General features: G+C 41.9%; 1 protein-coding gene, 1 long non-coding RNA gene and 1 pseudogene across 3 annotated transcripts in view; all 3 read right to left on the reverse strand.

Moving 5' to 3' along the window:
- Positions 1-9,937: 9,937 nt before the first annotated feature.
- LOC110509534 (serine/threonine-protein phosphatase 2A catalytic subunit beta isoform) lies at positions 9,938-40,395 on the reverse strand. Its single transcript, XM_021590453.3, has 7 exons — positions 39,457-40,395; positions 16,487-16,696; positions 15,994-16,167; positions 13,997-14,086; positions 13,346-13,507; positions 12,427-12,545; positions 9,938-10,789 (listed from the first exon to the last, which is right to left on the reverse strand). The coding sequence occupies exons 1-7, from the start codon at positions 39,556-39,558 to the stop codon at positions 10,717-10,719; spliced, it is 930 nt and encodes a 309-aa protein (XP_021446128.1). The 5' UTR covers positions 39,559-40,395; the 3' UTR covers positions 9,938-10,716.
- Positions 40,396-56,330: 15,935 nt separating this feature from the next.
- Positions 56,331-60,825, reverse strand: LOC110509535 (purine-rich element-binding protein gamma pseudogene; annotated as a pseudogene). Its single transcript, XR_016493448.1, has one exon. The product of XR_016493448.1 is annotated as a purine-rich element-binding protein gamma pseudogene (transcript).
- Positions 60,826-62,949: 2,124 nt separating this feature from the next.
- Positions 62,950-72,089, reverse strand: part of LOC149970624 (uncharacterized) — a 16,521-nt gene continuing 7,381 nt past the window's right edge. The window contains exon 3 of the long non-coding RNA XR_016493449.1: positions 62,950-66,960. This is a non-coding gene — a long non-coding RNA (uncharacterized LOC149970624). The remainder of the gene's footprint in view (positions 66,961-72,089) is intronic.

A 72,089-nucleotide genomic window follows, 5' to 3' on the forward strand; every position in this document is an offset into this window, starting at 1 on the left:
ATGTTATAGAATGTCTAAAGTGGACATTTGGGCGGCAGGTAGCCTAGCGGTTAAGAGCGTGGGCCAGTGGGTTCTCTAGTAAATTAGTAAGAATGTCTCACCCCATGTTATAGAATGTCTAAAGTGGACATTTGGGCGGCAGGTAGCCTAGCGGTTAAGAGCGTGGGCCAGTGGGTTCTCTAGTAAATGAGTAAGGCAGGTAGCCTAGCGGTTAAGAGCGTGGGCCAGTGGGTTCTCTAGTAAATTAGTAAGAATGTCTCACCCCATGTTATAGAATGTCTAAAGTGGACATTTGGGCGGCAGGTAGCCTAGCGGTTAAGAGCGTGGGCCAGTGGGTTCTCTAGTAAATGAGTAAGGCAGGTAGCCTAGCGGTTAAGAGCGTGGGCCAGTGGGTTCTCTAGTAAATTAGTAAGAATGTCTCACCCCATGTTATAGAATGTCTAAAGTGGACATTTGGGCGGCAGGTAGCCTAGCGGTTAAGAGCGTGGGCCAGTGGGTTCTCTAGTAAATGAGTAAGGCAGGTAGCCTAGCGGTTAAGAGCGTGGGCCAGTGGGTTCTCTAGTAAATTAGTAAGAATGTCTCACCCCATGTTATAGAATGTCTAAAGTGGACATTTGGGCAGCAGGTAGCCTAGCGGTTAAGAGCGTGGGCCAGTGGGTTCTCTAGTAAATGAGTAAGGCAGGTAGCCTAGCGGTTAAGAGCGTGGGCCAGTGGGTTCTCTAGTAAATTAGTAAGAATGTCTCACCCCATGTTATAGAATGTCTAAAGTGGACATTTGGGCGGCAGGTAGCCTAGCGGTTAAGAGCGTGGGCCAGTGGGTTCTCTAGTAAATGAGTAAGGCAGGTAGCCTAGCGGTTAAGAGCGTGGGCCAGTGGGTTCTCTAGTAAATTAGTAAGAATGTCTCACCCCATGTTATAGAATGTCTAAAGTGGACATTTGGGCGGCAGGTAGCCTAGCGGTTAAGAGCGTGGGCCAGTGGGTTCTCTAGTAAATGAGTAAGGCAGGTAGCCTAGCGGTTAAGAGCGTGGGCCAGTGGGTTCTCTAGTAAATTAGTAAGAATGTCTCACCCCATGTTATAGAATGTCTAAAGTGGACATTTGGGCGGCAGGTAGCCTAGCGGTTAAGAGCGTGGGCCAGTGGGTTCTCTAGTAAATGAGTAAGGCAGGTAGCCTAGCGGTTAAGAGCGTGGGCCAGTGGGTTCTCTAGTAAATTAGTAAGAATGTCTCACCCCATGTTATAGAATGTCTAAAGTGGACATTTGGGCAGCAGGTAGCCTAGCGGTTAAGAGCGTGGGCCAGTGGGTTCTCTAGTAAATGAGTAAGGCAGGTAGCCTAGCGGTTAAGAGCGTGGGCCAGTGGGTTCTCTAGTAAATTAGTAAGAATGTCTCACCCCATGTTATAGAATGTCTAAAGTGGACATTTGGGCGGCAGGTAGACTAGCGGTTAAGAGCGTGGGCCAGTGGGTTCTCTAGTAAATGAGTAAGGCAGGTAGCCTAGCGGTTAAGAGCGTGGGCCAGTGGGTTCTCTAGTAAATTAGTAAGAATGTCTCACCCCATGTTATAGAATGTCTAAAGTGGACATTTGGGCGGCAGGTAGCCTAGCGGTTAAGAGCGTGGGCCAGTGGGTTCTCTAGTAAATGAGTAAGGCAGGTAGCCTAGCGGTTAAGAGCGTGGGCCAGTGGGTTCTCTAGTAAATTAGTAAGAATGTCTCACCCCATGTTATAGAATGTCTAAAGTGGACATTTGGGCGGCAGGTAGCCTAGCGGTTAAGAGCGTGGGCCAGTGGGTTCTCTAGTAAATTAGTAAGAATGTCTCACCCCATGTTATAGAATGTCTAAAGTGGACATTTGGGCGGCAGGTAGCCTAGCGGTTAAGAGCGTGGGCCAGTGGGTTCTCTAGTAAATTAGTAAGAATGTCTCACCCCATGTTATAGAATGTCTAAAGTGGACATTTGGGCGGCAGGTAGCCTAGCGGTTAAGAGCGTGGGCCAGTGGGTTCTCTAGTAAATGAGTAAGGCAGGTAGCCTAGCGGTTAAGAGCGTGGGCCAGTGGGTTCTCTAGTAAATTAGTAAGAATGTCTCACCCCATGTTATAGAATGTCTAAAGTGGACATTTGGGCGGCAGGTAGCCTAGCGGTTAAGAGCGTGGGCCAGTGGGTTCTCTAGTAAATTAGTAAGAATGTCTCACCCCATGTTATAGAATGGCCTTATTCCCTTTATTCAGATTACACCTGCTCACTTTCAGTTGTTTGAAAAGGAAATCATCTCAAAAATATTGTACTTTTTTTTAACAAGCCTCAGAAAGTTGGTTGCAATTTCAGTTTAATCCACCTATAAAGACAAAACAAATAATACAACAAATATTGTGGTTAAACTAAAATATAATTGATTTAAAAAATATATATTTTTCGATTAAATGTTTTAAAAAAGTATAATTTTGGTGAATGTTATCATAAATAGGACTGGTAGAGTTACGTCACACATGCAGCTAACACAGACATATGGAAATGTCTTCTTAACCCAAAATTACAACCAACTAATTGCAGCATTACCACAAAAATGGAAAGGCAAGTAGAAGGGGGAAAAATGTAAGGAACTTGTATGTCGGCCCTGTATTAAAGACCATAAATGGTTAAAGAAAAGTGTGATTAATAAAAACATAAACCAATTTCATTTAAGGACCAAAAAACTGACAGCTGTCAGAAGAGATTTTCGATGTACCCATTCCATGGCACATGGTTTATGAATTGACACGCAAAACACTGGATTCAAAACTTCAAATTTAACCATTTTAATTATTATACAAAATTCTTGCAACCAATAGAATGTTATATTCATGGGGGATACAATCTTCCCAGCTCTAAAGATTTTGCTGCGAGGAGGCAGAGTCATTAGATCATTTATTTTGGTATTGTCCATATGTAGCTCGTTTTTGGTCACAGGTCCAGGAATGGCTGAAGAATTGCAACATTTGCCTAGAACTAACGCTGCAGATAGCAATACTGGGTGTTTTGAAAAGTCATAGTCAATCGATCAATAATATAATAATTATTTTAGAATCTGTAGAAGCTATGAGAATAGAAAGGTTCAGTACTTTTGTCAAGCATCACAGCACAGTTGAAAAATATATGGCAAATAGAAATCCAAAATGGATGATGTTGAGAGACAGATGGGAGGGGTTGATGGAGCTGAAGGGTGGGACTAAAAACAAGATAAAACATGTAGAACATACGGGGTCTGTAAAATGTATATAGGTTCAGAAATGTTGTGAAATAGCACAGTTACAAATAGAAATCAAACTGGATGGAAAAACAGAAAAAGAGGAAGGACTAAAAACAAAACAAAATATAACTATTGTAAAATAGATTGTGTCTGTAAAATGTGTAGAAGATGTATAACCTGAAGGTAGAAGCCTAAGTGTTATTGTTTATTAGTTTACTCCAATTGGGGGAAGGGTTTGTGGGGAATAATAAAGGTATATTCAAAAAAAAAGTATGTACAGTATATCTATATAGTTGTGTGTATATGTATGCATATGTGTATGTATATGGATATATATATTTACAAAAAAATATGGGGGACAATTACATTGATGGAAGCAACAATCTTTCCGCAATATTAAGCTGATCCACCCCTTAAAAATTCAATAAAGAATTGAACATGGATTTTAAAGTAAAACTCTTAAGATTTTATTAATGCTCAATTTCTTTACGATTTAAATGACAGATTCTTACTCTATCCTCCTTAATGGTGTTGCCGCATTTGGAAAAGCTTTGTGTTGATTGAATGTTTTATTTCTTATCCAACGTATAAATGCTCTTCTGTACAAAAATGATAAAAGTGGATGAAATGAAATGAAACTTCACCTTAGAGCTTTTTCATTGGGGCACCAGGGGAGTGAGCCAAACTATACCAGGGTTGTATTCACTAGGCATCAAATGAAAGAAAACTGACTGCAATAGGGAATATTAATATTACAATATAACTACAATGTGTGATTGGATGTATAATATTTAATCAAAGGGTGGATATGTTAAGGGAATTTTATCAATCATAACTAATTATGTATACATTTCAATCAGGACTGACTAATCAGAATACTATTATGTTACTGTATATGTACTAATCAGAATACTATTATGTTGCTGTATATGTATGAGTTTTCTTTCTTGATCCCAGTACTGAATATAATGTGTGTAAATGTGGTCAAGTGTTAGAACAATGACTGTCTGTTCCTTGGTAGAAATGAATGAACGATATCTTCAGACTGGCTAGGTTGCTTATCTACACGAGAAGACCTTGGCTCATAAATTATATTAAATTGGTAGGGAGACGGATGTGGGAAGGCTTGAGCTACAGCCTTTGTACTGGAACGGAGATGGCACGGGTTGGTGCTGAAACTAGTGACGTCATTTTCAGTTTGTAACCTGTGGTAAACTGTATCGTGTTCAGTACTCTCGTGAATAAACTCTGCTGATTGACTTTAAGACTGGGCTCTGTCCATTTATTATAGAATAAGGGTCTTACAAATCCTTATGAATTGACAGTGTTTAATTTTAACTGGGTATTAAAACAGAGCAATTTAATTCCTGTAACACTACTGAAGCCCTGCTTCCAAATCATCTGATTGAATTAGCAGAAAAGGATAATTACATATTAACAATAATTATGAGCAAAACACATGGGATCTAACCTGGAATGCTGTCTAGCAGCACCACCAACTCCTCTTTTGCCTCGGTTTCCTCCTTTAGGACCTTCTACCGACAGAGTTGTATTGCTGGTACTATAACATATGAAGGTGAACATACATTTCATAGATTGTTTAAAATACATCCAAGTAATTTTTTTGCAAAATGATATAGAACACAATCCTGAACAATGGGTCTTCTCAACACTTAACTGATTTTCAGTCATACATGTATACCCTGACCCGGGCTGCATAGTAGAGGAGGGCATCACTGAGGGTGTCAACACGATGAGATGGTGTCATCTCTTTTGTGATCTTCCTAAAGTTTCTAATGGTAGGTCCATAACATCTCTATCTGTTCTCCGTCAGCAAGCCCACTACCAGTCACACACCTGGTACCATCATTGACCTGAAATGTAAAGTACAATCAGAAACCATAATGAGCATTACAATGGGTGGTGATGATTAATTAAGGGACTAGGACAAATTACAACTAGCTGTTTCTTAATACTGTTAGGGCCACTGTCTGTAATGAATTGTTTTTTAACAGAATAAATTATACCTTTAAATGAGGCTTCAGCTGGCATGCAATGTCAAAGTGAAGAAACGTTGTGATGTTTGGTCCCTGCATTGCTTTCAGGTCCCCCAGCAGGAACACAGCATTTGCAAACCTGAAATGACAGTTCAACATCAGTCATCGTAGCCAATGTTATATAACTAAAATACGTCAGCTACACATCTGAGGCATCAATCTATCTATCCATCCACATGTATCCATCAACATACTTCTCTCCTCTCTTCAGGTTCAGGAACTTCAGCGGATGCTCGTGCCTGCACGCCAGTTATGTCCAGGTTTGGATCGCAGTGGATCCCCGGCTTGAAATCCCGGGCACCCCTGTAAAATTAAGTGTATAAGCATGAGTGAAAAAAGTCACGTTCACTAAGCAATTGAAGTTTCATCTGTTCAACTCCCCCCCCCCCCCCCCCCCTAAAAAATATGGACAGAATAGTTCAATGCTAGAGTCGCATCACCAAGGATAAATGGCTTCTCCTGATTTCAATCCAACCATTTCTCCAACATTAGCCCAGCTGATGGTTATACACACACACACGTCACACATGTCACACAGAATAGATACTAACTGATTGTGAGATACATCCAATTCTTCAAAATCCAGTATACCTCAGTTGGCGTATCTGATGCTCCACCTACAAAGCAGTCGACTTTGTCACAAAATAACCACCCAGCATGTTTGGGACCCAGATGCTGGTCCCAGACAATCTTTTCTCTAGGAAGCCCAAATAGGGCATCACCTGCAATAATTTGATGACAGTTTTTCTTTAAAACAATAATGCAAATCATTAATTATACAAAATTATTAGGGATACAGGGAATGGACATTTGCAAGGGGATTACTTAAACCCTTGTGCTCTTTGGGAAACATAGATAATTCATGCTGTAGTTTCGTCGTGAATGCATCTGTAATTGGTATTATCCACTAAGCAGATGATTGGTCCACAAAGCTTTACAAGAGACCCGTTATTTAGCGTTTTGTGGATCCAGACAGGCCTTCATGGTAACCGTAGTGGCCTGGGTGGGAAAGCCACTCACAAAACTTTGCCCTGTCTGGTAGACCCCCCTCAGCTCCCAGCTGTGCCCTGGACACCATATGTGAATTGATTGCCCCCCATCTATCTTCAGAGTTCGTTCTGTTAGGTGACCTAAACTGGGATATGCTTAACACCCAGGCCGCCCAACAATCTAAGCTAGATGCCCTCAGTCTCACACAAATAATTAAGGAACCAATCAGGTACAACCCTAAATCCGTAAACATGGGCACCCTCAGAGATATTATCCTGACCAACTTGTCCTCCAAATACACCTCTGCTGTTTTCAATCAGGATCTCAAACGACCACATCTCATCACTGTCAAACTCTCCCCAAAACACTTCTGCGAGCAGGCCTTTCTAATCGACCTGGCCCGGGTATCCTGGAAGGATATTGACCTCATCCCGTCAGTTGAGGATGCCTGGTTGTTCTTTAAAAGTAATGTCCTCACCATCTTAAATAAGCATGCCCCTTTAAAAAAATATAGAACTAAGAAAAGATATAGCCCTTGGTTCACTCCAGACCTGACTGCCCTCGACCAGCACAAAAACATCCTGTGGCGGACTGCACTAGCATCAAATAGTCCCCGCGATATGCAACTTTTCAGGGAAGTCAGAAACCAACACACACAGTCAGTTAGGAAAACTAAGGCTAGCTTTGTCAAACAAAAATTTGAATCCTGTAGCTCTCTCCAAAAAGTTCTGGAACACTGTACAGTCCATGGAGAATAAAAGCACCTCCTCCCAGCTGCCCACTGCACTGAGGCTAGGACACACGGTCACCACCAAGAAATCCACTATAATCGAGAATTTCAATAAGCATTTCTCTACGGCTGGCCATGCTTTCCTCCTGGCTACCCCAACCCAGGCCAACAGCTCCGCACCCGTCACAGCTACTTGCCCAAGCCTCCCCAGCTTCTCCTTCACCCAAATCCAGATAGCTGATGTTCTGAAAGAGCTGCAAAACCTGGACCCATACAATTCAGCTGGCCTAGACTATCTGGACCGTCTCTTTCTAAAATGATCCGCCGCCATTGTTGCAACCCCTATTACTAGTCTGTTCAACTTCTCTTTCGTATCATCCGAGATTCCTAAAGACTGGAAAGCTGCCGCGGTCATCCCCCTCTTCAAAGGGTGAGACACTCTAGACCCAAATTGCTACAGACCTATATCGATCCTGCCCTGCTATTCTAAAATCTTTGAAAGCCACGGTAACAAACAGATCAATGACCATTTCGAATCCCACCGTACCTTCTCCGCTGTGCAATCCGGTTTTCGAGCTTTTCGACCTCAGCCACGCTCAAGGTACGAAACAATATCATAACCGCCATCGATAAAAGACAGTACTGTGCAACCGTCTTTATCGACATGGCCAAGGCTCTCGACACTGCCAATCACCGTATTCTTATCGGCAGACTCAACAGCCTTGGTTTCTCCAATGATTGGTTCACCAACTACTTCTCAGTTCAGTGTGTCAAATCGGTGGGCCTGTTGTCCGGACCTCTGGCAGTCTCTGGGGGTACCACAGGGTTAAATTTTCGGGCCAACTCTTTTCTCTGTATATATCAATGATGTCGCTCTTGCTGCGGGTGATTCCTTGATCCACCTCTACGCAGACGACACCATTCTGTATACATCTGGCCCCTTCTTCGGCATTGTGTTAACAAACCTCCAAACGAGCGTCAATGCCATACAACACTCCTTCTGTGGCCTCTAACTGCTCTTAAATGCTTGTAAAACTACATGAATGCTCTTTAACTGATCGCTGCCCGCACCCGCCCGCCTCACTAACTTTAAGCATCAGCTATCTGTGCAGCTTACCGATCGCTGCAGCTGAAAGTTTGCATGGCCAAAGTGCCTAAAGTTGCAGAATCACCCTGTTATGTCAATTATTATTATTATTTATTTTTTTACCTTTATTTAACTCCGCAGGTCAGTTAAGAACAAATTCTTATTTTCAATGACAGCCTAGGAACAATGGGTTAACTTCCTTGTTCAGCGGCAGAACGACAGATTTGTACCTTGTCAGCTCGTGGATTCAATCTTGCAACCTTGCAGTTACTAGTCCAATGCTCTAACTACTAAGCTACACTGAGCCTTGGATACAGCTAGTATTGCACCAAATGCACATCACTCATTCGCTTACAGCCAGTTGTGATCCAAAGCCCCACCCTCCAAACTTTTCTCATTGGATCTACACGAATCACATAGGTCACCTATTTTGGATTTGAAACTGAGAATTTCACCTAAAGGTGACTAGCTTGCATCCCTGAATAATAAAAATAAAAATAAATTGCAAATATTGTACCAGGTGTGCAAACCTCTTAGACTTACCCACAAATACTGTAATCGCTGCCAAAGGTGATTCTATACTGAACAAAAATATGAATGCAACATGCACCAATTTCAAAGATTTTACTGTGTTAGAAGGAAATCAGTCAATTTAAAAAAATGTATTAGGCCCTAATCCATGGATATCAGATGACTGGGAATACAAATATGCATCTGTTGGTCACAGACACCTTAAAAAAAGGTAGGGGCGTGGATCAGAAAACCAGTTAGTATCTGGTGTGACCACCATTTGCCACATGAAGCATGACACATCTCCGTCGCATAGAGTTGATCAGGCCGGTTGGACGTACTGCCAAATTCTCTAAAACGAAGTTCGAGGCGGGTCATGGTACAGAAATGAACATTTGATTAACTTACAATAGCTCTGGTGCACATTAATGAAGTCTGCATGCCAATTACATGCTCCCTCAAAACTTGAGATATCTGTAGCATTGTGTTGTGTGACAAAATGCACATTTTAGTGGCCTTGTATTGTCCCCATTGCAAGGTGTACCTGTGTAATGATCATGCCGCTTAATCAGCTTCTTGATATGCCACACCTGTCAAATGGGTGGATTATCTTGGCAAAGGAGAAATGCTCACTAACAGGGATGTAAACAAATTTGTGGACACAATTTGAGCATATTGGAACATTTCTTGGATCTTTTATTTCAGCTCATGAAACATGGGACCAACACATGTTGAGTTTATATTTTTGTTCAGTATATAAACCTGTTAAATAAATCCATATTGCCAAGATTTTACAGCTCAATGTCAGGAGTCTACAACCCTAGTGTCAGTGGTGGAAAGTATTAGTAATTTTCTGGGGCTACTTTACTTTTAATATTTTTGGCAACTTTAACCTCACTACATTCCAAAATAAAATGTATTTTTTACTCCATACATTTTCACTGACTCAAAAGTACTAGTTACAATTTGAATGCTTAGCAGTACAGGAAAAAGGTCCAATTCACACACTTCTCAAGAGAACGTCCATGGTCATCCGTACTGCCTCTGATCTGGGACTCACTAAACATAAATGCTTCGTTTGAGTGTTGGTGTGCCCTTGGCTGTCAAAAAAGTAATTAAAAAGTCAATTGTGCCATTTGGTTTGCTAAATATAAGGAATTTTATGTATAGCATTTACTTTCTACTTTTACTCAAGTATAACAATTGAGTACTTTTTCCACCTCTGCCTAGTGTACTCTTCCCAATGCTCAAACAGTGGTTCCCAAGCTTTATTAAAACATTTTGCTACACAGATTTACTGTATGAGTGGACCATTTTGATTGAAAATATCCCTGGGAGTCAGTGATTTGGTGTCATTTACAATTAAAAGTATTTTATTAGTTCAAATGCATCAAAGAGGTAATCATTTCATGACAAATATACAGAGGAACAATAAACAGGTAGATTAGCCCAAGGGGAAGAGTAGGAAGAAGTTTGGTGAAGAAGAGTGGGCTGGGGATGTAAGCTTGTGCATCTGTATAAAATACCGTTATTCACATTCCAGGCATTGCCAATGGAAAATGTATCATTGTCCAGTGATATTTGGGTGGGGAAAGTAAGCAAGTTATCACGTTTTTTGTGCAGAGTAATGTACAGTTGCAGAGAGGCCTCTAGTGGCCAAAAGGCCATTTTAGCCAACTTCATTGGCTGACCCCCCCCCCCCCCCCGATGACCCTGTTGGAAATCATGGCCAACCGGGTAATCAGGAGAGATCAGCCAATCGTGAAGAAAATCGACCACTTCAAAATAGAGATTGCCTCAATGGCAGTGCCTGTGCGCTCAGACACAATAATGGGAAATACTGTATATAGGGATGCTTTCTCTCTGTGTAGACCCATGAACAAAATAACATTACGATCAATATTATACAGCAGCCAACTACAGTAAAGGCTCAAACGGAACACTGTGTTGCATTACTGAGACACAGGGCAATTTGTATTATGTACTAAATGCTTATATGGCACATTTTGGTCCATGTCAGTGTTTTCATGTTTTAACAGGTCATATGCACACAGGTTTTGGGGGTTTGTTGCTTGCTGTAGCGGTCTTGCAGTCTTCTTCCTCCACCACCAGGCCAGTGGGTGTTTATAAGAAGTAGTCGGGGGTACGGCGGGTGACATGGGGCTCCCCGCGTCGAGGTGCAGGGTCAAACTGAAGGCTGGAGGAGGACAGGAAATACAACATTAGGATGACTCCAATGAAGACCATTACAGAACTGGCACATTTTAACATTTCAGAACAGTTACAATCAATTACAATAATGCCGGCATTTTTACCCATCTACCAATAAATAGGTGCCCTTTTTTGCGAGGCACTGGAAAACCTCCCTGGTCTTTGTGGTTGAATCTGTGTTTGAAATTCAGTGCTCGACAAAGGGACCTTACAGATAATTGTATGTGTGGGGTACAGAGATGAGGTAGTCATTCAAAAGTGATGTTACACACTATTATTGCACACAGTGAGTCCATGCAACTTAAGCAACATTTGTTTTACTCTGGAACTTATTTAGGCTTGCCATAAAAAAAGGGGTTGATTACTTATTGCCTCAAGACATTTCAGCTTTTCATTTGTAATTAACTTTGTACAAATTTCAAAACGCCTAATTCCACTTTGACATTACGGGGTATTGTGTGACAATACCAGTGACAAAACATCTCAAATGAATCCATTCTACATTCTGGCTGTAACAACAATATCTGGAAAAAGTCCAGGGGTGTGAATCATTTCTGAAGTCACTGTATATCTTTTTTTATTTATAATATAATCACTGAGAACTAAAAATCACCTAAATAAATGCTACACAGCTGAAAAAACAACAACTATGAATTCAGCAGCATTGATCGTTATGTTTGTGCATAGATTGTTATGTGCATTGATAGCAAAAGAACACAGCATTCATGGAAAAATGCATTGAATTTTGGAAAATTAGCACAAATCAAACAGACTTATTGCGGATACAGGACTATGCGTGTAGACGTACTGCAAATAAAAATAATGCAGTGTCACAAATACTGTTGCATTATACAACAAATGTGTCCACTCTGGTCTTGGCACGTGCACTATAGCCAACAGCTGGCAGATACAGTGCAGGTACCTGGATGAGATTATTAAGGACAATATTTGTCAAACGGCAGCCATGCTTTGATAAATAAACATCACCAGAATAAGTAAGGTGTATCAAGCTCCTCACCATGCACTTTCACCACTCTGTGCAGTTCATTATCATTTATTTAATCTGTGGCCTAATAAACTGCATGCTTTCCCGAGTCGTAGTGGGAGGATCACACAACACATCAAGTTTACTTCAATATGATGGTTATTATACCAATATTTGCGCATAAAATGCATTTCCACCGCCATTCCTCACTTTATACATTTTACAGACACAAAAATGCCACCCTGACATTACTCATCCATTAATGTATATATTCTTATTCCATTCCTTTACTAGATTTGTGTGCATTAGGTTTTTGTTGTGGAATTGTTAGATATTACCTGTTAGATATTGCTGCACTGTTGGAACTATGAGCACAATCATTTCCCTACACTCACATCTGCTAACCATGTGAATGTGACCAATAAAATTTGATTTGAAAAGATCCCGTGTCGAACCAACAAATTGTCTGTCGACATTTATACAATTGTACCCAGCATATCCTGTTTCCATCAGTCTGGTAGTGACTCTAATGCATCAGGTAATTCATCTGTATGAACTGGTTGGATGGAAACCTGGTTAAAAACACTAATCTGAGTTCACCTGTCCTTAGAGCCTCAGATAACCTCAGTGTCACTTACAAAGAGTATTTAAGAGTATCGTCCAGTTCCATGATGGCAGCTTGGTTGCCACAGCGATAGCAGTAGTTTGGTGCACTGAAGATGGTGACGACGTTTCGGTCATGACACCAGTTGTAGCCCTGGAAAACAAAAATCAGCATCACCATAAAAAGTTAAGTCAACCTTAAATTGCTTATTCTAATCATTAGTTAGATCTTTCTGAGGGAATATCCAATGTATGTATTTTAGGTACTTAAACCCTTCCTTTACAAGAAGTAGTTATATGTATACAGTACACGGCTTAATTTCCAACTCTACATTCTGGCCCTGGAATTTTGAGCCAGGTGAACTCCCAGGATGCTTCCCAAATAGCAATCTATTCCCCTCAGCAAATTTTAAAAAGAGAGCCCTGTTCAAAAATGGTGCACTACGTGCGGGATAGGGTTCCATTTTGGACACAAGCCGCCAGCTCCTCCCTCAAAGCCGGTAGTGGATAATACTATAAATGAAAACGGCGTACACAAGACTCCTGAATTATTTATCCATGTTAAACAGCTAACATTTGCACAGTGGCTTCCAGCTGAAACATCTACAAAGACATGGAGGGCAAGCTAACTCAAGTGTGTGTAGGCTACATCTGCTCTTACCACGATATCTGTTCATTTTGACATCTCAAATTCAATTCCCCCTGGGCAGTCTTAACAGACCTTCAGGTTCCATGTACAGAACGGAAGTACTACAATATTCGACTTGAAACATTTAGAAAAATTGTCCTCTCTTCCATGGGAGAATTCAAATTCTAAACCATCTACAGAAGCATTTTACTCCCAGAATCAGTGTAATTGCTACATGCTTTGATACTAAAACTACACCAACCAAGTATATAAAGACACTGAGCATAAACATTAACTGCCTAAACTAAAAGCATAACTGGGGTTACCTCCATGACAAGTTGGTGGGCACGGGACACAAGGGTAAGACCGTTGGCATGGTTGAAGGTTTCCGAGATGTCCTGCCCAAAGGTGTAGCCAGCACCTCGGGGGGAGATGCCCCAGCCCCCGCGGTCATCTGGGTCTGACCACAGCAGGTCACACATGGGCCCCTGAAACACAGACACGAAAAGCAGCCCTCAATAAATTGCCGCACAGTGATTCTGACCTTACGCAGGACGGCTTGAACACAGAGATCATATTAAATATGTAATGGGCAGTAGGATTGCAAAGGAGAGAAATAATCCTAATATTTGTCACAAGACTGCAGCCATCAATGACAGTGATGCATTGGAACCTGAATAGCCTAAGCCTCGAAAAGAGACCAGGGCCATGTTCATTATGGCACGACATAGCAAAAAGGATTATTTCACCGTGGTCCAGTTAAGGTCTCCCTATTGTACTCCATTTGGTGCCTACTGAACACAACCTGGGGCTTGGCTCTAACACTGAGGTAGGTCAACACCACCACACCATCATGCAGTCGACCTCATACCATCTGACAGCCCCTCTCGGTGCTGACAGCTAGCTAGTATCCTACCCCGACTGTCTGCGTGGTTGACAGGGCTGACTAATTAGGTCCTCTGTCAGGCAACACTGACCTCGTGTGGAACTTCCTGCAGGCGATCCAGTGCCCGGATGTGATCCAGTGTGTCTATGGAGGGGGAGAGGCCACCGTGCAGGCAGAAGATCTACAGCATAGGACGAAAGAATAGACCTGATTTACCGTGAGACAAGTCACTTTGGATAAGAGGGTTGTTCCCTACATGTAAATCACAAACATAATTAGGAAGGCTTCCTTTGAACTTATGCATAACATTCAATGTATATCCCAAACTGCACCCTATTATGTACAGTTGAAGTCGGAAGTTTACATGCACGTTAGCCAAATACATTTAAACTCAGTTTTTCACCATTCCTGACATTTAATCCTAGTAAAAATTCCCTGTCTTAGGTCAGTTAGAATCACCACTTTATTTTAAGAATGTGAAATGTCAGAATAATAGCAGAGAGAAGGATTTATTTCAGGTTTATTTATTTCATCACATTCCCAGTGGGTCAGACGTTTACATACACTCAATTAGTACTTGGTAGCATTGCCTTTAAATTGTTTAACTTGGGTCAAACATTTCAGGTAGCCTTCCACAAGCTTCCCACAATAAGTTGGGTGAATTTTGGCCCATTCCTCCTGACAGAGCTGGTGTAACTGAGTCAGGTTTGTAGGCCTCCTTGCTCGCACACGCTTTGTCAGTACTGCCCACAAATGTTTTATAGGATTGAGGTCAGGGATTTGTGATGGCCACTCCAATACCTTGACTTTGTTGTCCTTAAGCCATTTTGCCACAACTTTGGAAGTATGCTTGGGGTCATTGTCCATTTGGAAGACCCATTTGCAACCAAGCTTTAATTTCCTGACTGATGACTTGAGGTGTTGCTTCAATATATCCACATCATTTTCCATCCTAATGATGCCATCTATTTTCTTAAGTACCCCAGTCCCTCCTGCAGCAAAGCACCCCCACAACATGATGCTGCCACCCCGTGCTTCACGGTTGGGATAGTGTTCTCTGGCTTGTTATGTTTTCCTCCAAACATAACAATGGTCATTATGGCCAAACATTTTTGTTTCATCAGACCAGAGGACATTTCTCCAAAAAGTACAATCTTTGTCCTCATGTGCAGTTGCAAATCGTAGTCTGGCTTTTTTACGGAGGTTTTGGAGCAGTGGCTTCTTCCTTGCTGAGTGGCATTTCAGGTTATATCGATATAGGACTCGTTTTACTGTGGATATATATACTTTTGTACCTGTTTCCTCCAGCATCTTCACAAGGTCCTTTGCTGTTGTTCTGGGATTGATTTGCACTTTTCGCACCAAAGTACTTTCATCTCGAGACAACAGAACGTGTCTCCTTCCTGAGCGGTATGACGGCTGCGTGGTCCCATGATGTTTATACTTGCCTACTATTATTTGTACAGATGAACGTGGTACCTTCAGGCATTTGGAAATTGCTCCCAAGGATGAACCAGACTTGTGGAGGTCTATTTTATTTCTGAAGTCTTGGCTGATTTCTTTTGATTTTCCCATGATGTCAAGCAAAGAAGCACTGAGTTTGAACGTAGGTCTTGAAATACATCCAAGGTTACACCTCCAATTAACTCAAATTATGTAAATTAGCCTATCAGAAGCTTCTAAAGCCATGACATCCTTTTCTGGAATTTTCCAAGCTGTTTAAAGGTTCAGTCAACTTAGTGTATGTAAACTTCTGACCCACTGGAATTGTGATACAGTGAATTATAAGTGAAATAATCTGTCTGTAAACAAATGTTTGAAAAATTACTGGTGTCATGCACAAAGTAGATATCCTAACCGACTTGCCAAAACTATAGTTTGTTAACAAGAAATGTGTGGAGTGGTTGAAAAACAAGTTCATGACAACCTACAAGTGTAAGTAAACTTCTGACTACTTTTGACCACAGCCCTATGGACCCTGGTGAAAATCAGGCCCTGGTCAAAAGTAGTGCACTATAAAGGAAAAAGGGTGCCATTTGGGATGCACACAATGACATAAAATAACACCACTTTATGCACTTGTGTTACCTGTTCGTCCACAAGGGCCGTCAGGGGGAGATAGTCGAAGAGGTCTGTGAAGTATTTCCACACATTGGCATTGCCGTACTTCCTCAGGCACTCGTCGTAGAAGCCATACACCTGGGTGATCTGTCTGCTCTCGTGGTTCCCCCGCAGTATCGTGATGCGCTTTGGGTAACGGACCTGCGGAGCGAGAGAGAGTTTAGCTCCAAAAGCTCTAGGCCTAAAAACTTGATTAAAGGCATTTTTCATTACACAGAATGTGACAGCAGCACGGTGCCACCATGTGAAAACTAAACTGCATCGTATTCAAAACCATTTACAATCATGAAAATCGCACTTTCGCTCCTGGTTATTTCGGTTCCTCTAAAAATTACGTCATTTTCCGGTTTTTGGTCCTGTTCACTGAACCGGTTCCAACCCCTGACGGCAAGACAGACTTTATACCAGAAACTGAAATACTGTGGTTTCAGCCCACTCATCAAGTTCAGAGTTCACTTGCCTTTAGTGCGACAAGCAGCGAGACTGTTTCCACCGAGTAGTAGCCTCGGTCTACGTAGTCCCCCATGAATAGGTAGTTGGTGTCGGGCGATTTACCCCCGATTCTGAAAAGCTCCATGAGGTCATGGAACTGGCCGTGCACATCTCCGCACACCGTGACGGGACAGCGCACCTCCTGCACGTTAGACTCCTTGGTCAGGATCTCTTTAGCCTGAAGAGGGGAACAAAAAGTGGATTACAGAAAACATCAGTGACTGGTGTATACAAATGTAAACATTTATTCAAGAGGGTGAATGAAAGGCTGCAAGACAAGTAACCCGACAGAGGGTTCCCTCGCTTCTTGCTCTTAGGAAACTTTGCAGTATTTTGTTTATTAATGTATTTTTATTTCTTACATTACTAACGACATCCAAGATGACATAGCAGTCAGACGTCCTTTGTCCTCGTATTATATATAGATATCTATATCTATATATACCTATATATCTATATATATAATACGAGGACAAAGGACGTCTGACTGCTATGTCATCTTGGATGTATATACACACACACACACACACACACAATATTTTCTTCGCATATCTTTTTATATATTATACAGTGGGGATTTTATACAGTGGGGATTTGAAGTATTTGATACACTGCCGATTTTGCAGGTTTTCCTACTTACAAAGCATGTAGAGGTCTGTATTTTTTTTTTATCATAGGTACACTTCAACTCTGAGAGATGGAATCTAAAACAAAAATCCAGAAAATCACATTGTATGATTTTTAAGTAATTAATTTGCATTGATCACCTACCAACCAGTAAGAATTCCGGCTCTCACAGACCTGTTAGTTTTTCTTTAAGAAGCCCTCCTGTTCTCCACTCATTACCTGTATTCTCTGCATCTGTTTGAAGTCGTTACCTGTATAAAATACACCTGTCCACACACTCAATCAAACAGACTCCAGGTCAATGACCTGAAGAGAGCTGGGACCACAGTCTCAAAGAAAAACATTAGTAACACACTATGCTGTCATGGATTAAAATCCTGCAGCGCACGCAAGGTCTCCCTGCTCAAGCCAGCGCATGTCCAGGCCCGTCTGAAGTTTGCCAATGACCATCTGGATGATCCAGAGGAGGAATGGGAGACGGCCATGTGGTCTGATGAGACAAAAATAAAGCTTTTTGGTCTAAACTCCACTCGCCGTGTTTGGAGGAAGAAGGATGAGTACAACCCCAAGAATACCATCCCAACCGTGAAGCATGGAGGTGGAAACATCATTCTTTGGGGATGCTTTTCTGCAAAGGGGACAGGACGACTGCACTGTATTGAGGGGAGGATGGATGGGGCCATATATCACAAGATCTTGGCCAACAACCTCTTTCCCTCAGTAAGGGCATTGAAGACGGGTCGTGACTGGGTCTTCCAGCATGACAACGACCTGAAACACACAGCCAGGGCAACTAAGGACTGGCTCCGTAAGAAGCATCTTGAGGTCCTGGAGTGGCCTAGCCAGTCTCCAGACCTGAACCCAATAGAAAATATTTGGAGTGAGCTGAAAGTCCGTATTGCCCAGCGACAGCCCCGAAACCTGAAGGATCTGGAGAAGGTCTGTATGGAGGAGTGGGCCAAAATCCCTGCTGCAGTGTGTGCAAACCTGGTCAAGAACTACAGGAAACGTATGATCTCTGTAATTGCAAACAAAGGTTTCTGTCCCAAATATTGATTCTGATTCCGATTCTGATTCTGTCCCATTCTATTGTATCTGATGTATCAAATACTCATGTCATGCAATAAAATGCTAATTAATTACTTAAAAATCATACAATGTGATTTTCTGGATTTTTGTTTTAGATGGATTTTTTTTCTGGATTTTTGTCTCTCACAGTTGAAGTGTACCTATGATTTTTTTTAAATAAAAAAAACCTGCAAAATTGGCAGTGTATCAAATACTTGCTCTCCCCACTGTATATGGAAATAAATATATTTACAAAAAAAAACTAATGGGGGATTGGAAATGATGCAGAGAATTACATTGTTGATTCCATCAATCTTTCCACAATATTAAGCTGAACCCCCCCCCCCCCCCTAAAGAAAAAAAGCATCAGTTCTATATTCATTCCTTGCACTACAAGGATACTGCAGCTTCCTCGATCAACACACCATATGCAATGAAAGCTGCTCCATTATCACCATGGAGACAATGCAAGTTTGTCCAAAAATTAACAGACAAATTACTGAAGAGGGAGCCAGAGATGAATATACCCTAACCAGAAGAACATTTGACACTCTTCCTCCCACTGCCTACTGCTGCTGGCCGTCACAGATTCTGCCTTATGCTCCTGTTGGTTGACACTCAGTAGATGATCTACTGCACACGACCAACTTTAGTTACGGTGTCTGGTGAAGCGGTTCTTGATTTTTAATCCACATTTTTGTATTTCGTTTTATCAAGAATAATGAAACTGTCAGAACTTATACTTCCCATTGTGTTTAATTTCTCATGGTTGTATCATTGTAACATTTGCATTCTTTGTAAGAAAAATAGTGTAGGCTTTCACATGGAATAATATAATCTTGAAGCTCAAATTAAGCCTGAAGCGGAATATACAAGCCCTTAAACAACAATGCAGCTAAGAAAAATACAAAATAAAGAAAATAAGTAAAAGTAACAAATAACTAAGAGCAGCAGTAAAATAACGATAGTGAGGCTATATACAGGGGTACAGAGTCAATGTGCGGGGGCACCAGTAAGTCAAGGTAATTGAGGTAATATACACATATGTGGTTAGAGTTATTAAAGTGACTTATGCATAGACAATAACAGTAACAGCAGCATAAAAGAGGGGGGTAATGCAAAAAGCCATTTGATTAGATGTTCAGTAGTCTTATGGCTTGGGGGTAGAAGCTGTTTTAGAAGCCTCTTCGACCTAGACTTGGCACTCCGGTACCGCTTGACGTGCGGTAGTAGAGAGAACAGTCTAGGACTGGGGTGGCTGGGGTCTTTGACAATTTTTAGGGCCTTCCTCTGACACCGCCTGGTATAGTGGTCCTGGATGGCAGGAAACTTGTCCCCAGTGATGTACTGGGAAGTACGCACTACTCTCTGTAGCGCCTTGCGGTCGAAGGCCGAGCATACCAGGCAGTGATGCAAACTGTCAGGATGCTCTCGATGGTGCATCTGTAGAACGTTGAGGATCTGAGGACCCATGCCAAATCTTTTCAGTCTCCTGAGGGGAATAGGTTTTGTCATGCCCTCCTCATGGCTGTCTTGGTGTGCTTGGACCATGTTAGTTTCTTGGTGATGTGGACACCAAGGAACTTGAAGCTCTCAACCTGTTCCACTACAGCCCTGTCAATGAGAATGGGGGTGTGCTCAGTTCTCCTTTTCTTGATTACGTTGAGGGAAAGGTTGTTGTTGGCCAGGTCTCTGACCTCCTACCTATATGCGGTCTTGTCATTGTTGATCAGGCTTACCACCGTTGTGTCATCGGCAAACTTAAATTATGGTGTTGGAGTCGTGCCTGGCCGTGCAGTCATGTGTGAACAGGGAGTACACAGGAGGGGACTGAGCACGCACCCCTGAAGGGCCCCCGTGCTGAGGATAAGTGTGGCAGATGTGTGGTTCCATATATTTTTTTGTAGCATTGAAGGTTCCCAAGAACACAGTGGCCTCCATCATTCTTAAATATAAGAAGTTTGGAACCACCAAGACTGTTCCTAGAGCTGGCCGCCCGGCTAAACTGAGCAATCAGGGGAGAAGGGCCTTGGTCAGTGAGCTGACCAAGAACCCAATGGTAACTTTAACAGAGCTCCTGAGTTCCTCTGTGGAGAAGGGAGAATCTTCCAGAAGGGCAACCATCTCCGCAGCACTCCGCCAATCAGGCCTTTATGATAGAGTGGCCAGACGGAAGCCAATCTTCAGTAAAAGGCACATGACAGCCCGCTTGGAGTTTGCCAAAAGGCACCTAAAGACTCTCAGACCATAAGAAACAACATTCTCTGGTCTGATGAATCCAAGATTGAACTCTTTGGCCTGAATGCCAAGAGTCACATCTGGAGGAAACCTGGCACCATCCCTATGGTGAAGCATGGTGGTGGCAGCATCATGCTGTGGGGAGAAACTCCCCAAATACAGGTGTGCCAAGCTTGTAGCATCATACCCAAGAAGACTTGAGGCTGTAATCACTGCCAAATGTGCTTCAAGAAAGTACTGAGTAAATATTCTGAATCCTCATGTAAATGTCAATTCAGTTTTTTTTGCAAAGAAATCTAAAAAGTTGTTTTTGTCTTGTCATTATGGGGTATTTTGTGTAGATTGATGAAAACAATTTAATACATTTTAGAATAAGGCTGTAAATGTAACAAAATGTGGAAAAAGTCAAGGAGTCTGAATACTTTCCGAATGCACTGTTTTGTAACTATGTGGTCAAGCTAATCACTATGTGGTCAAGATTGAAGCTACACAATACAATTAAATGCCTACTCGCAATAAAGCTCTCCTCGCAAACAGTGCAATGATATTTACATTTATATTAGGTTATAGCCTATAAATAGCTATATCACGTAGTCATAGGCATATTGTTGTTTGTTCCTGAACTGGTCGAATGTGCAGAGCTATCCTTCAGCACCACAAGCTTGTTCAACTTCTTTAACCCAATGAGTCACACCGTATGGCTGGCGCATTTTGGACTTCCAACCCCTTTTAAACATAGTGTGTTTGAGCTACAGACTTTAAATAGTTGTACACTTGGATTTGTCCATTTCTTCTGCATCCGTAGATACCAACCATTAGTCTGCATGATTAACGGGGGCTGAGCAAGTGCAGTTTGTGAGACCGGGGCTTTTATCCAAAAACGTCTGTAGAGTCCGAACTGGAGCCCGAATTCTCACTGCATAACAATCACCATGAAAAGGCATAATTCTTGCCTACCCCAGTCACGGTTATTCAAGTCTTAATGTGAACAATGGGTCTGGTCACGTCTCTGGGCAAGGGCATCAAAGTCTGGTGTCATCTTTGATGTAGAGATTCTTTGAACAGCTGACAAGTGGTCATTTGTTAAATTTGACCTATGACGGGATTGTAATTCATGAATGAGAACAACACACATATGGGGACCCTAATAAAACAAACATCCTTTGTGTGTGCTTTTTCACGTTTGGAAACTTTGTTTCATTCAGTGAGCCATAGAACTGGTATATTGTTGCTGTTTTGTACTTCTCCTTCAAAGCACTGTCACGTTGGATATCGATGAGCTCCAATTGTGGTGTGGGGCTGGTGGTGCTTTCTCACTGTCGAAAGACAGAGGGCATGATACAAGCTCCAGCTCAGGTCTCTAACTTGGTGACGGGGGAAACTCAGCATGCAGGTCGATTAAAGTGCTACTGTATGTCTCAGTGCGGCACTGCAATGTGCGCGCGTTCAGTGCAGGCAATGTTGGAAAATGAGTGAGAACAGCTGTTCATTTGTCTGGATAACAACATAAGTTTGGCCTTGAATGCTTCCACATTGGAATACCGTTCATGCACAAAAACACCATTTCAGTTTCACATTCAGATCGTTCAGATGCCCCAATATGTTCGCACCGAAAGCTAAGTCTGTCTCAACTCGGAGAAGTCGTCAGCTTTACCAACTGTATCAAGGAACATACCTATTTCCTATACCCACTCTCAAAATCGGAACTCAAATATCATATTTAATGCAGAAAAAAATATAGAAATTTGGGGGATGGATTGAAGTAGATCATTGGAAATCCCAGGACATGGTGACAGATTAATCAGGGCCGATTTCAAGTTCTCTTAACAATCGGTAATCTGCATTTTTGGACACTGATTGTGGGCGATTACATTGCACTCCACGAGGAGACTGCGTAGCAAGCCGACTGACTACCTGTTACGCGAGTACAGCAAGAAGCCAAGGTAAGTTGCTAGCTAGCATTAAACTTATCTTATAAAAAACTATCAATCTTAACATAATCACTAGTTAACTACACATGATTGATGATATTACCAGTTTATCTAGCTTGTCCTGCGTTGCATATAAACGATGTGGTGCCTGTTAATTTATCATTGAATCACAGCCTACTTCGCTGTGTGATTTAACAAGCGCATTCGCGAAAAAAGCATTGGCGTTGCACCAATGTGTACCTAACCATAAACATAATTGCCTTTTAAAAAAATCTATAAAAAAAATCAATACACAAGTATATATTTGTAAATCTACATATTTAGTTAATATTTCCTTGCTAACATGAATTTATTTTAACTAGGGAAAGTTTCACTTCTCTTGTGTTCCATGCAAACAGAGTCAGGGTATATGCAGCAGTTTGGGCCGCCTGGCTCGTTGTGAACTGTGTGAAGACCATTTCTTCCTAACAAAGACCGTAATTAATTTGCCAGAATTGTACATAATTATGACATAACATTGAAGGTTGTGCAATGTACCAGCAATATTTAGACTTAGGGATGCCACCCGTTAGATAAAATATGGAACTGTTCCGTATTTCACTGAAAGAATAAACGTTTTGTTTTCAAAATGATAGTTTCCGGTTTTGACAATATTAATGACCTAAACCTAATGACCTATTTGATAGAGGAGTCTAACTGAGCAGTGGTGGGCAGCAGCAGGCTAATAAGCATTCATTCAAACAGCACTTTCGTGCATTTGCCAGCAGCTCTTCACTGTGCTTCAAGCATTGAGCTGTTTGACTTCAAGCCTATCAACTCCCGAGATTAGGCTGGTGTAACCGATGTGAAATGGCTAGCTAGTTAGCGAGGTGCGCGCTACTAGCTTTCCATCGGTGACGTCACTCGCTCTGAAACCTTGAAGTAGTTATTCCCCTTGCTCTGCAAGGGCCGCGGCTTTTGTGGAGCGATGGGTAACGATGCTTTGAGGGTGGCTGTTGTCGATGTGTCCCTGGTTCGAGCCCAGGTAGGGGCGAGGAGAGGGACGGAAGCTATACTGTTACACTGGCAATACTAAAGTGCCTATAAGAACATCCAATAGTCAAAGATATATGAAATACAAATGGTATAGAGAGAAATAGTTAACACGTCATAATTCCTATAATAACTACAACCTAAAACTTAACGGGGAATATTGAAGACTCATGTTAAAAGGAACCACCAGCTTTCATATGTTCTCATGTTCTGAGCAAGGTACTGAAACGTCAGCTTTCTTACATGGCACATATTGCATTTACTTTCTTCTCCAAAACTTTGTTTTTGCCTTATTTAAACCAAATTAAAAACATATTTCATTATTTATTTGAGACTAAATAGATTTTATTGATGTATCATGTTAAAATAAGTGTCCATTCAGTATTATTGTAATTGTCATTATTTAAAAATGGCTGATTAATCGGCCTCTGCTTTTTTTGGTCCTCGGCGTTGAAAAATCATAAAATCGGTCGACCTCTAGTCTATAATACAGTAATAAGCTCACATAGTTGCAGTCCCAAACACCACGCAGTTGTCACCGACCAGTATATTAATTTCCCAGTGAGCAAACAATTTCTGTACTTACAGAATTCATAAACATTTATATTTAATCAGGTTTTTGCTTTGGCAGACTTTTTGTTGTTGACATTTGTCAATAAAACTCATGAATGTAACTGTTTATGTCAAATTGTTTTGTGTTCTACTTCTACTGTCCTGAAAAGAAAATGGTAAAACTCTTCATTGTAAGGCTAAATGTGAGGGCTGGACATGCAGATACATTAAAAACAGATTTTTGCTGGGGTCTCAGGACTGATAGGGTTAACATCATTTCATCAAGATCTGTTACCTACGCCTAATAGTCACTCAACACTTATTAGAATAAATATAAAATTCATCACTTCTCACAATGGTGCTTGTTTAGTAAAGTTGCAAGATCACAATGATTAATTTGTATTTTACATAACAGAATATAATATCAGATCATAGTAGACCTATAATGTTACTGTTCATTTCTAACAAGATTTTAGGGTGGTTAGCTGAAGCTGAATAGTCCTCAAAAAATACAAGGCTAATAGTTAACACCTGCTCTAATTCGCTTACAAACACAGTAATTCAAGCATATTCCATGAAACTGGTTGAGGTCAAACAATCAAATGACTGGCATGGAGATGTAGTTTGGACATTTCACATTTGTCAAATCCTTTCGGGCTAAATTCCAGGTAAACTTGAAGACAATTACAAAAAGCATGCTTCTAAAAAAGCTACAAAACTAAGTAAAAATACATATTAGGTTGAAAGATATTTGCCTGGCTACCCATCCACATCGCGTCGGCCAAGTGATGTTTCTTTCCACAATGAATGCATGTAGCGATCGATTGAGCAGCGGAATTCATTTCAGGGTGAGTCGCCAGGCAAGAAAGGTATAAGCCTAAAGGATTTTGACAAACTTGCTCATTAGTTGCTCATTCAACATATTTGCTTCTACTTCACTTAATCCCGTTTTTAAAATGTCCCTTCCTACATTCCAAGACCAACCAGAAATGTTTCCTTTGCCAAATACCCAGCAAACACGTTACGTAACCACGACCAACCCCAACGAAATGGATTGATAATGTCATGACCTTCCCAAAACATTAAGGCAACGTAATCTGAAGGTAATTCTCAACCACTGCATTTGGTGATCTTCATTATCTCAACACATGACAGCAATGTATATTCAGAACGTTAGATATTGGCCACGATTCCTGATTATACCCAAGGAGAACGTCACAGTATGACTAATGTGTTTTTCAAGGCTGCATGCACATTTGTACTGCTGTATTTATGAAATCATTTGGTATTCCAATTGCTGTATAGCTCACACTATTTGAGATGTGAAGAATGCACTGCATTTTGGGGGAATGCATAGATGTACGATTTCAGTCAATTCTATGTTTAGATTGTTTTTAACAAGAAATGTGTGGAGTAGTTGAAAAATGAGTTTTAATGACCCCAACCTATGTAAACTTCCGACTTCAACTGTTTATGCTGTGTATCGTATGGATAAGACACTGGAGTATCCACTATAAAAATAGACTCCTGCTATTGGCCCAGATCATCTGAGAGAGCGAGAAACGTGTTTTCCTTTGCTTTGGTGAGACTCTTAGCTCTGTCTACATTGTTCTCTCTCTTTGTGTAAATATAACATATTCATTGAAATGGCCTATATCAAATAGGAGTCTTGGCAATTTACTCAATGTCAACCATGCACTGCCTGATCCAATTCGGCAATATTTTTTTGTCAATTGGACAACGCTCTGTGTTCTTTCACACGTATTGTGTGGAAAGAGATTTGCAACACAAACAAACATGGAGGAGAGTGAATGTGACAGAGAGCACAGAGACACGGAGCTCGTACCTAAGAGGTGCTACTTCGGTCACATGGATGTGGTTTGGGTATGAAAAGTCTGACGGACCAGAAAACCGTCCTCTGCAAAATATGCTGCAGGCCGGTCCCAAAAACAGGCTCAAACACCACTAACCTCTTTTACCACCTACGCATGTATCATGTGAAACAGTACGGAGAGTCTCTACGGTCGAGTGCTCAAAACAAACCCCCCGACTCAGACGTTGCAAGAGGCTTTTGCCCTCGTCACACCATATGGCAAAGAACCACGAAGTTGGAAAGAGATCTTACATCTGCAAAGACATGGCCCCAATTTACAGGGTCAAGAAACAGGGGTTTCGTGAGCTGGTGCCAACACTCGACCCAAGGTACCAAATGCAAATTGATGTGACATGTATTAATGCCAAAAAAACATGCAAAACAGGCAAGCCGCTAAATATATATTTTATATATTTTAGGCCTATATTTATATTCTTTACAACCATAGTTACAACTATATTTACCTTGCATACATTCATATTGTATTACATGCTTAATTGAACATTTCCACAAAGGTTCTAAATAAAAGAAGTACCTTTTCTTTGTTGAGCATTATTAACAAATGTAATAAGAAATAGGCCTTTACATGTGGTCATTAAATACATTTACAGAAAATGTGCTATATCATGATATGTATCGTTATCGGGATATGAAATTACCTATATCGGGACATGAGATTTTGGCCATATCGCCCAGCCCTAGTTATTGGTACCCTTTTTTTGGCAAGGAAAATACCAGATATCGGTATTGGCCAAAAATATAATATCGGTGCATCACTAATACTAAATAATGTGTGTGAAATGTGTTTTGATTTAGACTGGACCATTATCATGCACCTGTCTAGAAACAGTGGCCAGGTGGAAAAAAACACTTATCATATGCACTTAAAACAGCAAATGGAGGATGCGTTGTCCCGTGGTTCATTTTCATACCAACCAGGTAGGCTTTACTCCTGTTGTAAAGCAAAGCAATGTGCTTAATATTAGGAAATGATAAATAAATATAGTAGGCTTAGCCTATAGAAAGCTGATGGTACCGCTTTTTAATAGAGGTCTTCACTCGGTTTTCTCAAACAATTGCATAGCCTATAGAAATATTGCACAACATGAGCATACGGGCTCTGATTTTCGATAACATTTGCATTGATGTCAGAGTAACTAGAGGGACAATAGAGTGCTGAGTACCAGGTAGTTAGCAAGTTTGGTTGGCTACTCATGAGCATCAGCAGCATCAGAGCTAGGAGAAGCCTAGTTACCGTAACTAAACGGTCACGTGGAATTTGACTGCGGTCATGATTCGTGAACGCTGGTGTGACAGTAATACGGTCACCGTAACAGCCCTGTGTTGACTATACAGCTTTTACGGTTATAATCAGACCCTGCTGGTCCTCCATGAACATCTTTGTGTGCTCTATCCTGTCTGATTATCCATCCGTCAGAGAGGACGAGGGAGGGAGGAGTGGAAGGAGAGGGGAGTAGAGAGGAGGAGCATGGAGAGGAAGAGCATCCATGGGGAGCAACAGCCCAGCCTGTTGTGTCTGCCCTGTGTCTCACCATTCCTTGCACAACCCAGCCTGGGCCTAAAGTGACATTGGCATGGGGTTTTGAAGTGGTTTTTGAAAGCAGTAGGAGTCTGTTTTTTCCCACCAGATATGGTGTTTAACCCATAAGAGTCTACGCCCCATCTAAGCAGATATGGTGTTTAACCCATAAGAGTCTACGCCCCATCTAAGCAGATATGGTGTTTAACCCATAAGAGTCTACGCCCCATCTAAGCAGGGGGAAGAGGGGGCGTTTTACTAAGCTACATGGAATTGTTTAAAGAAGGTTATACTAAGGATAACTTTTTTATTTGATTTAGAATTTTACGACCCCTTAAAATATTTTTTGTAGGGCTACTTCATGTAAATGTTATTTGACCTTACTGCTATTAGCCCACACCAAAGAATTCCATAGGAAGGTCCTTCTGATGTGTCTGTCCTATATTTGAGAGATACAAGATCAGGAAACATTTGTTTCCTTGTATTTTTTTTTAATACATGTATTTAACCACTTATTTTTGGCAATAAAACAGTCTACATTTATACTTCCAGTACAGGGGACCTTCAGACCAGTCTTGTGAGGCCTGTGGGCGTCCTAGAGAAAAACATGTACGTGAGAGTCTCACCTTTCCACAGAGGGATCATACTAGTGTGTAGCCCAAACTGTTTGGACGCTTCAGACAGAAGTTGGCAGATCGGCTGTACCGACTTCAGACAAGTCCTAAGACACTTTTTGTAGAGCGCCATCGTTTTCTTGAGTCTCATCTTTCCATAGATGTGTTTGTAGTCCATACCGTTCCGATGATCCAGGTGATTTTGTGAGAAGACCGATTTTCAAGATGTCTCATGGTCTGACAAACAACGCTCTAACTCTGTCACCTTTCAACGCAGATATGGAAGTGTGACATAGGCGGATGCAGAGGCATCCAATCGGCCAATATTAGCTACAAATGCCAATAGCGGCCCGATGTCTAGTCTAACTCAGCTTTGCCATCAGTTTTGCACATCGGACGTGCATACCTATATAAACGTAGGTAGATGACGTGCATACCTACAGTGCCTTGCGAAAGTATTCGGCCCCCTTGAACTTTGCGACCTTTTGCCACATTTCAGGCTTCAAACACAAAGATATAAAACTGTATTTTTTTGTGAAGAATCAACAACAAGTGGGACACAATCATGAAGTGGAACGACATTTATTGGATATTTCAAACTTTTTTAACAAATCAAAAACTGAAAAATTGGGCGTGCAAAATGATTCAGCCCCCATAAGTTAATACTTTGTAGCGCCACCTTTTGCTGCGATTACAGCTGTAAGTCGCTTGGGGTATGTCTCTATCAGTTTTGCACATCAAGAGACTGAATTTTTTTCCCATTCCTCCTTGCAAAACAGCTCGAGCTCAGTGAACAGCAGTTTTCAGTTCTTTCCACAGATTCCCGATTGGATTCAGGTCTGGACTTTGACTTGGCCATTCTAACACCTGGATATGTTTATTTTTGAACCATTCCATTGTAGATTTTGCTTTATGTTTTGGATCATTGTCTTGTTGGAAGACAAATCTCCGTCCCAGTCTCAGGTCTTTTGCAGACTCCATCAGGTTTTCTTCCAGAATGGTCCTGTATTTGGCTCCATCCATCTTCCCATCAATTTTAACCATCTTCCCTGTCCCTGCTGAAGAAAAGCAGGCCCAAACCATGATGCTGCCACCACCATGTTTGACAGTGGGGATGGCGTGTTCAGTGTGATGAGCTGTGTTGCTTTTACGCCAAACATAACGTTTTGCATTGTTGCCAAAAAGTTCAATTTTGGTTTCATCTGACCAGAGCACCTTCTTCCACATGTTTGGTGTGTCTCCCAGGTGGCTTGTGGCAAACTTTAAACAACACTTTTTATGGATATCTTTAAGAAATGGCTTTCTTGCCACTCTTCCATAAAGGCCAGATTTGTGCAATATACGACTGATTGTTGTCCTATGGACAGAGTCTCCCACCTCAGCTGTAGATCTCTGCAGTTCATCCAGAGTGATCATGGGCCTCTTGGCTGCATCTCTGATCAGTCTTCTCCTTGTATGAGCTGAAAGTTTAGAGGGACGGCCAGGTCTTGGTAGATTTGCAGTGGTCTGATACTCCTTCCATTTCAATATTATCGCTTGCACAGTGCTCCTTGGGATGTTCAAAGCTTGGGAAATCTTTTTGTATCCAGATCCGGCTTTAAACTTCTTCACAACAGTATCTCGGACCTGCCTGGTGTGTTCCTTGTTCTTCATGATGCTCTCTGCGCTTTTAACGGACCTCTGAGACTATCACAGTGCAGGTGCATTTATACGGAGACTTGATTACACACAGGTGGATTGTATTTATCATCATTAGTCATTTAGGTCAACATTGGATCATTCAGAGATCCTCACTGAACTTCTGGAGAGAGTTTGCTGCACTGAAAGTAAAGGGGCTGAATAATTTTGCACGCCCAATTTTTCAGTTTTTGATTTGTTAAAAAAGTTTGAAATATCCAATAAATGTCGTTCCACTTCATGATTGTGCCCCACTTGTTGTTGATTCTTCACAAAAAAAATACAGTTTTATATCTTTGTGTTTGAAGCCTGAAATGTGGCAAAAGGTCGCAAAGTTCAAGGGGGCCGAATACTTTCACAAGGCACTGTATATAAACGTAGGTAGATGACGTGCATACCTATATAAACGTAGGTAGATGACGTGCATACCTATATAAACGTAGGTAGATGACGTGCATACCTATATAAACGTAGGTAGATGACGTGCATACCTATATAAACGTAGGTAGATGACGTGCATACCTATATAAACGTAGGTAGATGACGTGCATACCTAAATAAACGTAGGTAGATGACGTGCATACCTATATAAACGTAGGTAGATGACGTGCATACCTATATAAACATAGGTAGATGACGTGCATACCTATATAAACGTAGGTAGATGACGTGCATACCTATATAAACGTAGGTAGATGACGTGCATACCTATATAAACGTAGGTAGATGACGTGCATACCTATATAAACGTAGGTAGATGACGTGCATACCTATATAAACGTAGGTAGATGACGTGCATACCTATATAAACGTAGGTAGATGACGTGCATACCTATATAAACGTAGGTAGATGACGTGCATACCTATATAAACGTAGGTAGATGACGTGCATACCTATATAAACGTAGGTAGATGACGTGCATACCTAAATAAACGTAGGTAGATGACGTGCATACCTATATAAACGTAGGTAGATGACGTGCATACCTATATAAACGTAGGTAGATGACGTGCATACCTATATAAACGTAGGTAGATGACGTGCATACCTATATAAACGTAGGTAGATGACGTGCATACCTATATAAACGTAGGTAGATGACGTGCATACCTATATAAACGTAGGTAGATGACTGCATACCTATATAAACGTAGGTAGATGACGTGCATACCTAAATAAACGTAGGTAGATGACGTGCATACCTATATAAACGTAGGTAGATGACGTGCATACCTATATAAACGTAGGTAGATGACGTGCATACCTATATAAACGTAGGTAGATGACGTGCATACCTATATAAACGTAGGTAGATGACGTGCATACCTATATAAACGTAGGTAGATGACGTGCATACCTATATAAACGTAGGTAGATGACGTGCATACCTATATAAACGTAGGTAGATGACGTGCATACCTATATAAACGTAGGTAGATGACGTGCATACCTATATAAACGTAGGTAGATGACGTGCATACCTATATAAACGTAGGTAGATGACGTGCATACCTATATAAACGTAGGTAGATGACGTGCATACCTATATAAACGTAGGTAGATGACGTGCATACCTAAATAAACGTAGGTAGATGACGTGCATACCTATATAAACGTAGGTAGATGACGTGCATACCTATATAAACGTAGGTAGATGACGTGCATACCTATATAAACGTAGGTAGATGACGTGCATACCTATATAAACGTAGGTAGATGACGTGCATACCTATATAAACGTAGGTAGATGACGTAATGACGCCACAACAAAAATACAGAGCTACACAGAACAAAAGCTGAAAAATACTAAGTGCACACTTCCAACAACTAAACAAGTTAAAGTCAAGCAGTCATTTGAAAAAAAATGTTGCCCTGGCGGAGTTACACATTATTATTGAAAAGCACATCCATGAGCTACTTGTTATGGGCGTCACTGCTATTAGCTTCACAACTGACATTTGGACCAGCGATGTCAGCCCCATGAACATGCTGAGTCTGACAGTACAGTGGGTCGACGAGGATTTAGTACTGAGGAAAGCACAAGACTGTGCTGGTTCTCATACCGCTGCTGCCAGTTCAATGGCATTTGAGAACATGTTGGAAACATGAACACACTCCTAGCTCCATTCAAACAACTGACTCGAGAAACAAGCTAATCAACTGCGCCTGCAGCAGACGTGATGCCCTGTCATGGCATTGAAACGCCTGCTCAACAAAACTGCCGACACAGACCGTGGGGTTAAACTTACAAAAGTACTGAACAAGCGATTCGGTGGCATTCTCTCTGAGTCTCCACTGTGTCACCACCATGCTCGATGCTAGGTACAAGGACCGCTACTTCGATGCAGACAAGAAACAGGGTTTACGTGAAATATTAGATACAGCTGGACAAGATGGAAACGGTCACAGTGACAGTGCGCACCGAGGAAGAGAGGCCACGGACAGACACAGCTGAAACTTCACTGATTGACATGTATAATGAAATCCTGGTTGAGAATGAACAAATTAACAAAACAGCACAGCCAGTAAGTGAAAGAAATAGGTTTTGATTATGTTTTACTGGAAATGGGGACATACGTAGAAGGCAACAAAATAACTTTTTGGTCAGTGTGTGTTTCAACTATTTAACTGTACTATAATACTTAATTATTTAAATATCGGTATCGTTTTTTTGGCAAGGAAAATATCGGTATCGGCCAAAATGACATATCGGTGCATCCTAGTAAATAGATGTACTTCTTCGATCCAAATTCAGCCAATGTGACAGAAATTACAAAGTCAGGCTTTTTATCAGAAAACTGCAAGAGAATTTCCCCAAACTACTTCAACTACTATGATAGCATTTGACGGTAGTCTACTGTGAAAGCAGTAAATGCCCCAAAAAAGTGGGGGATAAAAATATGGCGTCTGACTCCTTGACTGGCTACTGCCTTCCTTTCAGTGTGTACACAGGTCAGGGGGATGAAGCAACAGAGCTTGGCTTAGCCTTAGGTGTCATGGAGCTCATGTGGGGCTCTCTCTTGTCAGATCACCAGGTCTATGATGACATCTTATTTTCCCTCAAACCCCTGGTGAAAGATTTTCTTGGCACTAACACATAATATTGTGGCACAGTAAGGCACAACAGGAAGAATTCCCCCAAGGCCATTATGGAGGGCAAGCTCCACAGAGTTCAGATTCTAAAATGGCCTGTGGATAATGTTATGGTGTGCTGCGGGAGGGACAAATGAGGTGTACTTTCTATGTTCTAATAGCTCAGAGAATGACACCCAAAAACCAGTATCAAAACACAGGAACAACATTCAATTCTGTGTTCCAGAGCTGGTCCTGGATTACAACAAGAAAGAAAATGGTTGGGGTTGACCATCGACCAGTTCAGGAGCTACTATAACGTTGGACGCACAGCCAGGAAATAGTGGAAGCAAGTGTTTTGGGGGATGCTCAAAATTGCTATTATCATGCTTACAAGCACAAGCATTTCGCTACACTCGCATTAACATCTGCTAACCATGTGTATGTGACAAATAAAATTTGATTTGGACCCTGCAAAGGCTCCTTCCCAGAAACCACAGGCGCATGTCCCTGAAGGCATTCAAAATGCAGCTTGCGCATTCGCTTTGTGATGGATATAGTGGCAGGAAGCGGGAAGCCAAGAATGTGGCACCAGGGGGTGTAGACCGAGTTGTATCTCATCATTTGAAAGCAGCCACTCCCTGGTGAAGTTTAAAGGGTGCAAGAGAGGGTGTGCTGTGTGCATCCGGAATGGAAGCAGGGCAAAAAGTGGGAGATGTGTAGAAACCTCCTTTGGGTGCCCTACGTGTTCTGTGCCCCTTTGATGGATGGGGACGCGCTTCCAGAAGTTCCACACGTTGTAGGCTAAATGCAAACACTAAAGTGACCCATGTGAAATAGGTTTTAAAAAAAGTGTTAAGCTAGCCTAACAGGGGATGCAGGTAGCCTGGCGGGTAGGAGTATTGGGCTGGATCTAATCCACAAGCTGACAAGGTAAAAATCTGTTGTTCTGCCCCTGAGCAACACACTTCAGCAACTTCCTTGACATGTTGTTGACTAAATGTAAACACTTGCGTGACATTCATTTTTACTACAAATCTTATCAGCAAATGTGTATGTTTAAAATTAGTCTCTGAACAGTTGTGTTTATCTAATACTTGTTGCATTCTCTAAATTGTTGTCAAAGTACTATTTCTACATTTTGTGTCAGGCCTGGTCTCTACTAAATTGTGTTAGGAGAGGTTATCTATATTTTGAAATTGTCTGAATAGTCATTTGCATTTTTACACTAACAGAAGTAAGAATCTTTGCCAATCCAATGGCCTACTTTGTGTGGGTTTTGAAATAATTTCTGAATATTGTTTTGATACATTTTTGAATATGTACAGTACCAGCCAAAAGTTGACACACCTATTCATTCAAGGTTTAAAAATAAATAAATAAATAAATAAATAAATATATTCTACATTGTTGAACAGTGAAGACATCAAAACTATGAAAATAACACATGGAATCATGCAACCCCCCAAAAAGTGTTTAACAAATCAAAATATATTTAATATTTTTCAAAGTAGCCACCCTTTGCCAATACTGTGCAAAGCTGTCAAGGCATTCTCTCAAGCAGCTTCATGAGGTAGTCAGTCACCTGTAATGCATTTCAATTAACAGGTGTGCCTTGTTAAAAGTTAATTGTGGAATTTATTTCCTTCTTAATGCATTGGAGCAAATCAGTTATTTTGTGACAAGTTAATGGTGGTATACAGAAAACAGCCCTATTTGGTAAAAGACCAAGTCCATATTATGACAAGAACAGCTCAAATAAGCAAAGAGAAACAACAGTCCATCATTACTTTAAGACATGAAGGTCAGTCAACGTGGAAAATTTCAAGAACTTGTGCCCAAAAAATGTATTCATTTTGGATACACTGTTCCATGAATGTCCCACAAAATCATCCTGTTATCCGCATTTGGGTATTTTAAATGTGGTCACCCTATTTGCACTGCGTGAGGAGGCACCTCGGGCAACTTGCCATCTTAGCTGCCGCACATCTAGCATTTCACAGCATCTTTGCAGGAACTAGTCGTTTTATGTAATGCAGACATGTGTAGAAAGTGGACGACAGTGCCACACAGTTCGCCCAAAACAAAGACCTGCACAACATGGAAGACTTTTTTGTAGAATCACCTGCAACTGGTCACGGACGTTTATAAGATACATTTTTTCCCCAAATCAAGAATATAGACAGATTATTAAACTAACCTGCTCTGGGAGATACTATGTTGCCGTTTTGGATAGCTAAACTAACCGGTAACACCCAGTAATGGAAACATAGGGTGCATTCATAAAGTCACTCTGGCTTGTAGGCTGTATCTCGGTCATGATTGGTCCCATATGGCGGCGCACAATTGGCCCAGTGTCGTCCAGGTTTGGCCGGGGTAAGAATACGATTTTTTTAACGGACTTGCCTAGTTAAATAAAAGGTTACATAAAAAATAAAAAATAAAATATACTTAGATTTCAGAGCGCTCTCATCTGAGTGTGCCAGAGCGCAGAATAACTGATGAATTTACAAACGACCAGAGCGCACTCCAGCACTCCAGATTGAATTTAAGAACACACCCATAGTTATCAAATCAAATTGTATGTCACATGTGCCAAATACCATGAAACGGTAAGGTCTACAGACCTTACAAGCCCATAACTCATTCTTGAACTGCATTGTTGGTTAAGAAAATATTTACAAAATAAACAAAAAAAATAAACGTAACACAAAATAATAAATAATAATAATAATAATAATAATAATGAGGCTATATACAGGGGGTACCGGTACCGATTCAATGTGCAGGGGGTACATGTTAGTAGGGGTAAGGTGACTATGCATATATAATAAACAGCGAGTAGCAGCAGGGTAAACCTTTTTAAATAATTTGGGGCCTTCCTCTGACTCCGCCTAGTATATAGGTCCTGGATGGCAGGAAGCTTGACCCCAGCGATGTACTGGGCCGTACGGACTGCCCGCTGTAGCATTTTAAGGTCGGATACCGAGCAGTTGCCATACCAGGTGGTGAAGCAACCGGTGAGGATGCTCTCAGCAGTGCCGCTGTGGAACTTTTTAGGATCTGGGGACCCATGCCAAATCTTTTAAGTCTCCTGAGGGGGAAAAGGTGTTGTCGTGCCCTCTTCACGACTGTCTCTGTGTTTTTGGACCATGATAGTTTGTTGGTGATGTGGACACCAAGGAGTTTGAAACTCTCGACCCGCTCCACTTCTGCCCCGTTGATGTGAATGGGGGCGTGTTAAGTCCTCCTTTTCCTGTAGTCCAGCTCCTTTGTCTTGTTCACGTTGAGGGAGAGGTTGTTGTCCTGTCACCACACTGCCAGGTCTCGGACTTCCTCCCTATAGGCTGTCTCATCATTGTCGATGATCAGGCCTACCTGTGTTGTCAGCAAACTTGATGGTGTTCGAGTCGTGCTTGGCCACGCAGTCTTGGGTGAACAGGGAGTACAGGAGGGAACTAAGCACGCACCCCCGCGTTGAGGATCAGCGTGACAGATGTGGTTGCCAACTCTTACCACCTAGGGGTGGCCCATCAGGAAGTCCAGGATCCAGTTGCAGAGGGAGGTATTTAGTCCCAGGGTCCTTAGCATAGGGATGAGCTTTGTGGGCACTATGGTGTCGAACGCTGAGCTGTAGTCAATGAATCCCTGCACATTGACTCGGTACCGGTACACATGTATATAGCCTTATTGTTATTTTATTGTTACTTTCGTTTATTTGGTAAATATTTTGGTAACCCTTCCTTGAACTGCACTGTTGGTTAAAGGCTTGTAAGTAAGCATTTCACGGTAAAGTCTACACATGTTGTATTTGGTGCATGTGACAAAGGTTGGTTTGATTTTAACAGCATTCTGGGGGGAGGGGGGGGGGGTATGCAAATTGGAGTGGGTCTAGGCAAGGGTTTGAGGGATGATGGTGTTGATGTGAGCCAACTTCTTAGCTAACGACGTGAGTGCTATACGGGTGGTAGACATTAATTTTTTTACATTTTATTTCACCTTTATTGAATCAGGTAAGCTAGTTGAGAACAAGTTCTCATATACAACTGCAACATGGCCAAGATAAAGAAAAGCAGTGCGACACAAGACAGAGTTACACATGGGATAAACAAACAGTCAATATCACAATAGAAAAAAAAGTCTATGTACAGCGTGTGCAAATGAGGTAAGATAAGGGAGGGAAGACAATAAAAAGGCCATGGTGGCGAAATAATTAGAATTTAAAAACTGGAGTGATAAATGTGCAAGTAGAGATACTGGGGTGCAAAGGACTTATTTTCAGAAGAAAAAAACAAAAACATTATGGGGTTGAGATAGTTGGATGGGCTATTTACAGATGGGCTATGTACAGGTGCAGTGATCTGTGAGCTGCTCTGACAGCTAGTGCTTAAAGTTAGTGAGGGAGATATGAGTCTCCAGCTTCAGTGATGTTTGCAATTCGTTCCAGTCATTGGCAGCAGAGAACTGGAAGGAGAGGCAGCCAAAGGAATAATTGGCTTTGGGGGCGACCAGTGAAATATACCTGCTGGAGCGTGTGCTACGGGTGGGTGCTGCTATGGTGACCAGTAAGCTGAGATAAGTCTTTGCTAGGTAAAGCCGGCGCTGTAGATGACCTGGAGCCAGAGGTTTTGGCGACGAATACGAAGCGAGGGCCAGCCAACGAGAGCATACAGGTCGCAGTGAAGGGTAGTATATGGAGTTGTGACAAAATGGATGTCACTGTGATAGACTGCATCCAGTTTGCTGATTAGAGTGTTGGAGACTATTTTGTAAATGGCATCGCCGAAGTCAAAGATCAGCAGGATAGTCAGTTTTACGAGGGTATATTTGGCGGCATGAGTGAGGTGTGCTTTGTTGCGAAATACGAAGCCAATTCTAGATTTAATTTTGGATTGGAGATGCTTAATATGAGTCTGGAAGGAGAGTTTACACTAACCAGACACCTAGTTATTTGTAGTTGTCAACATATTCTAAGTCAGAACCGCCCAGAATAGTGATGCTGGACAGGTGGGAAGGTGCGGGCAATGATCGGTTAAAGAGCATGCATTTAGTTTTACTTGCATTTAAGAGCAGTTGGAGGCCACAGAAGGAGAGTTGTATGGTATTGAAGCTTGTCTGAAAGTTAGTTAACACAGTGTCCAAAGAATGGCCAGAAGTATACAGAATGGTGTCGTCTGCGTAGAGGTGGATCAGAGAATCACCAGCAGCCAGAGCGACATAATTTGATGTATACAGAGAAAAGAGTCAGCCCGAGAATTTAACCCTGTGGCACCCCTAGAGACCGCCAGAGGTCCGGACCACAGGCCCTCTGATTTGACACACTGAACTCTATCAGAGAAGTAGTTGGTGAACCAGGCGAGGCAATCATTTGAGAAACCAAGGCTGTTGAGTCTGCCAATAAGAATGTGGTGATTGACAGAGTCGAAAGCCTTGGCCAGGTCGATGAATACAGCTGCACAGTATTGTCTCTTATCGATGGCGGTTATGATATCATTTAGGACCTTGAGCGTGGCTGAGGTGCACCCATGACCAGCTCTGAAACCAGATTGCATAGCGGAGAAGGTACAGTGGGATTCGAAATGGTCAGTGATGTGTTTGTTAACTTGGCTTTTGAAGACCTTAGAAAGGCAGGGAAGGATAGATATAGGTATGTAGCAGTTTGGGTCTAGAGCATCTCCCCCTTTGAAGAGGGGGGGGGGTGACCGCAGCAGCATTCCAATCTTTGGGGATCTCAGACGATACAAAAGAGGTAGAACAGGCTACAGAGGTTGCAACAATTTCAGCTGATAATTTTTAGAAAGAGGTTAGGCAGGTTACCTTTGCTTTCTTGAGTACAGGGACTATTGTGGTCTGCTTGAAACATGTAGATATTACAGACTCGGGCTGCGGTTCAAACTCATAAAAGACATACCCTCGTCCACTTACCCTTGACTTATTCCCTTGGGGGAATCCCCATCACCATCTTGGAGGGCGGTACAAATGTTTAGCCAACCAAGGGAAGTTTGCAACGTAAGCTCCACAGCCCTCGTTTTTAGTTGAGTTTGCTAGTGTACAATTATGTTATGTTCACTCCGGGGCCTGAATACAAATTGAATACAATTTGTGGCAATTGCACAACCGCTAAGAAAAGCCTTAAAAACAACATTAATAGAGGAGTCTACATGCAATTGTAAGTAAAAACAAATGCAAATAACTAGAAATTGTGCTACTAATACACATGACTACACAAACACATCTCGTAAAAAGCAAATGGTTTTTTGTTATCTTTTGGAAATTGCAGAAGTAAAACATTTTCCTTCTGAAGTTCCAGATAGGCAGGCTAACGTTAGTTAGCTAATTAATTAGCTAGCTATCATACAGTAGGCATATGTTAATAATTATATAGTCAATATAAGTAGACATGCACTCATGATTGACTGTAGCGCATATAAAGCACCACCGGTGGCTGAAAACACAACCATCGCGGGATGAACTAGTGACACATTTCCGGGCAAGGGCGGTCCATTTAAAAATCACTCCTTCCTCGCCCTGCAACTGTATACTCGTCAGACGTCATGAAACGTCATCAGACGTGTCCACTTCATTTGAGGGCTGAGGGGATAGGGTGTGTCTTAGTGTTTGGTCTGCAACCTCGGTCAGGGAGAGCTATCTGACATACAAATTGTCCGCTAGTTATCGGTGTTGAAGAAACGCACTCAGTTGGATGTCCTTACCTTTTCGCAGAGCGTTCTCACTTGATTCTCCGATAGTTGCTTGCATTCATTCAGTTGCTCGACCCATTGGTCTAATTCCATCGTAAAGACTTTATCGTCCATTTTGAAAACTGATCAGATGTACTGTTTTTAGCTAACTGGTGGATATGGTGAAGTAATGAAATAACGTCAACCGGAACTATGGATGGCGTTGTAGCTAACTTAACGATGCGCAGCTCTCTATCATCAACGAGCTAATCACTGATTATTGTCGGTACCGATATCCTCAATACAAAGCTAGTTAATCTTCCTGGTATTTGTATGTCCCACGTATACACCGTGTGGCGCGGCAGGGACGGCACTGTTGGTTCCCTGTCGCCCCCTACAAAGGAAACTCGCTGTATAATGGCCGCTCTGATCGACGTTTTCTTCATCGATGAGGTTTAACGGCAGTTGGCATCCAATAAATGTTGGCATTACCGCCATCTACTAGACTGGAGTATAACTCCCTTATACTTTGCTTAATTAGTTTAACAAATATATATAATACAACAAATACCCTATCATATAACACTACACTCACCAAAAATTCAATGATATAATAATAATAAATACCCTACTCCACAATTTAAATGTATTTAGTCCTAATTCAGGCCAACAGCCTGAAAGGATGGGACATCACTGCTAAACACACTAACGCTTCCTTCTAATGTCAAGTCTCGCACACCCAAATACCTCTCTGCAGCTGCCAACACAACCTTTATTTTCTGCGACTTTACGTTCCATCCGTGGAGTATAGTCAATAATCATTGCTGTTAATACAAAAAAATCCAATATTGCTGAAACATATATCACTTGTTGGAAGTGGCGGATTTAGACATAGGCGACATGGGCAGCCACCCAGGGCGGTATCTTGCCAGGGGTGGCATGGGGCTCCCGCACAAAAAAAAAAAAAAAAAATTCCAGAATGGTGGCACTTGTGCAATCGGTTTCACTCATTTGCATGTCACCGTGTGGGACTGTGGGTCAATTAACCTTTTCGGAGAGGGCGCCTTGATTCAAATCCAAGTTTATTTGCCACGTGCGCCGAATACAACAGGTAGTAGACCTTACAGTGAAATGCTTACTTACAGGCTCTAAGCAATAGTGCAAAAAAAGGTAAGTAAAGAAATAAAAACAACAGTGAAAAACAGTAGCGAAGCTATAAAAGTAGCGAGGCTACATACAGACACCGTTTAGTCAGGCTGATTGAGGTAGTATGTACATGTAGATATGGTTAAAGTGACTATGCATATATGATGAACAGAGAGTAGCAGTAGCGTAAAGAGTGGGTGGTGGGTGGTGGGACACAATGCATATAGCCCGGTTTGCCAATGTGTGGGTGCACTGGTTGGTCGGGCCAATTGAGGTAGTATGTACATATCCACATGAATGAATGAATATAGTTAAAGTAAATGTGCATATATGATAAACAGAGAGTAGCAGCAGCGTAAAAGAGGGGTGGGGGGGACACACACAATACAAATAGTCCGGGTAGCCATTTGATTACCTGTTCAGGAGTCTTATGGCTTGGGGGTAAAAACTGTTGAGAAGCCTTTTTGTCCTAGACTTGGCACTCCTGTAACACTTGCCATGCGGTAGTAGAGAGAACAGTTTATGACTGGGATGGCTGGGGTATTTGACAATTTTTATGGCCTTCCTCTGACATCGCCTGGTGTAGAGGTCCTGGATGGCAGGCAGCTTAGCCCCAGTGATGTACTGGGCCGTACGCATTACCCTCTGTAGTGCCTTGCGGTCGGAGGCCGAGCAATTGCCATACTAGGCAGTGATGCAACCAGTCAGGAAGCTCTCGATGTTGCAGCTGTAGAACTTTTTGAGGATGTCAGGACCCATGCCAAATCTTTTCAGTTTCCTGAGGGGGAATAGGCTTTGTCGTGCCCTCTTCACGACTGTCTTGGTGTGTTTGGACCATTCTAGTTTGTTGTTGATGTGGACACCAAGGAACTTGAAGCTCTCAACCTGCTCCAATACAGCCCCATCTATGAGAATGGGGGTGTGCTCTGTTCTCCTTTTTCTGTAGTCCACAATCATCTCCTTAGTTTTGGTTACGCTGAGGGATAGGTTGTTATTCTGGCACCACCCAGCCAGGTCTCTGACCTCCTCCCTGTAGGCTGTCTCGTTGTTGTCGGTGATCAGGCCTACCACTGTTGTGTCGTCTGCAAACTTAATGATGGTGTTGGAGTCGTGCCTGGCCATGCAGTTGTAGGTGAACAGGGAGTACAGGAGGGGACTGAGCGCGCACCCCTGGGAAGCTCCAGTATTGAGGATCAGCGTAGCAGATGTGTTGCTACCTACCCTCACCACCTGGGGGCGGCCCGTCAGGAAGTCCAGGATCCAGTTGCAGAGGGAGGTGTTTAGGGCAGTGTGGAGTGCAATAGAGATTGCATGATCTGTGGATATGTTTGGGCAGTATGCAAATTGGAGTGGGTCTAGGGTTTCTGGGCTAATGGTGTTGATGTGAGCCATTACCAGTCTTTCAAAGCACTTCATGGCTATGGACGTGAGTGCTAAGGGTCTGTATTAATGTAGGCAGGTTGCCTTTGTGTTCTTGGGCACAGGGACTATGGTTGTCTGCTTGAAACATGTTGGTATTACAGACTCAATCAGGGACATGTTGAAAATGTCAGTGAAAACACCTGCCAGTTGGTCAACACATTCCCGGAGCACACGTCCTGGTAAACCGTCTGGCCCCACAGCCTTGTGTATATTGACCTGTTTAAAGGTCTTACTCACATCGGCTATGGAGAGCGTGATCACACAGTCATCCGGAACAGCTGATGCTCTCATGCATGCCTCCGTGTTGCTCACCTCGAAGCGAGCATAGAAGTGATTTAGCTCGTCTGGTAGGCTCGTGTCACTGTGCTTCCCTTTGTAGTCTGTAATAGTTTGCAAGCCCTGCCACATAAGACGAGCATTGGAGCCGGTGCAGTATGATCCAATCTTAGCCCTGTATTGACGCCCTGCCTGTTTGATGGTTCGTCGCAGGGTATAGCGGATTTCTTTTAAGCTTCCAGGTCCTTGAAAGCGGCAGCTCTACCCTTTAGCTCAGTGTGAATGTTGCCTGTAATCCATGGCTTCTGCTTGGGGTATGTACGCACAGTCACTGTGGGGACGACGTCCTCAATGCACTTATTGATATAGCCAGTGACTGATGTGGTGTCATCAGAAGAATCCCGGAACATGTTCCAGCCTGTGATAGCAAAACAGTCCTGTAGTTTAGCATCTGCTTTATCTGACCACTTTTTACAGCCCGAGTCACTGGTGCTTCCTGCTTTAATTTTTGCTTGTAAGCCGGAGATCAGGAGGATAGAGTTGTGGTCGAATTTACCAAAGGGAGGGTGAGGGAGAGCTTTGTATGCGTCTCTGTGTGTGGAGTAAAGGTGATCTAGATGTTTTTTTCCCCTCTGGTTGCACATTTAACATGTTGATAGAAATTTGGTAGAACTGATTTAAGTTTCCCTGCATTAAAGTCTCCGGCCGATAGGAGCGCCGCCACTGGGTGAGTGGTTTCCTGTTTGCTTATTTCCTTATACAGCTGACTGAGTGCAGTCTTAGTGCCAGCATCTGTCTGTGGTGGTAAATAAACAGCCACAAAAAGTATAGCTGAAAACTCTCTCGTGTGGCCTGCAATTTATCACAATATACTCTACTTCAGGCGAGCAAAATCTAGAGACTTCCTTAGATTTCGTGCACCATCTGACCCCCCCCCCCCCCCCCCCCCCGTCTTACGGAGTGTGCTGTTCTATCTTGCGGGTGCAGCGTATATCCCGCTAGCTGAATATCCATGTCGTCATTCAGCCACGATTCCGTGAAACATACGGTAGTACAGTTTTTTATGTCCCGTTGGTAGGATATTCGTGATCGCACCTTGTCTAGTTTATTGTCCAATGATTGCACGTTGGCGAGTAGTATTGACGGTAAATGGCAGAAAAAAATCATTTTTTGTCCTCTGAGTCTGAGTATCCATAGTAACGGCTCCGTTTGGGCTGCTCAATGATGACACAGAAGGCTGTTAGCTGACGTTAGCGAGACACTTTTTGTTAGCCTAAACTCAGACAAACAGCTTTAACTTTTTATTGGTAGAAACTATTCCTAATCTGCTTTATCCAATCAGAGGGGAACAGCCTACCTTTCTCTTTAAACAATTGAGCAATTTAGAGCACGGAGGATGATCCTGAGTAGGAGATCAAAGCTAGTGATCATTAGACATCTTCTCTTTATCATTCCAGGTCATCCTATTGATTGGTACAAGCTATTCGTAATCCGTTATTGGATTTGAATAGCAGAGAAGCAGAGGAACATTTCATGTCCTTTGTTTTTGTATGACTTGTGTGCGACTGTTCAAATCAGCAGTTGTTCGCAAAAAAAGTTACAGAAAATGTTGTTGCGGTTACTAAAACAGCTGTATTGTTAGATCCCTACTGGATATTTCTGTTATTTTTACAGATTTGGGTAACTTTTTAGAAAAGTGGTACAGTACAGTAGCTGATACAGTAGCTGATTCGTGTCTAAAGTTGTATTGTTGAATTGACAGTAAATGGAAGTTGGAAGTGATCCCATACTGTAACGATCTGGGTGTAGTGGGTGAGAAGTCAGGCGCAGGAAGCAGAGAGTTCAGGGTAGTGCTATTTAATGCACAAACGGCGAACATAAGCCACCCCACGAAAACACAGGGCGCACACAAAAACAAATGCCCCAAACACGGGGACTAAAACAGTCCAGCAAAAAAAAACACGAACAGGAAAACACGTTAACCTCTAAAGTGCACACTAGTCACACAAACAATCCCACACAAAGAGCAGGTGGGCCGGCTGGTTAATAAAGCCCAACTGATCACCAAATAAACAACAGGTTTAACCAATAAACAGACAAGGAGGGGGAGGAAAGAATCAGTGGCAGCTAGTAGGCCAGGTGATGACGACCGCCGAGCGCCACCCGAACGGGAAGGGGAGCCACCTTCGGTAGGAGTCGTGACTCATACAGGGGGATGGAGGACAAAAATATAAATAGTTACATATTTTTAAGATGTCAAAAAGTTGTATACAAGCAACTCAAGCATGACCATTCTAAATGTTTTAAAGTTTACGTTTCTAGCTTAAATGGTGTAAGAGGAGTAGCGTGCTAAAGAATAAGAAGAAAATAAGAAGTATGTCGAAGATTGAAGCTGGGGCTTTTGCTTTAAGACACAATTTCTTAATTCTGTACATGTTTCTATACAGCTGACATATCTGGTTTCGACTGAATCTACAATCAATTGCTCTTTAATAGTTTTTAAATAGTTTTCTTACTGTATAATGAATTACGTGATGAATCATGGGAAGGGTACTGATCAGAGGGATAAAAACCTGCACTGCTGGTATGATAATGACAAACAACTACAGATGTCTCTTTATAGTGTGACCGGGGAAGCAGGTAGCCTAGTGGTTAGAGTGTTGGGCCAGTAACCGAAAGGTTGCTGGACTGAATCCCTGACCTGACAAGGTAAAAATCTGTCGTTCTGCCACTGAGCAAGGCAGTTGACCCACTGTTTCCCGGGCTCTGAAGACGTGGATGTCGATTAAGGCAGCCACCCTCTGATTCAGAGGGTTGAGTTAAATGCTGAAGACACATTTCAGTGTAAGACATTCAGTTGTACAGCTATCCCCATTTCTGTGTGTTTACGTGGTAGTTTATAGGCAGGTACATGATGTGTACCTGTACATATAATTAGTGTGGATAGGTACACATTATGGTGGGTACTAGGTGGACACACCTATGTAAATACATGTTTGTCAACAACTGCGGCATCTTCCAATGAGCAGACAGACATGGCAAGCAACCTTTGGTTGCTGCACACTGACTGCTATCGGCATAGAATACCACCTTAGTCCTGCACTGAAGCAGGTATAGAGCTGGTCAAGATGGTTAAACTGGTCAACCTGGATTTTCCAGCAGGGTATGTATTAAGGACACTTATTCTAAAGTGGTACCAAGCTTAACATTGAGATAGCGCACAGGAAACTTCACAACTACATCTGATCAAACTTTTATTGAAAAATAAAATACAAGGAATGGTTAATACAACTGTAAAACTACCACATTTTCCTGTAAAAGCTGTTCAAAGACAAACGCAGAAACAAACAAATAATTAGATTGTCTATAGATATTTTGGTGCATAATCACAAAGGGAGCGTAACAGTAAATTGGCATCACTGATGCAATCCCTATTTCCTTTACCAAAAGTATCAGCCACCTTGGGACTGACTGCCTCCAAAGCTGCTGGAGATACAGGTCTCTGTCTGTCTGTAGGGATGTGTTTTGTTGATAGAAAAACACAACTTGATCAATGCTGTAGTAATGACAGACTGGGGCCAGTGTAAACTGGTGGCCAAGTGTTGGTAGTAAATGTCTTGATAGGTGATGAGGCTTCCATTGACAGTATTTACAGTTACACCATACCATTTGTGTTCTGGGAGGACATCTTGCGAGTCATTTGACTGCACAACATGTATAAACATGACATTTCCTCTTTGAATGCATGCATCTGGGGTCCATATAAGCACCTTCATATGTTATAGCACCATTTTATAGTTCATTTTTGACCGTTTTCAGTTTCGGACCCAACTGTTGGCATGCATACACTTGGGTTTTTTCAGATTGGTTTTCTAAACATTGCAACCTTTTACAAACATTACAAGGCATTGAATGAATATTCATACAGTACCATACATGTAGAACATGAAATAATACAGTGCACATGTAAAGGAAAGTTCTAGAACACAGAACAATTGCTTTCTTGTTTTGAGTCATCTAATATTCTATATAACTACAGGACAGGTTTTAACATGGCATTTATCCAAAGATACACTCAACTTTTTAGCTTCACCATTGCATTTTTATATCACTACCATAGACATTTAGTTTAAAATTCTACTGCAAAAATGGCATGATAAACACACCAACAAAGCTTCTTCAATACCCATACTTCTCACAGCACACTACATACACAACTATAAATTAGTAACATATTTAAAGATGTCCTTACATTTCCTAAGTGAAGCCTGAACTCTTTTAGTCTCTTCTTTTAGTTGACACTACTGCAGTTAGGAGGTTAATAGTGTGTTGTGGAGCTTGAGTGCTAAGTAGCCTATGCTTCTGAAACTATAATCTCCTAAACATGCTTGAACATCATTGGTGTTACATGCAATAGAAATCTGTTGCAATAAACATCGCCCTCTTATTTCTTTCACCAGACTGACAGGTAATCGTTTCCATTTTCTAAACATACCTTTTGTTCTAAAAACAAATACAAATCATCATCCAAATCAAAACAATAGAATCAAATTGTAAAGGAGTTCCAAAGCTTAAAGGTTAGAAACCTTTTGTTTAGATGATAACAGTCCAAATTCGATACATTCAACTTATTTATAAGAGACCAACACAGTGAGGACCTTGCTTGCACTTGCAAGGACTTTGAGACCATTCACACTCCTGCCCAGGTCTAGTTGGATATCAGGCCTAGTATTACTTTCTTGTACACATTTCATATAATTTATTTTATATTTTAGTTTGGAAGATAAATAAGGGGCAAGATAACCTGTTCGCACGTAATCTAAAATGCTTATTTGATCATGTTGGGTTGATAGTTCCAGGGACATTTTTGCAGCAAGAGTTGGAGCATTTTAGGTTTTGTCAACACAATGTGTTTGGCCTATAAGTGATTAAGTCCAAATCCACAACAATTGAGTACCTTGCATTGAAAATGTTAACCATTGTTACAACCATAAAGATACACTAAATTCATTTCATTTTCTGATCATAACGACACCTCTACAACTTGGTTGAATCCTTAAACTTGACAATCAAAAAAGATAAATTGCACTCAAATGAAATGTGCGTTAAACATACAGCAGTCAGAAATGTAGGACATTTCATTTTGTTCAATTTCACAAGAAAACAGAGATATTTTTATTTAACTAGGCAAGTCAGTTAAGAACAAATTATTATTTACAATGACAGCCTACTAGGGAACAGTAACTGCCTTGTTCAGGGGCAGAACAAAAGATTTTCACCATGTCAGCTCGGGGATTCGATCCAGCTTTCGGTTACTGGCCCAATACTCTAACCACTAGGCTACCTACCACCCCTCAAAAAGCTCAAGTTTATTCACTTAAATTGTGAAAAAAAAATGAATTTAGGGTAGATATCAACTCCATTTGACATTGCTAGCTGCCGTTATTACTACAACAAAACAATAGCATCGGAAAGCCATAACACTGTAAGACATTGACCTTATTTCAAAAGTGTCACAGTGGTTCAGGTAAAACAAAACTTAAAGATGAAGGGTAGGCTAGTGACTTCAGGGACAATATCTGGATCAGCTTATCTCAAGGTGCAGCTCTTTTGAGATTAAAATGGATGATATCAACATCTAGGCGAAGATTAGCTTCATGGTATGGCAATTTAAGTGCATGATTGTCACTTCAAAGTTTAAACCAATGCATGGATCATGTGGTTGCTCCATGTGAATTGAGTAAGAAGCAGCAGAGTAAAGTGCTGTTTTTTAAAGTGCTTTCTTAGGGAGGCTTGTGTTTCGAAGAGCAAATGAGCTGTGCACCCCCCTTCATATTCTCTCTCCATCTCCAAGAGAGGAAAAAGGCCTTTGTTTTTAGAGATATTCATGATGCAGGCAACATTTGCCCCAAAGGTTCTGTGATCATCATTAAAGCCTTAATCTGAAACACAAAATCACTGGGCACTCTAAAATATTGATATAAATTAAAACATGTGGGAACAAATACATTTTGAAGGAAAGTTGTGCTTTGAATGATTTTTCTATAATGAGTTGTTAAACTTGTCCCGTTAGACTAAATGAAATCATTCAAATGGAATTTCCATACCACACAATAGATCATTCAAATAAAACACACTGAAAAACCTTTTTTATGCCTCTCCCTAATGTCAATATGCCTTGTCTATTGCTGTTTTGGTTAGTCATTTTTGTCTTATTTCAATGTAGAGCCTCCAGCCCTGCTCAATGCCTAAGCTAGCCCTTATGTTACACCCCCCACACACGCGGTGACTGCACCTGGCTTAAATGGTGCCTCTAGAGACAAAACCTCTCATCATCAAATCAAATCAAATGTATTTATATAGCCCTTCTTACATCAGCTGATATATCAAAGTGCTGTACAGAAACCCAGCCTAAAACCCCAAATAGCAAGCAATGCAGGTGTAGAAGCACGGTGGCTAGGAAAAACTCCCTAGAAAGGCCAAAACCTATGTCTATGCGCAAACAGTTTGAGCTTCTAATTTAAAAAACAAATCTCTCCAGAAATAAGCCTCTCACCGTTGCCGCTTGTTATAGACCTCCCTCCGCCCCCAGTTGTGCCCTGGACACCATATGTGAACATCATACAACACTCGTTCCGTGGCCTCCAACTGCTTTTAAATGCTAGAAAAACTAAGTGCGTGCTCTTCAACCGATTGCTGCCCGTACCCTCCCGCCCGACTAGCATCACTACTCTGGATGGTTCTGACTTAGAATATGTGGACACTGTTTCCTGGACACAGCCCCTAAATGATAAAAATGGTCTAATAAAGCTCCAGGGGTCTAAAATGTGGCAACAAATTAGATGTGAAGGAAGTTTGTAACAGAATATCACCTGTCTTTTTTAAAGACCTCATTTGGGCATGTGACAAGGGCACATTTTTCAACTGCCTGCGGTCTAACCAGCCTCTACATGTGTTGAGACTATTACAAGTAGGCAACAAAGCCTATATCAATAAAGATGATCTGTGTTAGGAGCAGTGCTCCTTTCTATAGCACCACAAGTGTCAGCATGACTTGAAACTAAAAATATAGTAGGGCAGATATTCAAAAATCCATGTGAGGAGAAATTGTGTTTTCATTTGTTAATATGTAGTGCTGGGCGATTAGTGCTTTTTGAGGTCGGTTCGGTTTCGGTTCGATTATTAAAAAAGAATCATGGTTATCGAAAACTTCAACAAGCATTTCTCAACGGCTGGCCATGCCTTCCGCCTGGATACTCCAACCTCGGCCAACAGCTCCGCCCCCCCCGCAGCTACTCGCCCAAGCCTCTCCAGGTTCTCCTTTACCCAAATCCAGATAGCAGATGTTCTGAAAGAGCTGCAAAACCTGGACCCGTACAAATCAGCTGGGCTTGACAATCTGGACCCTCTATTTCTGAAACTATCCGCCGCCATTGTCGCAACCCCTATTACCAGCCTGTTCAACCTCTCTTTCATATCGTCTGAGATCCCCAAGGATTGGAAAGCTGCCGCAGTCATCCCCCTCTTCAAAGGGGGAGACACCCTGGACCCAAACTGTTACAGACCTATATCCATCCTGCCCTGCCTATCTAAGGTCTTCGAAAGCCAAGTCAACAAACAGGTCACTGACCATCTCGAATCCCACCGTACCTTCTCCGCTGTGCAATCTGGTTTCCGAGCCGGTCACGGGTGCACCTCAGCCACGCTCAAGGTACTAAACGATATCATAACCGCCATCGATAAAAGACAGTACTGTGCAGCCGTCTTCATCGACCTTGCCAAGGCTTTCGACTCTGTCAATCACCATATTCTTATCGGCAGACTCAGTAGCCTCGGTTTTTCTGATGACTGCCTTGCCTGGTTCACCAACTACTTTGCAGACAGAGATCAGTGTGTCATATCGGAGGGCATGCTGTCCGGTCCTCTGGCAGTCTCTATGGGGGTGCCACAGGGTTCAATTCTTTTCTCTGTATATATCAATGATGTTGCTCTTGCTGCGGGCGATTCCCTGATCCACCTCTACGCAGACGACACCATTCTATATACTTCCGGCCTGTCCTTGGACACTGTGCTATCTAACCTCCAAACGAGCTTCAATGCCATACAACACTCCTTCCGTGGCCTCCAACTACTCTTAAACGCTAGTGAAACCAAATGCATGCTTTTCAACCGTTCGCTGCCTGCACCCGCACGCCTGACTAGCATCACCACCCTGGATGGTTCCGACCTTGAATATGTGGACATCTATAAGTACCTAGGTGTCTGGCTAGACTGTAAACTCTCCTTCCAGACTCATATCAAACATCTCCAACCGAAAATCAAATCTAGTCGGCTTTCTATTCCGCAACAAAGCCTCCTTCACTCACACCGCCAAACTTACCCTAGTAAAACTGACTATCCTACCGATCCTCGACATCTACAAAATAGCTTCCAACACTCTACTCAGCAAACTGGATGCAGTTTATCACAGTGCCATCCGTTTTGTCACTAAAGCACCTTATACCACCCACCACTGCGACCTGTATGCTCTAGTCGGCTGGCCCTCGCTACATATTCGTCGCCAGACCCACTGGCTCCAGGTCATCTACAAGTCCATGCTAGGTAAAGCTCCGCTTTATCTCAGTTCACTGGTCACGATGGCAACACCCACCCATAGCACGCGCTCCAGCAGATGTATCTCACTGATAATTTTTAAAGCCAACACCTCATTTGGCCGCCTTTCGTTCCAGTTCTCTGCTGCCTGTGACTGGAACGAATTGCAAAAATCGCTGAAGTTGGAGACTTTTATCTCCCTCACCAACTTCAAACATCTGCTATCTGAGCAGCTAACCGATCGCTGCAGCTGTACATAGTCTATCAGTAAATAGCCCACCCATCCCCATACTGTTTTTATTTATTTACTTTTCTGCTCTTTTGCACACCAACATCTCTACCTGTACATGACCATCTGATAATTTATCACTCCAGTGTTAATCTGCAAAATTGTAATTATTTGCCTACCTCCTCATGCCTTTTGCACACAATGTATGTAGACTCTTTTTTTTCTCTACTGTGTTATTGACTTGTTTATTGTTTACTCCATGTGTAACTCTGTGTTGTCTGTTCACACTGCTATGCTTTATCTTGGCCAGGTCGCAGTTGCAAATGAGAACTTGTTCTCAACTAGCCTACCTGGTTAAATAAAGGTGAAAAAAAAAAAAAACTGCTGAATATTAACTATCAATCACTTAGATCATGTACTTTCAGACTCACTAAGCGATTGCTTTTTATACCTCTTGAAGGCATGTTCTCTCCTCTCAATCTCTGTGTCTTGCTCCGCACAGACCAAACAAGTTTAAGTGGGCATCCAATGGATTATGGTCATTGTAGTTAATTACCATGTTTCCTGCTCTAAACTATGTAGAATATTGGCCCGTTGGAAACTACAACTCCCTACTACATCGCACAGTTCAGGCTTGATCTGATTTATCTTTACAGAAACTCCACATCAAGCTCACAGAAAGAAATAAAAAATGTAATTCAAATGACTGAACTGACATCAATTAGTTGTTTGAAAACCGAAGTTTTGGTTAGTCACTCAGCACAAATACTATGCTAATAAATTACACAGTCAAATGCATTAAATAACTTGTAAAAGACAATAGCTGTGTTCGAATACTCATACTAACCGTACTATTTGTGACGTGAAATGAGAATATGGTATGCTTATTGGTCATAGAATTTACAAACGCGCAACACCTGTCAGTAAACCTCTGGCAAAAAAAAGTGTAATTAAATTGTTGCCAGCAGCACAGTTACAGTCACCAACGCTCTGGATAACATGAAAACATTCTAACCAGCCCGGCTAGGGCGAGTAAAATGGTCAGAGTGGGGTGTTCTCTTGTTATGTGTCTGGAAGTAGCTAGCCAATGTTAGCCAGTTAGCTTGGGTGCTTGACTGCCATCCAGCGTGTGCGCTCAACGCTGAATTTGACAATGCTCTGGATTTACAAACGCCCAGAGCGCACTCTGGCACTCCAGATTGAATATGTGTTATGCTAAGAAGCTAGCAAGAGGTTGCATAGCAACAGCATCAACTTCCAGTAGACAGGCGAAGCGCTAGTACGCTCAACTGAAACGATACCGTTCGTTTACAGTATACTAAAATGAACTAATAGTATACAGTATGTTAGTATGGGTATTCGAACACAGCTTACGAGATAAGGATCATTTTGGGGCCACACTGACTAAGTTGCACCTGTAAGTAAGGATATCTGAGGAGGTTTAAAAGCTGCATCTCAATGTTTCAAGTATCATCGTAAGATTTGTAAAGGCATGAGAATTTTCACTTCTTAAGTGTTGAAATTCTGGCTCATGAGCACCTTTACGGCTGCATCAAGGTCGTTTCCCAAATAGCACCCTACTTCCTATATAGTCCAATACTTTTGACCAGAGCCATATAAAGTGCCTTGCGAAAGTATTCGGCCCCCTTGAACTTTGCGACCTTTTGCCACATTTCAGGCTTCAAACATAAAGATATAAAACTGTATTTTTTTGTGAAGAATCAACATCAAGTGGGACACAATCACGAAGTGGAACGACATTTATTGGATATTTCAAACTTTTTTAACAAATCAAAAACTGAAAAATTGGGCGTGCAAAATTATTCAGCCCCTTTACTTTCAGTGCAGCAAACTCTCTCCAGAAGTTCAGTGAGGATCTCTGAATGATCCAATGTTGACCTAAATGATTAATGATGATAAATACAATCCACCTGTGTGTAATCAAGTCTCCGTATAAATGCACCTGCACTGTGATAGTCTCAGAGGTCCGTTAAAAGCGCAGAGAGCATCGTGAAGAACAATGAACACACCAGGCAGGTCCGAGCTACTGTTGTGATGAAGTTTAAAGCCGGATTTGGATACAAAAAGATTTCCAAAGCTTTAAACATCCCAAGGAGCACTGTGCAAGCGATAATATTGAAATGGAAGGAGTATCAGACCACTGCAAATCTACCAAGACCTGGCCGTCCCTCTAAACTTTCAGCTCATACAAGGAGAAGACTGATCAGAGATGCAGCCAAGAGGCCCATGATCACTCTGGATGAACTGCAGAGATCTACAGCTGAGGTGGGAGACTCTGTCCATAGGACAACAATCAGTCGTATATTGCACAAATCTGGCCTTTATGGAAGAGTGGCAAGAAAGCCATTTCTTAAAGATATCCATAAAAAGTGTCGTTTAAAGTTTGCCACAAGCCACCTGGGAGACACACCAAACATGTGGAAGAAGGTGCTCTGGTCAGATGAAACCAAAATTGAACCTTTTGGCAACAATGCAAAACGTTATGTTTGGCGTAAAAGCAACACCCTGAACATACCATCCCCACTGTCAAACATGGTGGTGGCAGCATCATGGTTTGGGCCTGCTTTTCTTCAGCAGGGACAGGGAAGATGGTTAAAATTGATGGGAAGATGGATGGAGCCAAATACAGGACCATTCTGGAAGAAAACCTGATGGAGTCTGCAAAAGACCTGAGACTGGGACGGAGATTTGTCTTCCAACAAGACAATGATCCAAAACATAAAGCAAAATCTACAATGGAATGGTTCAAAAATAAACATATCCAGGTGTTAGAATGGCCAAGTCAAAGTCCAGACCTGAATCCAATCGAGAATCTGTGGAAAGAACTGAAAACTGCTGTTCACAAATGCTCTCCATCCAACCTCACTGAGCTCGAGCTGTTTTGCAAGGAGGAATGGGAAAAAATTTCAGTCTTTCGATGTGCAAAACTGATAGAGACATACCCCAAGCGACTTACAGCTGTAATCGCAGCAAAAGGTGGCGCTACAAAGTATTAACTTAAGGGGGCTGAATAATTTTGCACGCCCAATTTTTCAGTTTTTGATTTGTTAAAAAAGTTTGAAATATCCAATAAATGTCGTTCCACTTCATGATTGTGTCCCACTTGTTGTTGATACTTCACAAAAAAATACAGTTTTATATCTTTATGTTTGAAGCCTGAAATGTGGCAAAAGGTCGCAAAGTTCAAGGGGGCCGAATACTTTCGCAAGGCACTGTAGGCTATTTGGGATGCCTCCTAAAACCTGGAATGAATATCTACTGTGCTCAGTGGTGCGATAAAGGTAGATCGTGTGAATAATAGTCTATATTTCCGTCAAGGTTGTTTGTGTGTATGTATGAGATGCAAGACTTACGTTATAACTAAGTAATTGCAGTATCCCTGCTGATTTTTGGTGGGGCGCGGGGGAGGGTAGTCATTTTTTTTAAACCTGGTTTACATTCCCCATTTTGCACGTTTTACTATATAATTTATTCCATATAGCCACATTTCCTCATCTTCTTGCATGCGCCTCGCCTATCAAGGTGTTTAGGTACTTCTCTTACGCACTACGCTTTTCTTAGCGCTTACTATACAGTTAACTCTATCCTGCCCTCTCCCCATAGTGACAATAGTGGTAGATGGATCGTTCTTCCAGTTTTTTAAATGGTGGAAAATATACAGCCAAATTCCAACGAGAGCGGATACACCCGTTGAATATGAACGGTGTCGGTAAACGTTGCAAAAAAAAAGCTAAATTAAACTGTTGCCAGCAGCACAGTTACAGTCACCAACGCTCTGGATAACATGAAAACAGCCTAAGCAGCTCTGCTAGGGTGAGTAAAATGGTCAGAGTGAGGTGTTCTCTCATTTGTGTCTGGAAGTAGCTAGTAAGCTAGCCAACGTTAGCCAGTTAGCTTGGGTGATTGACTACCGTTGTGAGGGCAGAACGCTCAGATCAACCCTACTCCTCAGAGCTTCCAGTGTGGCCTCCGAGATTGAAAACACTGAATTTACAAATGAACATGACAAAGCTCTGAATTTACGAACGCCCAGAGCTAACTCTGATCGCTCTCTGGCACTCCATATTGAATTTACGAACACACCCGAAATCGTAAAATGTCTAGCTAGTCATATGTTATGCTAACAAGCGAGCAAGAGGTTGCATAGCAACAGCATCAACTTCCAGTAGACTGGCAAAGCCCTAGTACATTCAACTGAAAGGCTGCAACACCTGGCTGATACCAATATAGTGGATTAGGGGGTACCCTGACTGGGACTCAAGCCCTGGTCCCTTACAGTATACTAAAATGAACTAATAGTATATAATCATTAAGTATGTCGTATACAGTATGTTAGTATGGGTATTCGAACACAGCACCGGTTTTACATATTTGTCCTGCCGTTTGCTACACTGGTGTCAAAAGTGGGATGGCGGCTATGCAATGGCTCAGACATGCTGGGGGGCTGAGTAGTCAAAGCACAGGGATGTGCCTTCGAGTAAGGAGGGGACAGTGTAACAAACCTTGCCATATGTGCCATGTTACAATTCCAAGCAAGTGGGTTAACCCTATTGACACGATGCATATGGTGTTTGTCTGTCACGCCAGGTATCTGAGTTTTATTCCCTGCCCCACTATTCACTACAATCCCAAAAGGCTCAAATATCGTGGTGAGGTCGCTAGGTGTTGTAGCCTACAAATGTTGTTTAGTATTATTACACGGGGTACACCTTTTATTTTATCTTTCAATTATGTAATTTTTTATTGCTGGCTCTGTTATACAGTTAATTACATGTATGGCCTTAGGGACAATAAAATGATCCTACCTAGACTAGCCTACAACACCGCAATGCAATTCATATTTGAATTATGATTTTCAAGTAAGTACAAGTAATAATGTAATTTGAATAAAAGCAGTTAATTCAACGTTTCATTCCATTTGGATAAATTGTGGGTCTACTCTCAGCAGATTATAAAGTCTAGAAAGGCATCGTGCAGGACAGTCAGGCTGTATTTAAATTTCTGTTGCTGATCATCATTCTCCTGAGTCGTTTAAAATAGTGCAGCCACATAGGCCTATGCTTCTAGCAGGCCCAGTTATTCAGGAAACCTTCATGTGCGTTGTATCTCCTTTTCCATCCGAGCAGCTATTTCTCGACCTTGAACCTAACGCTTCAATATACCCTAAATATTTGTAATTTAACTTTAAACATGTATTTTATGTATGGCATAAACTCAATCAGTCACAATGTTTTAATCTGATTAGGCTACTTCAACAGTAGGTTACCTGCGCACATTCATCCACTCCACTCTGATATAATTCCATCATCCAAACTGCACACCAGCCATTCGATGAATGGAAAAAGACATCTGTTACAAAATATAAAAAAGTGAAATGACATTCAGAGATTGTCAAGCCAAGCCATCGATACTGAGTAGGGAAAGATGTATTCCCTGTTTGTCCGGATTGACATACTCTATTTGAATGGGGTGTTGAAAACGCAAACCATGATGATGTGCTCGAAGTCGGTATTCGGTATGTAGTTCTGAATTGCTTATTGGTTGTGTGTAGTGCTTTGGTACATAAACCTGTTAATGAAAAATCGTTGCATATATTTTATATAATTATAAATATAGCATCAAAATGTTGAAAATAGGATTTCCCCTAGTTGATAATTGTCTGCAGCCGGCTCTGATTATAGAGTAATGACATATGCAGGGAGTTTGAGCTCGTCCGTGATGGTCGGCGAACCCTCAACCAAACTGTCCCTTATTCTATAAAACGAAATCATGAAGCGCTACCTACACAAATTATTGTTACTGTTTAAACAACAATATCATGTCTAGCATTCAGCAGTATATCTAACATTAACCCCCTACCAATGTTTGTGGGGGACAGGACGTGTACACTTTCATGTCTCACCTTTTTTTCTCAATCAGACAATCACATGCCCACACGTACTTTCATTCGCACACTCAGTCAACCACAATGAAAAAAAGAGATTTGATTCACATAAATTACCTATATCATCATTTTGCCTTTTGAATATCATTTTTTTCATTTTTCAATAGGCAACACGTCCTGCTGCACCAATTTCAAAACGGATGCCATAATCGAAATGTATGATTTAAGCCGGAATGACCATGAACAAAGCAAAAGTGCTAGTTGACCAGAGACATAGGCCTAATAGAAGTACATTAAATAATACTTTTTCATATGTTCTAGGATATTGTCATGTTTAGCTTTTTCCATCCCTGTTTTAACCCACCATCACTAGAAACCTCTTACAGCCATATAATGCCGTTGTCAATCCTCTTGTTCTCCAATGTCCTCGCGAGTCTCTGTCCCCTTCTCCTTGTGACAGGTGCACATTCGCTGCATTTCTTCCTCATACCTAATGAAATGATCTCCAAATTTGGCCCAGGCTTTCATGGGAACCGTTATGGTGTTCCTGTATGGCTGTTTTACCTCGCTAATCTTTAAAAAGACACCATACCGATTGGAACCAACGTCGAAATAAAACCTCTTATTGTCCACTCGGAATGATGCTGCCTCGGGAAACTCGGTGGATTCTTCATGGTTCCCATTGCCTCTTCCAAGCTCATCCGTGGCATCATCATCGCCGTAGTCTTCAATCAGCTGCGACAGTGCATCTCTGAATTCGATTAGCCCTTGAGCCGGCAACACTATGGTTTGATCGATGCCCTGGCCGTAGTAACCGATGGCCCCATGCCCTCTGCTGACAGTCTGTCTGATGCGGAGGAACCTGCCTCGCTGGTTCTCTTTCAGGTCCAGATAGTACTTTCTATTGTCTCTCTCAATGAATTCACTCTTCAGGACGCGATGAGTATGTTCCTCCGACACCGCAGAGCCAGTGGGAGACACTGATGCTGCGTGGTGATCTTGCGGTCTTCTGCGGGAATCGTGCGGGCGGCCCTGGCCATTGCTCTGCTCTTCTGGCCGTGGTACCAGGCCACCTCTCAACCCAATATGAGCGTAATAATCAATGAAGTTCCCCAGGCAATAACGTAGATCGGGTGCCATTGACATGGACAGCGTTAATTTGCTTTTTCTGATGTTATCATGACGTTCTCTTCCAATCCAAACCTCTGCAATTTTTAGGAATCGGCCCCGTGCACTTTGTTTTACATCCAAATAAAACCGTTTCTTCTGGATGTCGACACGTTTAGAGGCAAGCTCCTGGATGTCTATGCCCTGCTGCTGACTGCCAGGGTGAACATACTGTTGAGGATATGCGCCTCTCGCCATAGAATCTGATGTAATCCTTCCTCTGTCTCTTTCCATCCCTCTTGAATATGTTGTATCAGACATCATTATTTCGTTTCCAACACAGTTGAGCACACGACAAATTGCCTGCCACTACCAGCCAACATGCTGTCTTTCATGTAACCTTATTCGTTTCGCTAGACAGGCCGTTTATTGCTATAGTAGGCTACATTTGAAAGATACCTGAAATGACCTGAAATGGCCGCTACCTGACAGGAGTATTCAGTTGATCGAGTTTCTGCGTCCGGATTTAAAGGTCAAGCGTTAGTACGGTTTGATGCCATTTTCATCGTAACCCTTGGCAAGACGGGTTACCTAGCTACCCCCTTTCCTGCGTCTGACAGTTCTCCCCGACAGTCTCTTCAGAGGGCGCTGCTTCGGTGGTTTCCACTAGTTACCACAGCCACAAAGTCAACATTGGTTTTCTCGTAAAAAATAATAATAAAAAATAGCGTTTGGGTCTTAATTCAAGGTTAGGGTTAGGCATACGGTTATTGGCATGGTTAAGGATTAAAATTGCATTTTAAGAATATAGATTTTAGAAATAGGCGGGGTTTATGATGTTGTGGCTTTGTTAACTAGTGACGACCTGCTTCGGTAGCGGTAGATTGATGAACCCAGTGAACCCATCCAACTCTCTCCCCCTTCCGATTCCAGCAGCGAAATCCCACAGTTTAAAGAGACAACCTAGTTTGAGCAGTACCGTTTCATTTGACACAGCAAGCGAATTTACTGCAAATAACTGCCTTTATAAGATAGATAGCTGCGATAACGTTGTCGCCGGGGACAAAGATGCTGTCAAGGAAAATATAAAGGCTTACCTACCAATCTTTTCAACATTAATAAAGTAGAGGAAGGCACATGGTAATTGATTGGCAAAATATAGAGCAGTGCGCTGACCACCAGTATAGTCCCCGTCGGTATTTGAGAAAAGGTGGGGGAAACAAATTGTGGTTACCATTGGCCCACAGCAAAAAGGTTACATTTTTTTCAAACGAAATTTTCTTGTTACCTGCTTGTTTTAGTCAATTAAAAAACTACATTTAAGAAAAGAAAAGTACAACATGTTTAATGATTACTTTTCAACATTGCCTGCTCCCCAGCATTCTCACGTAATAAAGCTTCCTTCATGCTGCTTTTCATGATGGTGCTAGCAGCCACATGAGTGAGTGAGTGCTAGTTAGCTAGCTACCAACCACAACATTAAAGCTACAATATGTCATTTTTTGCCAACCCGACCAAATTCACATAGACTTGAGTTGTGAGTTATTTTTATTTATTTTATTTCACCTTTATTAAACCAGGTAGGCTAGTTGAGAACAAGTTCTCATTTACAACTGCAACCTGGCCAAGATAAAGCAAAGCAGTGTGAACAGACAACAACACAGAGTTACACATGGAGTAAACAATAAACAAGTCAATAACACAGAAAAAAGTCTATATACATTGTGTGCAAAAGGCATGCGAAGGTAGGCGAATAATTACAATTTAGCAGATTATACAGCTTCCATTATCATTGAAAGCAAGTCTAAGAAGCGCTAGGTCTGTTCTATGTGCACTATTTCTATGCTTCCCATCCTTTTACATTCGGATTTGTACACCAGCTTCAAACAGTTGAAGAAACAATATTTTTGGTTGTGGAAAATATATTTCACAGTGGATTAGATGGTACAATGATTATCTACACAATGACTGCTTATTTTGTCACAGAAACTGAAATTAGATGAACTATTAGAATTTTAGCAACCAGGAAATGGCGGAGCGATTTCTGCAAAGTGCATCTTTAAGCTACCCAATTTTATAAATCCCTCAAATTTGTGTATCTTAAAAAATGTGAAAAATTATTAGAAGTCATATCTCTGAGGGTCTGTTAATGTCTCATTGCCTTGTCACATATTAATGATGTCCTGAATTATTATTTTGTTTTGGGCGGGGTCACCTGGTGTTCTATTATTTCATTTTTTCATTGTATCCACAGGAATGTCCCTGTATTGATGTGTAATACTGTTATTATTGCAATAAAAAATATATATATATTGTCACGTTCTGACCTTAGTTCCTTTGTTTTGTCTTTGTTTTAGTATGGTCAGGGCGTGAGTTGGGGTGGGCAGTCTGTTTGTTTTTCTATGTTGGTTTTTGAGTTTGGGCTGGTATGGTTCTCAATCAGAGGCAGGTGTTGTTAGTTGTCTCTGATTGAGAATCATACTTAGGTAGCCTTTTTCCACCTGTGTTTTGTGGGTGTTTATTTTCTGTTTTTGTGTGTCATCACTAGACAGGACTGTTTCATTTGTTTGTTCTTCCTAGTTGTTATTTTGTTTAGTGTTCTATTTTGATTATATAAAAAAATCATGAACACTTACCACGCTGCACCTTGGTCCTCACCTTCTTCCCCCGACGACGGCCGTTACATACAGTGGGGAGAACAAGTATTTGATACACTGCCGATTTTGCAGGTTTTCCTACTTACAAAGCATGTAGAGGTCTGTATTTTTTAAAATCATAGGTACACTTCAACTGTGAGAGACGGAATCTAAAACAAAAATCCAGAAAATCACATTGTATGATTTTTAAGTAATTAATTAGCATTTTATTGCATGACATGAGTATTTGATACATCAGAAAAGCAGCACTTAATATTTGGGACAGAAACCTTTGTTTGCAATTACAGAGATCATATGTTTCCTGTAGTTCTTGACCAGGTTTGCACACACTGCAGCAGGGATTTTGACCCACTCCTCCATACAGACCAGATCTTTCAGGTTTCGGGGCTGTCGCTGGGCAATACGGACTTTCAGCTCCCTCCAAAGATGTTCTATTGGGTTCAGGTCTGGAGACTGGCTAGGCCACTCCAGGACCTCGAGATGCTTCTTACGGAGCCAGTCCTTAGCTGCCCTGGCTGTGTGTTTCGGGTCGTTGTCATGCTGGAAGACCCAGCCATGACCCATCTTCAATGCACTTACTGAGGGAAGGAGGTTTTTGGCCAAGAACTCGCGATACATGGCCCCATCCATCCTCCCCTCAATATGGTGCAGTCGTCCTGTCCCCTTTGCAGAAAAGCATCCCCAAAGAATGATGTTTCCACCTCCATGCTTCACGTTTGGGATGGTGTTCTTGGGGTTGTACTCATCCTTCTTCTTCCTCTAAACACAGCGAGTGGAGTTTAGACCAAAAAGCTCTATTTTTGTCTCATCAGACCACATGACCTTCTCCCATTCCTCCTCTGGATCATCCAGATGGTCATTGGCAAACTTCAGACGGGCCTGGACATGCGCTGGCTTGAGCAAGGGGATCTTGCGTGCGCTGCAGGATTTTAATCCATGACGGTGTAGTGTGTTACTAATGGTTTCCTTTGAGACTGTGGTCCCAGCTCTCTTCAGGTCATTGACCAGGTCCTGCCGCGTAGTTCTGGGCTGATCCGTCACCTTCCTCATGATCATTGATGCCCCACGAGGTGAGATCTTGCATGGAGCCCCAGACCGAGGGTGATTGACCGTCATCTTGAACTTCTTCCATTTTTAATAATTGCGCCAACAGTTGTTGCCTTCTCACCAAGCTGCTTGCCTATTGTCCTGTAGCCCATTCCAGCCTTGTACAGGTCTACAATTTTATCCCTGATGTCCTTACACAGCTCTCTGGTCTTGGCCATTATGGAGAGGTTGGAGTCTGTTTGAGTGTGTGGACAGGTGTCTTTTATACCGGTAACGAGTTCAAACAGGTGCAGTTAATACAGGTAATGAGTGGAGAACAGGAGGGATTCTTAAAGAAAAACTAACAGGTCTGTGAGAGCCGGAATTCTTACTGGTTGGTAGGTGATCAAATACTTATGTCATGCAATAAAATGCAAATTAATTACTTAAAAATCATCCAATGTGATTTTATGGATTTTTGTTTTAGATTCCGTCTCTCACAGTTGAAGTGTACCTATGATAAAAATTACAGACCTCTACATGCTTTGTAAGTAGGAAAACCTGCAAAATCGGCAGTGTATGAAATACTTGTTCTCCCCACTGTATATCTTTAAGCTACCCAAGACCAACAACTATACGGCTACAAGTTATGAGTGGAGTTACAAACGGACTATACTAAACAAGTAACATTTCTTACCTGTGATGAAATGTGTTCCACACACATAGCTACATGTAGCCTACTTGGAGAACTTGTCCCCACATTTCCCAAGCCGAATACTTACCAGCTTTTCGACATGGTTTTACATTTCTGTTGGCTTTTTTTTTACTATGGGGGTCAATTGGAAATAACTTTTTTTCCCAACAATTTCTGTGTGTTGTCAAGGGAAATTCCTTATTATTACGTGAATATCGACTAAGAGTATAGTCATATTGTTTTAGTGCGCTATATGCAAATTATTCTATTGATTCAATCAACTGCTTCAAAATGTCCCGGTTTTGAACAGACGATAAAATATTGTACCAACGTTCCGAGTGAATGTACACTGTTCAAAAAAATAAAGGGAACACTAAAGTAACACATCCTAGATCTGAATGAATGAAATATTCTTATTAAATACTTTTTTCTTTACATAGTTGAATGTGCTGACAACAAAATCACACAAAAATTATCAATGGAAATCAAATTTATCAAAATCAAATCAAATCAAAAGTATTTATTTATATAGCCCTTCGTACATCAGCTGATATCTCAAAGTGCTGTACAGAAACCCAGCCTAAAACCCCAAACAGCAAGCAATGCAGGTGTAGAAGCACGGTGGCTAGGAAAAACTCCCTAGAAAGGCCAAAACCTAGGAATAAACCTAGAGAGGAACCAGGCTATGTGGGGTGGCCAGTCCTCTTCTGGCTGTGCCGGGTGGAGATTATAACAGAACATGGCCAAGATGTTCAAATGTTCATAAAATGACCAGCATGGTCCAATAATAATAAGGCAGAACAGTTGAAACTGGAGCAGCAGCACAGCCAGGTGGACTGGGGACAGCAAGGAGTCATCATGTCAGGTAGTCCTGAGGCATGATCCTAGGGCTCAGGTCCTCCGAGAGAGAGAAAGGCTAGCACTGGAGTAATATGATCAAATTGTTTGGTTCTAGTCAGGATTCTAGCAGCCGTATTTAGCACTAACTGAAGTTTGTTTAGTGCTTTATCCGGGTAGCCGGAAAGTAGAGCATTGCAGTAGTCTAACCTAGAAGTGACAAAAGCATGGATACATTTTTCTGTATCATTTTTGGACAGAAAGTTTCGGATTTTTGCAATGTTACGTAGATGGAAAAAAGCTGTCCTTGAAATGGTCTTGATATGTTCTTCAAAAGAGAGATCAGCGTCCAGAGTAACGCCGAGGTCCTTCACAGTTTTATTTGAGACGACTGTACAACCATTAAGATTAATTGTCAGATTCAACAGAAGATCTCTTTGTTTCTTGGGACCTAGAACAAGCATCTCTGTTTTGTCCGGGTTTAAAAGTAGAAAGTTTGCAGCCATCCACTTTCTTAAGTCTGAAACACATGCTTCTAGCGAGGGCAATTTTGGGGCTTCACCATGTTTCATTGAAATGTACAGCTGTGTGTCATCCGCATAGCAGTGAAAGTTAACATTATGTTTTCGAATAACATCCCCAAGAGGTAAAATATATAGTGAAAACAATAGTGGTCCTAAAACGGAACCTTGAGGAACACCGAAATTTACAGTTGATTTTTCAGAGGACAAACCATTCACAGAGACAAACTGATATCTTTCCGACAGATAAGATCTAAACCAGGCCAGAACTTGTCCGTGTAGACCAATTTGGGTTTCCAATCTCTCCACAAGAATGTGGTGATCGATGGTATCAAAAGCAGCATTAAGGTCTAGGAGCACGAGGACAGATGCAGAGCCTCGATCTGATGCCATTAAAAGGTCATTTACCACCCTCACAAGTGCAGTCTCAGTGCTATGATGGGGTCTAAAACCAGACTGAAGCATTTCGTATACATTGTTTGTCTTCAGGAAGGCACTGAGTTGCTGCGCAACAGCCTTTTCTAAAATTTTTGAGAGGAATGGAAGATTCGATATAGGCCGATAGTTTTTTATATTTTCTGGGCCACTTTTAGTGAGTTTGGTACACATCCGGTGGATAGAGAGCCGTTTATTGTGTTCAACATAGGAGGGCCAAGCACAGGAAGCAGCTCTTTCAGTAGTTTAGTTGGAATAGGGTCCAGTATGCAGCTTGAAGGTTTAGAGGCCATGATTATTTTCATCATTGTGTCAAGAGATATAGTACTAAAACACTTGAGCGTCTCTCTTGATCCTAGGTCCTGGCAGAGTTGTGCAGACTCAGGACAACTGAGCTTTGAAGGAATACGCAGATTTAAAGAGGAGTCCATAATTTGCTTTCTAATAATCATGATCTTTTCCTCAAAGGAATTCATGAATTTATTACTGCTAAAGTGAAAGCCATCCTCTCTTGGGGAATGCTGCTTTTTAGTTAGCTTTGCGACAGTATCAAATAGGAATTTCGGATTGTTCTTATTTTCCTCAATTAAGTTAGAAAAATAGGATAATCGAGCAGCAGTAAGGGCTCTTCGGTACTGCACAGTACTGTCTTTCCAAGCTAGTCGGAAGACTTCCAGTTTGGTGTGGAGCCATTTCCGTTCCAATTTTCTGGAAGCTTGCTTCAGAGCTCGGGTATTTTCTGTGTACCAGGGAGCTAGTTTCTTATGAGAAATGTTTTTAGTTTTTAGGGGTGCAACTGCATCTAGGGTATTGCGCAAGGTTAAATTGAGTTCCTCAGTTAAGTGGTTAACTGATTTTTGTTCTCTGGCGTCCTTGGGTAGACAGAGGGAATCTGGAAGGACATCAAGGAATCTTTGTGTTGTCTGTGAATTTATAGCACGACTTTTGATGTTCCTTGGTTGGGGTCTGAGCAGATTATTTGTTGCAATTGCAAACGTAATAAAATGGTGGTCCGATAGTCCAGGATTATGAGGAAAAACATTAAGATCAACCCATGGAGGTCTGGATTTGGAGTCACACTCAAAATTAAAGTGGAAAACCACACTACAGGCTGATCCAACTTTGATGTAATGTCCTTAAAACAAGTCAAAATGAGGCTCAGTAGTGTGTGTGGCATCCAAGTGCCTGTATGACCTCCCTACAACGCCTGGGCATGCTCCTGATGAGGTGGCGGATGGTCTCCTGAGGGATCTCCTCCCAGACCTGGACTAAAGCATCCGCCAACTCCTGGACAGTCTGTGGTGCAACGTGGCATTGGTGGATGGAGCGAGACATGATGTCCCAGATGTGCTCAATTGGATTCAGGTCTGGGGAACGGGCGGGACAGTCCATAGCATCAATGCCTTCCTCTTGCAGGAACTGCTGACACACTCCAGCCACATGAGGTCTAGCATTGTCTTGCATTAGGAGGAACCCAGGGCCAACCACGCCAGCATATGGTCTCACAAGGGGTCTGAGGATCTCATCTTGGTACCTAATGGCAGTCAGGCTACCTCTGGCGAGCACCTGGAGGGCTGTGCGGCCCCCCAAAGAAATGCCACCCCACACCATGACTGACCCACCGCCAATCCGGTCATGCTGGAGGATGTTGCAGGCAGCAGAACGTTCTCCACGGCGTCTCCAGACTCTGTCACGTCTGTCACATGTGCTCAGTGTGAACCTGCTTTCATCTGTGAAGAGCACCACTCTTGGCCATGATTACAGACACCTGTGTCTTTTGACACTATATAAACGAGTCATCCCGCAGTGTTTGTGATTATACCCTGATGAAGACAGCTTGGCTGTCGAAACGTTTGTAATTACATTTTTGCATCTGAGCTCCTAGAGTGTGCGGCTCACTTTTATTTTCAAGTTTTCTACTCCGCTAGCCAGCACCTCATCTTAATAGGTGTGCGTTTCTTTTTCTTCTAGCTTATAACAGTGTACATTTTCGTGGGATCCACATAAGGCAATTCTAGGTCTTGTGGCATATTTCAACTATCCCCAATTCAATGGAATTGCAACCCTCTGCATGCACAGTTCATTCTTCCATCAAATGTACAGCTGATCCACTAATGAGATGCTATTGAGCCCACACTACTAATCAAATGTATTTATATAGCCCTTCTTACATTAGCTGATGTCACAAAGTGCTGTACAGAAACCCAGCCTAAAACCCTAAACAGCAAGCATTGCAGGTGTAGAAGCACGGTGGCTAAGAAAAACTCCCTAGAAAATCCAGAACCTAGGAAGAAACCTAGAGAGGAACCAGGCTATGAGGGGTGGCCAGTCCTCTTCTGGCTGTTCAGGGTGGAGATTATAACAGAACATGGCCAAGATTTTCAAATGTTCATAGATGACCAGCACGGTCAAACAATAATAATCACAGTGATTGTAGAGGGTGCAACAGGTCAGCACCTCAGGAGTAAATGTCAGTTGACTTTTCATAGCCAATCATTCAGAGTATCTCTACCGCTCCTGCTGCCTCTAGAGAGTTGAAAATAGCATGTCTGGGACAGGTAGCACGTCCGGTGAACAAGTCAGGGTTCCATAGCCGCAGAACAGTTGAAACTGAAGCAGCAGCATGACCAGGTGGACTGGGGACAGCGAAGAGTTATCAGGCCAGGTAGTCCTGAGGCATGGACCTAGGGCTGAGAGAGAGAAAAAGAGAGAGAGAATTAGAGAGAGCATACTTAAATTCACACAAGACACCGGATAAGACAGGAGAAATACTCCAGATATAACATACTGACCCTAGCCCCCCGACACAAACTACTGCAGCATAAATACTGGAGGCTGAGACAGAAGGGGTTGGGAAACATTGTCTGAGCCAAGGACTACATGCTTTCTGGTAAATTTTGATTACAGTACTGAGTGGAGTGAATATATTTTCTATGACATACATTATTTTTTGTTAACTAGTAAATAGTAGCTTACAGCAAAGTGTGTGTAAATAATTTCTAACTTATCAAATTCTGCTAGTTAGTTTTTGCTACCATGTGGGTTTTAGCTTGCTTAAGCCTACTAACTGAGGAGTGTTAATTCACCTGTTTCCATACATGTTTCATTTTAAAACATGTATCTTACAAAGGAGTTGTTTAATCTAACTGCTTAACCATATCTGTAAATGGAATTGAATTTGTTTGTTTTTTTACTCATTTTTTTCTAATCTTTATACGAAAATGCCACGGGCACTATCTGATGTGTGGAGACATTTCACTGCAGCTAATGTAGAAGGAAAGGCTATGTACAGTGCCTTGCGAAAGTATTCGGCCCCCTTGAACTTTGCGACCTTTTGCCACATTTCAGGCTTCAAACATAAAGATATAAAACTGTATTTTTTTGTGAAGAATCAACAACAAGTGGGACACAATCATGAAGTGGAACGACATTTATTGGATATTTCAAACTTTTTTAACAAATCAAAAACTGAAAAGTTGGGCGTGCAAAATTATTCAGCCCCTTTACTTTCAGTGCAGCAAACTCTCTCCAGAAGTTCAGTGAGGATCTCTGAATGATCCAATGTTGACCTAAATGACTAATGATGATAAATACAATCCACCTGTGTGTAATCAAGTCTCCGTATAAATGCACCTGCACTGTGATAGTCTCAGAGGTCCGTCGAAAGCGCAGAGAGCATCATGAAGAACAAGGAAGGAAGTTAGGAAACACTGTCACCACCGATAAATCCTCTATAATTGAGAATTTCAATAAGCATTTCTTTACAGCTGGCCATGCTTTCCACCTGGCTACCCCTAACCCGGTCAACTGCCCGGCACCCTCCACAACAACCCGCCAAAGCCCCCACCATTTCTCCTTCACCAAAATCCAGATAGCTGATGTTCTGACATGTTCTGGACCCTCTCTTTCTAAAATGATCTGCCGAAATTGTTGCAACCCCTATTACTAGCATGTTCAACCTCTCTTTCGTATCATCTGAGATTCCCAAAGTTTGGAAAGCTGCCGCAGTCATCCCCCTCTTCAAAGGGGGTGACACTCCAGACCCAAACGGCTACAGACCTACAGTGCCTTGCGAAAGTATTCAGCCCCCTTGAACTTTGCGACCTTTTGCCACATTTCAGGCTTCAAACATAAAGATATAAAACTGTATTTTTTTGTGAAGAATCAACATCAAGTGGGACACAATCATGAAGTGGAACGACATTTATTGGATATTTCAAACTTTTTTAACAAATCAAAAACTGAAAAATTGGGCGTGCAAAATTATTCAGCCCCTTTACTTTCAGTGCAGCAAACTCTCTCCAGAAGTTCAGTGAGGATCTCTGAATGATCCAATGTTGACCTAAATGACTAATGATGATAAATACAATCCACCTGTGTGTAATCAAGTCTCCGTATAAATGCACCTGCACTGTGATAGTCTCAGAGGTCCGTCGAAAGCGCAGAGAGCATCATGAAGAACAAGGAAGGAAGTTAGGAAACACTGTCACCACCGATAAATCCTCTATAATTGAGAATTTCAATAAGCATTTCTTTACAGCTGGCCATGCTTTCCACCTGGCTACCCCTAACCCGGTCAACTGCCCGGCACCCTCCACAACAACCCGCCAAAGCCCCCACCATTTCTCCTTCACCAAAATCCAGATAGCTGATGTTCTGACATGTTCTGGACCCTCTCTTTCTAAAATGATCTGCCGAAATTGTTGCAACCCCTATTACTAGCATGTTCAACCTCTCTTTCGTATCATCTGAGATTCCCAAAGTTTGGAAAGCTGCCGCAGTCATCCCCCTCTTCAAAGGGGGTGACACTCCAGACCCAAACGGCTACAGACCTACAGTGCCTTGCGAAAGTATTCAGCCCCCTTGAACTTTGCGACCTTTTGCCACATTTCAGGCTTCAAACATAAAGATATAAAACTGTATTTTTTTGTGAAGAATCAACAACAAGTGGGACACAATCATGAAGTGGAACGACATTTATTGGATATTTCAAACTTTTTTAACAAATCAAAAACTGAAAAATTGGGCGTGCAAAATTATTCAGCCCCTTTACTTTCAGTGCAGCAAACTCTCTCCAGAAGTTCAGTGAGGATCTCTGAATGATCCAATGTTGACCTAAATGACTAATGATGATAAATACAATCCACCTGTGTGTAATCAAGTCTCCGTATAAATGCACCTGCACTGTGATAGTCTCAGAGGTCCGTTAAAAGCGCAGAGAGCATCATGAAGAACAAGGAACACACCAGGCAGGTCCGAGATACTGTTGTGAAGAAGTTTAAAGCCGGATTTGGATACAAAAAGATTTCCCAAGCTTTAAACATCCCAAGGAGCACTGTGCAAGCGATAATATTGAAATGGAAGGAGTATCAGACCACTGCAAATCTACCAAGACCTGGCCGTCCCTCTAAACTTTCAGCTCATACAAGGAGAAGACTGATCAGAGATGCAGCCAAGAGGCCCATGATCACTCTGGATGAACTGCAGAGATCTACAGCTGAGGTGGGAGACTCTGTCCATAGGACAACAATCAGTCGTATATTGCACAAATCTGGCCTTTATGGAAGAGTGGCAAGAAAGCCATTTCTTAAAGATATCCATAAAAAGTGTTGTTTAAAGTTTGCCACAAGCCACCTGGGAGACACACCAAACATGTGGAAGAAGGTGCTCTGGTCAGATGAAACCAAAATTGAACTTTTTGGCAACAATGCAAAACATTATGTTTGGCGTAAAAGCAACACAGCTCATCACTCTGAACACACCATCCCCACTGTCAAACATGGTGGTGGCAGCATCATGGTTTGGGCCTGCTTTTCTTCAGCAGGGACAGGGAAGATGGTTAAAATTGATGGGAAGATGGATGGAGCCAAATACAGGACCATTCTGGAAGAAAACCTGATGGAGTCTGCAAAAGACCTGAGACTGGGACGGAGATTTGTCTTCCAACAAGACAATGATCCAAAACATAAAGCAAAATCTACAATGGAATGGTTCAAAAATATACATATCCAGGTGTTAGAATGGCCAAGTCAAAGTCCAGACCTGAATCCAATCGAGAATCTGTGGAAAGAACTGAAAACTGCTGTTCACAAATGCTCTCCATCCAACCTCACTGAGCTCGAGCTGTTTTGCAAGGAGGAATGGGAAAAAAAATTCAGTCTCTCGATGTGCAAAACTGATAGAGACATACCCCAAGCGACTTACAGCTGTAATCGCAGCAAAAGGTGGCGCTACAAAGTATTAACTTAAGGGGCCTGAATAATTTTGCACGCCCAATTTTTCAGTTTTTGATTTGTTAAAAAAGTTTGAAATATCCAATAAATGTCGTTCCACTTCATGATTGTGTCCCACTTGTTGTTGATTCTTCACAAAAAAATACAGTTTTATATCTTTATGTTTGAAGCCTGAAATGTGGCAAAAGGTCGCAAAGTTCAAGGGGGCCGAATACTTTCGCAAGGCACTGTATATCTATCCTACCCTGTCTTTCTAAGGTCTTCGAAAGCCAAGTTAACAAACAGATTACCGACCATTTAGAATCGCACCGTACCTTCTCCACTATGCAATCTGGTTTCAGAGCTGGCCATGGGTGCACCTCAGCCACGCTCAAGGTCCTAAATGACATCATAACCGCCATCGATAAGAGACATTAAAATGATTGCCTCGCCTGGTTTATGATTGCCTCGCATATAATGCTTCCTGCATTCCTTCTCTTAGCCACCATAGCAAAGTTGGTCATGTTAGCTACGTTTTCCAGCTGCATTTCTCCGCCTCAATATTCCTGACTTTCTTGGTTCTCATGTGGTTGTTCGTTCATAGCTGTCACGTTCTCCAGCTCTTCCCCCCCATTTTCATTGTCAATAGATTTACGTTTCTTTTTTACAATAAATTGATCCATGTCGACCAGACTGCAAAATTAGCTAATAGCAAACCGATATGTGTTGGTCGCTATAGCTGAGAAGTTTTGTTCTATTTCGGGAAAACGTTCTACTTTGGCCTTTCTGTTCAACAGCTGCGCTATACTGCCATCTATCTGCCAGCCAGGGAACAATATATATTCAATGAAGTGATTCAGGCCACATTGAATTATAATTGTGTCATTGTTGTGATTTATGAATGGAAAATAGGAAAATCACTGCGAACCGCAAATCTCATTGCCCGTGCAATGATTACCACTGCTCTACTGTGAAAAATCAGTACCAACACAGATACCTATTTAAAATCACCTGTTGAGATCTGTTATATATCTATAGAGAGATTGTAATCAGTGGAGTTGTATTCACAAAAATGTGGATAATATAAAAAGACAATGTGAAATACACTGAATGTGAAAAATATTAGGAACACCTACTCTTTCGATGACAGACTGACCAGGTGAAAGCTATGATCCCTTATTGATGTCACTTGTTAAATCCAGATGAAGGGGAGGAGACAGGTTGAAAGAAGGATTTTTAAGTGTTGAGACATGGATTGTGCATTTGTGCCATTCAGAGGGTGAATAGGCAAGACAAAATATTTAAGTGCCTTTGAAAACGGGAATGGCAGTAGGTGCCAGCCGCACAGGTTTGAGTGTTTCAAGAAGTGCAACACTGCTGGGTTTTTCATGCTCAACAGTTTCCCATGTGTATTAAGAATGGTCCAACACCCAAAGGCCATCTAGCCAACTTGACACAACTGTGGGGAGCATTGGAATCAACATGGGCCAGCATCCCTGTGGAACGCTTTTGACACCTTGTAGAGTCCATGCCCCAACGAATTGAGGTGGTTCTGAGGGAAAAAAGGGGTGCAACTCAATATCATGTAGGTGTTCCTAATGTTTTGT

Source organism: Oncorhynchus mykiss, chromosome 29 (assembly GCF_057628025.1).
Source record: "Oncorhynchus mykiss isolate SJ-2025 chromosome 29, ASM5762802v1, whole genome shotgun sequence".
Classification (NCBI taxonomy): Eukaryota; Metazoa; Chordata; class Actinopteri; order Salmoniformes; family Salmonidae; genus Oncorhynchus; species Oncorhynchus mykiss.

Coding starts and splice junctions, on each gene's coding strand:
- LOC110509534 (XM_021590453.3), bottom strand. CDS start 39,558: ATGGACGATAAAGTCTTTACGATGGAATTAGACCAATGGGTCGAGCAA. Junction 14,087..15,993: donor CGGCCCTTGTGGACGAACAG/GTAACACAAGTG, acceptor CCTATGCTGTAG/ATCTTCTGCCTGCACGGTGG. Junction 10,790..12,426: donor GATACTCTTAAATACTCTTT/GTAAGTGACACT, acceptor GTCCTCCTCCAG/CCTTCAGTTTGACCCTGCAC.